General features: G+C 37.7%; 1 protein-coding gene across 1 annotated transcript; it reads left to right on the plus strand.

Moving 5' to 3' along the window:
- Positions 1–23,094: 23,094 nt before the first annotated feature.
- LOC147633260 (beta-glucosidase 13-like) lies at positions 23,095–30,959 on the plus strand. Its single transcript, XM_086806287.1, has 13 exons — positions 23,095–23,420; positions 23,655–23,721; positions 23,811–23,869; positions 24,684–24,759; positions 25,096–25,167; positions 25,438–25,525; positions 25,655–25,907; positions 26,195–26,310; positions 26,498–26,718; positions 28,353–28,384; positions 30,102–30,207; positions 30,309–30,417; positions 30,534–30,959. The coding sequence occupies exons 1-13, from the start codon at positions 23,271–23,273 to the stop codon at positions 30,706–30,708; spliced, it is 1,524 nt and encodes a 507-aa protein (XP_086662413.1). The 5' UTR covers positions 23,095–23,270; the 3' UTR covers positions 30,709–30,959.
- The last annotated feature ends 41,130 nt before the right edge of the window (positions 30,960–72,089 follow it).

Here is a 72,089-nt window from a genome sequence, read left to right on the forward strand (position 1 = left end):
AAGATATTCAAAAATCTTGTCAGACCATGCTCTTGGTGCTTGTTTTAAGCCATACAAGGCTTTTTTCAACCTGCAAACATGCTCGGGGTGACCCACATCCTCATAACCAGGTGGCTGCAAATCCCCATGCAAGAATGCATTCTTTACATCCATCTGATGTAAAGACCATTGCTTTGGTGCAGCCACTGCTATCACAACTCTCACTGTTGCCATCTTGGCAACTGGGCTAAAAGTTTCCTCATAATCAATGCCATATGTCTGCGCATATCCTTTGGCTACCAATCTAGCCTTGTACCTGTTTATGCTTCCATCACTGTTATGTTTTACTTTGTACACCCACTTGCATCCAATGGCTTTCTTGCCTTCAGGCAATTGCACTAAATCCCAAGTCTCATTTCCATATAGCGCATCCATCTCCTCATCCATAGCTTTCTCCCAACACACATTTCCAACAGCCTCATCAATGCATGTGGGCTCAACAACCTGCACAACCTTTGCCATATATGCATAGTGATGTGCCACATAACCATCATAGGTAAATCTCTGCACAGGATTTTTCACTCTCCCAGATCTTCGCAGCTTTTCATTCATGGCTTCCATAGCCTTCTTTACACCAGGTGTTCTCATAGCTAGGATCCCAAGCTCCTCATCAAGGCTCATATCTGAGCCACTAGACTCTCCATCAACATGAGAATGCCCTGCAGAAATGTCAGGCATACCAAGGGGCTCAACCACTTTCTCTTTTCCTTTACGTGATGTACTAATCACATTTGCAGGACTGGTATTATGACGCAGCCTGCCACTCCATGGTCTATCAACAGACCCACTAGATAAGAACTCTCCTGGTCCACTCAAAGACTGTGACTACTGACCTGCATTTTGTGCAACCACACTTCCACGCACATCAGCCCCAACAGCTTCTTTTTCAGCAGCATACCAGCTGCTCATCTCATCAAAGACAACATCCCTGTTTACCCTCATCAAAGACAACATCCCTGTTTACCCTCAACTCACGTGTAGCAGGGTTATAACACCTGTTTCCCTTTTGCTCAAGGGAATATCCAATAAACACACATTTTTCAGCTTTCGGATCCAGCTTAGTTCTCAGCTCATCTGGCACATGCACATATGCAATGCATCCAAAGACTTTCAGAGATAAGACACATCTGGTTTTCTGCCAGTAATCCTCTCCTTTGGAGTTACATCATGTATGGCTGTAGTTGGAGTCTTGTTCATGATGTATACTGCTATAGAAACAGCCTCAGCCCAATAGCTATGCGGCATATTCTTCTCTTCCATCAATGCTCGCGTAATCTCAAAGAGAGCTTGAGCTGTTGCAAGCACACACACACTCACAAAACCCTAATAGAGAACACACACAAGGTGAGAGGCTGAAAGTCTTCTTCTTCTTCACTCAACACTCAACACACCATATACAAAGATGAGAGTACACATAATATGAAAGGTACTCAACCAATACATACACGGGTTCTCTATAGTGTGAACCCAACTAAATGAGCTAGCGCTATAACTATGCCAGTCTCAAGAATGGCTGTCACACAGCCTGTCATCCCACTGGCCGCATATCACCCAAGATCTTACCAACCATGCGAGTGGTGTAAGTGTGGGGCCTATCCGCCAGGCGGGTCATCACTGTCCACTGCCTCACTAGACGAGCTCGATATCTCAACATATTTTACAGAGACTTGATATTTTCCAGTTCTAAATGTAGTCCATACGTTTATTCATTTTTTAACACACCATGACAATGTAGCACATTTTTGTTACTTTTCCCAAACTTAACTTGACTGCATACACAAACCTTTATGTTTTTTTTGTTTCTTTTTAATGACACACTTGTGTTACTTGTTGGTTTTAAAATTTATGGAGCTTCTCAGCTCCCAAGGCCTATGTTAGCAACCTGATCATGTGTGTTAACGTAGGCCAAGTCGATGTCACTTGCTAAGACTCTCTCCTTGATAAAGTGGTAATGTATCTCAATGTGTTTCATCCATGCATGGAAAACCGGGTTCCTACCCAATTATATACAGCTAAGATTGTCACAATATATATGAAAACCTTTCTCTCCACATGCAACCCCAGATCAGTACAAGTAGCTTGTGTAACCAAGCTACCTCACATGCTACCACCACAGCTCCTCGTTACTCGACAAGGCAGCTATGGGCTGCTTTTTATTGCTCTATGTCACAATAGCACTCCCCAATGAAACTCATAAATATCTTGTCTGAGATGCTACTTGCCCAATCTACATCTGTGTACCCATATAGCTCCAATGGTACACCTACTGCATAAAACAATGTATAATCAATGTCAAGATGTGGTTTGCACAGAACCTACAAGACCATATTAGGGAGTTTGGGAAAATCCCATTACTTTGGGAATTTTCTTTTCATATACTTTCTACTATATCTTTAGCATACCAATTCTAAATTTGTCGGAGAATGTGGATTTAGAATCTATGAGTCAAGAGCTTTCCAATGATATGTCACATGAGAGGGTTTTGGAAAAATCTTAAAAGGGTTTACCATAGCCCCCATTTTTTTATGTTGTAAAATGGGAATTGGGATTTTTCCAAACTCCCTAATATGGTCTTTTGCATAAATTAGCTCTCTAAGCCAACAGTGTAACTCAAATCTGGCCTACTAATCGTGACATATAGATCAAACTCCCCACAATCTTCCTGTACATATATAGTGGGATCCTCCAACACATAACCTCCATCCGCACTAAGCTTGCCATTTTGATCTAATGGCACTGAGATTGACTTACAATTAGCCATCCCATACTTGGACAACATGTCCAATACATACTATCTCTATGACAGTCAAATACCATCACATGTGCGAAAGACCTAAATTCCCAAAAAGTAGTGCGGGTCTACCAAATCCATCTGAAACTTGCTTTAAGACTTTCACATGCTTAATATCATATCCAAGTTGTCACCCCCAACAATAAGATCATCTACATATATGGGGATGATCACAATACCCTTATCACTCTTGTGCACATAATACAAAGAGTGATCTGCATCTGCCATATGAAAACCAAGAGTGACAAGATACTCAACAATCTTGTCATGCCATGCTTGTGGAGCTTGATTCAGCCCATACAAAGCCTTACGAAGCCTATATACGTAGTACTATGGGTGACGTGTATCCTCAAAACCAGGTGGCTGATCCATATACATTCTTCTTGCAAGTCACCATGCAAGAACGCATTTTTTACATCCATTTGTTTTAAAAACCAGCCTTTAGCCTACAGCCATTGTAATTGCAAATCTCACAGCTGCCATCTTTGCAACCGGGGGAAATATCTCCTCATAATCAATCCCATGTGTCTGCGCATATCCTTTGGCTACCAATCTAGCCTTGTACCTACTTATGCTACCAATCTAGCCTTGTACCTACTTATGCTACCATCACTGTTATGTTTCACCTTATACACCCACTTACAACCAACAGATTTCTTGCCTTTAGGTAATGGCACCAGATCCCAAGTCTCATTTCCATACAGTGCGTCAATCTCCTCATCCATAGCTTTCTCCCAATACACATTTCCAATAGCCTCATCAAAACATGTGGCTTCTACAACCTACATAACTTTTTCCATATAAGCATAGTGATGTGCCAAATAACCATCATAACTCAACCTCTAAAAATGGTTTTTGACTCTTCCAAATCTTTGTAACTTTGCATTCATGGCTTCCATAGCCTTCTTTACATGAGGTGTTGTCATTGCTGGAATCCTAAGATCCTCATCAAGGCTCATCTCTCAGCCACTAGACTCTCCATCTCAACAAGACCGAAATATCATGCATACCAAGAGGCTCAAGCACTTTCTCTTTGCCTTTATGTGATGTACCAACTATATTTCTAGGACTGGTATTATGATGTAGCTTGCCACTCCATGGTCTATCATCAAAACCACTGGATGAGGACTCTTCATGTCCACTCAATGATTTGTGATTGATGACTTGCATTCTGTGCAGCCACGTTTCCACTTACATAACCCCCAATAACATCTTTTTCAGTAGCATACTAGCTACTCATGTCATTAAATACACAATCAATCTTACCTTCAATTCACGTGTAGCAGGATTATAGCATCCCTTTTGCTCAAGGGAATACACAATAAATACACATTTTTTTTCCTTTGGATCTAGCTTGGTACGTAACTCATTTGGAACATGCACATATGCATACATCCAAAAACTTGCAAGTGAGACAAATCAAGTTTCTTGCCAGTAAACTTCTCCTCTGGCATTGCATCATGTATAGTTGTAGTAGGAGTCATGTTCATAATATAAACTTTTACAAACACAACCTCAGTCCAATAGCTATATGGCATATTCTTCTTTGCCATCAATGCTCTACTATCTCTATAATGTGCTTATTTTTTTGCTCAAAAACTCCATTTTGTTGCAGACTGTATCTACATGTAAATTATCTCTTAATGCCATTCTTTCGTAAGAATTCAGAGAACTCATTGGAGAAGTATTATCCCCCTCCATCTGACCTTAGACACTTTACATACTTTCCTGTCTGTTTTCAGCCATCACTCTGAAATTATGAAAATGAGTGAACACTTCACTCTTCACCTTCATATGAAATACACCCACACTTTTCTTGTGTGGTCATCAATAAATGTTATGTACTACTTGCAGCCTTCCATAGACAGTCTTCACATGACCCCAGACATCTGAATGCACATCTAGTACATTCCTGCTCACATTTGTGTCATGTGGAAATACATGCTTTGTTTGCTTTCCAAATTGACATGCTTCACATACTTTCTGCATACCTTCAACTTTAAACTTAGGCAGTCCTATTACAAGTTCTTTAGTTTGCATATACTTCATTCTTTGCACATTTACATGCCCAATTCTCTTGTGCCAAATGTCTATATCTGTAACAACTCTTGAACCATTTGCAAACATTGCAACACTCACTTTAAGCATATTTACATTCAATGTAAACATTTTGCCCACTATGTTACCTTTTACAACCAACCTGCACTTATCCTTAAAGTCTTCTACATAACAACAATGAGGGTTAAACTGGACCTGCAAATTCTACTCAATCATCTAGCCAAGAGAAATTCTGCTCAATCATCTAGCCAAGAGAAACCTGATTCTTTGTAATGTTCGAAACATGAAGTACATGTGGAAGGTACTTCACCTTACCATTCTGCATAGACAATGGCACATCTCCAACATGGGAAATCAGATGAGCAGTGTCATCCCCTGTTTCAACAAAACCTGGTCTTTCAAGACTCTTCATTTCCTTTAACCACTCACCGTGACTTGTCATGTGGTTTGAAGCACCTGAATCAACATACCATACATCATCCTTACATGCTGAACATCATTTCTAGACACAACATTAACCACATGTTGCATAACAAACAACCTCTCATTATCCTCTCTATTTCTGCTGAAGGATGCATAGTTGTTTTGCTGCACTCTTCCATTTCGCATGTTAATCTGTTTCTTATAGTAATCTTCATGCACATGTCTAGGCGGCTTACCACAGTAAAAATAGCATCGTGTATCATTATGTTGCCTTTGCCAATTACCACGCCTTCCCAACTAATCGGCTATTCTGATCTTTAAATCTACTAAAACAATTTCTATACAAGTTTGAAACTACCCCACGCATGTACTCCATTATCTCTTTCCCCCTCGCATCCATCAGTACCCCGCCCCTATCCGTCACATCATAGCACATCACTCCTTCCACCTCTCTCACCTCCTCCTCATCCTCACTGTCTCCTCTAACTCTTCTCCCTCTATCTCCTCTCTCACAACGTGCCCTACTACCTCCCCCACCAAAGCACCCGCCGCATCCTCCACTCCCACTCTTCCTACTGCAGCGTTTGCTCTCCTCTGTACTGCGGGTGGAGTCACGACTGGGGGATTGCCTATGTGACTGTGGCTGTGAGGGAGTACTTGATGGTGGCTGTGAGCCCTAACGTGACGGTGTCTTGGAGGGTGTGCGTGAGTGTGTCTGGGAGACGGGGTATGTCTCCTCGGTGGGCGTGGAAGAGGAGAAGCTGCATGCCGTCTCGTCGGACTCGCAGGCATAGACAGCAGTGGAGTGACATGGATACTCGGGGGTGGGGTATAGATACCAGGCAATCCAAGAGGGGGATGGGCATACATGTACTCTGTAAGCTCAACTGGACGAGGATGGCACCCAAAATGATTTAGCATCTCCATCATCCAAGTTCTGTATGCAAATGGATCAGAATTTATAAAAATAAAAGTATATACATGATTTTATCAAAGCACAAATGCAAGCTAGCACATATGATTTTGTGAAGGCAAGCCATATGCAGATGGGATCATCTCTCTGAAGAACCTGGATCGCAAGCATGGGTGAAACACAGTTGCATGTATACACCCGTCTAAAAATGCATGTATATGCGCGTGAACGTCTGTGCAAATAGGGTACACACAGACATACACGCGTTCCTACACGCGGCCTGCGCAAAAAAAAAATTTGAAAGCAACCGACCACCACTGACAAATCCTCCTTATAAAAAAAGCCCACTATCACAATCGTTCACAAAAGTACTACCAGAGAAAGACGGAGAAAATCACATAAAGAAAAGAGACAATCGCATAAACAAATGGAAGGAAAGAGACAGGATTTTGTGTTTGCTCTTTTGTACATAGGATGTCATCAACCTCCTCAAGCAGTTCTGGTGAGGATGAGACAATGCGTCATCGTAATCGCGATGTGTGGTTGGGACAAAGGATCAAGTGTATGTGTAATCGATGTCAAGGATGCATTGTACGAGCGCGTCGAATCACCTTGAATCACATCTCCATGTATGGAGAATGGAAAAATAGGTTTAGAGGTGAGTAGATGTAAATTGATAGTATTCAAATGACTCATGGTATCCAAATTAAATTAATGGAGTTGTAATATATATACTCTAATTGAAGCACGATGCAGTACCACACCCTAACATGGTGCCCTACGCGCGGTGAGAGCACGCAAAGCATCAACGAGATGATGCTAGAGCTTCGGGATCTATTCTCAGAGATGAGTGAGAAAGGGATGACAATAGCCTTGCACCCCACGAAGTTGTGAAAGAGGAAGTGTTTGATGATATGGTGCGGTATCTTTTTAGGGATGATCCCAAAGGTATAGACGACGATGATATGGAACAAGAGCATCTTTCCAAGGCTTCATCGACACTGGTTTTTAAAGGGTGCACATTCTCTATTTTACGTGCTTCACTTGAACTACTCAATATACAAACAGTTTATGGATGGAGCAATGCAAGTCTTGACGCATTATTGAAGTAAGCATTCTAACTTGAAAATTTGAATTAGTAGTTTAGGGTTTAGGGTTTAGGACTAATTGATGATATTGGATGCAGGTGATTATCAAACATGCTTCCACCAAAGGGGAATAGACTACCCACCTCAAGAGACATAGCGAGGTGCTATGTGACATCTCTTGGAGGATTGGATTATGATTGCATACATGCATGCGTCAATGATTGCATTCTCTTTCGTGGGACGCATAAGGAGGCTCGACATTGTCCCACTTGTGGTGAAGCAAGGTATAGAACAAATATGAAGAGTTTTGATGTACCTCGTAAAGTCTTGCGACACTTTCTTGTAATTCCTTGCATCAAACACATGTTCAAGTGCAAATCCATAGCAGAGCTCATGTCATGGCATTCCTCACATCGATCGGATGATGGCATGTGGAGAATTCCTGCAAACACTCCTGCTTGGAAGGGAAATCTTAGGTGAATTACAACCTTCCACCATCAATGGCGATCAAGAAGGGACATCTTATGTTATCCCTTCTAATTCCAGGGAAACATAAAGTCAAGCATATGGATGTTTATCTAGAACCGTTGATTGATGAGTTGGAGGAACTATGGAGAGGTGTTGTGGTGGTGGACATTAGTAGGCCTCCCTCCTCTCGACACTTCGACTTAAAAGCAGTGTTCATGTGGACAATGCATGACTTTCTAGGATACAACGATTGTTCTAGTAAGAATTCTAATTACCTCCCTACTCTAATACTATTGGCTATATTAATTATAACTATTGACTTTATTATTCTAACTTATATTTATATTTTAACAGGTTTGAAAACATCGGGTGGGTAAACATGCATGTCCTGTTTGTGGCCCTTCGTTAGTACATGAGTATGCTGACGGTTTGTGTTAGACCATATTTGATAATCATCATCGATTTCTTCCGTCAGATCATCCTAAATATGTTGCTATAGTAAGAGTAACATTCCTCCACAAACACTTCGTGTTGCAAAAGATTGGAAGCATATTTGGGAGTCTACAAACATTCTTCCTCCAGATGGCATGAACAGGTATAGTAATATTTTTCAATCTTGTTTTGTGTAGTCTCTAATTGGATTAAAGATCACATAGAGCGATCCCTTGTGTAGGTACTCCATTTTTCTCGGCTACCATATTGGACCCATCTTAAGATCAACCATCTTCTTGATCCCATGCACATCTTCAAGAATGTGGAATCTGGTATTTGGGAACATGTTATTGGTAAACGAGACAATGTTAGCATACGGGAGGACTTGCCGGTCGGCAGGACGTATGCGTCAAGCTTAGCTACCACGAGAGGAGGGTGGGCACGTTCGTCTTCCGCCTGCACCATGGATTATATCAAAGAAAGAGGAGAAGCAGGTAAAGCAGGCCATCACCACTTTGCGTACTCCCACTGGATGCATGAGATCATTGAAGGGAGCCTTTACAACCACTAAGAAAAGAGGCGTTGAGCAACTATATGGGCTGAAGTCCCACGATTGGTACAAGATGCTCCAAGTAAGTGTTTTCCAAGTCTTGTACGTTGAAATTAAATTTTGTAATGCCATAAACCATACATATATGTGCTCTTATGTGCGCAGTTCATACTACCTACTAGCATCGACCATTGTGCAAATAAGAGTTTGAAAAAATGTATTTATAAGATGGGTGAGCTTGTGAGGTATGTAAAATCCATGTCAGATCACCCTTCATTATACCTTGCTCTATTTTACATGCATGATGTATAACGTACTATTCATTTATTTTTCAGATATGTTAGTTCCAAAGTAATTGATCTAGCCACGTTGGATGATGCACGTGTTATGGCAGTGGAGGTGGTTTGTTTGGTAGAGGAGACTTTCCGCGAACCATTCTCACAAGTCAACTACATCTCATTGTGCATTTAGTGGACGAAATTGCTTTATGTGGCACTGTGCATGCACGTTGGATATTCTTCCTAGAGAGATTCATGAAGACCTTAAAAGACTTTGTGAGGCAAAGTGCAACGCCCGAAGGAAGCATGGCCGAGGGTTGGTTGATACAAGAGTCTCTTGTATATATTTCAGAATTTCTTGGGTCAGATGAACAACTCTTTGCCACGACTATGGAGCAATGAAGAGGACTTGAGAATGACCTCTATTATGCCTCAAGGAAAAGGACAGAGTAAAGTAATTGATAGAACATTGATTGATGATCTCAATTTCACTTGCATCCTTAATAGTGATGTGATGAGCACATGGGTTACAAGATATGAGGATGCAAAGACAAAAAGGCAAGCAGAAAGAGCTCTCTTTTGGAGGCAACATGGCTCTCGTAAGGCATACCCTAAGCATCTAGCAACACTTCCAAATGATATCCATGTTGATTGGTTGCATGAGGAAATGGAGAGAGCAGAGAGCGGTGAGGGGCTGCATATGACGGCGAAAGAATGGGAGTATGCATGTCAAAGGTACATAGAACTAATGTTTTGCATTAGTTGTAAGTGATTTGCTTTTAATATTTATTCACATTTCTTACACAAATATTGCTTCTATTTTGGTCCAATGCACTATGTTCAATGCTATATGATATGAAGGCAAGCATTTTCGAACACAAAGAATTGATGAAAAGAGGAATACACAAGATTGCGGTGTCATTAGTAGCTTTGAGGGAGCTAATGGAAAAATGGATGATTATTATGGCACAATCCAAGACATATTTAGGCTTGACTTTCGTCGCTTCTTTGTGTATGTTTTGGATGTCAAATGGCAAATGAACATGGTGGAAAAAGGGCCTAATGCAATGATAAAACACCATGCAAGTGGCTATGTAACTATTGACTCTACAAAGTTTTGGCAAACAAAGAAAGATAGGCTCGTATTGCCACAACAATGTAGGTATGCATTTTTTTACTAATGTGTTTCATGTACATATATATCTAAGCTCGCATACCCCTTGACTTTTGATATGCTAATTAATTACTGCAGTATGTGTATTTGAGTAGGTTATCTATCTGCCAATGGTGCATGACATTAAATGGTGGTACATTATCCCTATTGCACCACGTTCCAAAGTGATGTATAATACATTCACTGATATGGAGCATATGGAGGATGTAACAAGCCGCAATGAAGATGATGTCGAACATGCCAATGAAGATGTTGTGATTGATGATCAAGAAATAAGAGATGATCATGATAATGAGGATGAGTGTGCCATTTCTTATGATCATGAAAATGACCCTACCATTGAGGATGAGGGTGATGTTGATGAGGATGATCAGGGCATCGATACCATTATCAATGGATAGAATATCGATAGTGGAATAAATTTAACGTAGCCTTACAAATTGATCAAATGGATATTGATGTTGATCGTTTGGCAAGGATGGATCTTATTGAAGATGAGATCAAACCCTAACCAATCCATCACTGTATCGTTCTAAATTGATGACATTTCTATTGTATACGTTGTCTTTTAATTATCATCTCATGATTTATTTTTGAATATATTTCATTGTTGTAAATGCATGTAGTGGGATTGTGTAATGATATATACTGTAATGTACTATGAGATGGTTTAAAGAAAATAGTTTTTAATTTTGTAAAGGAATAGAGTTTTTCTTGATAAAGTTCTCGCGTGTAATAATGCGTGTATAATTGCGTGTATATACCCGCGCGGCACGCTGATACACGCATTTTTGAAACCAGTATACACGCGAATTTAGATGCCAATATACACGTGCTGGTAGATGCGTTTCTAAAACTTCAATACACACAAATTTACATGCCAATATACATGCACCCGATACTCCTCATATACATGCATGACCATACATGCGCCCGTAACTTATCGCATGTATTGAACACGTGTATGGCACGAGTGTCTTGTAGTGACTACTGCAACACAAAGTATGGGTCGTCTTCCTCGTTATCCCCAGAGGCAACGATGACTGCAAAGCTATCCCCCTCTTCCAGAGCAGCAGTGAGGTCATCAAAGTCCTCTCCAATCAATGGTGCATCATCGTTTGTGACTCTATCTTCATGCAAAGGAGAAACTTGAACTCGCACCCATGTCTTCATAGTTACAATGTCCTCACAATTTTTATGATCCCCTGTGATGCACGCACTACAAAAACAAGAAAGTTTTCTTATTTTGAGCAGCAGGTGGTTGTTTAAGAAGCCCTATACGCTGTGCAAACTGCCAGTTCCTTTAATGGCCTCACAATCCAGTCTATTTTTCCTTTGCACTTCATTCACTTCCACTTCATGGAAGACTCTACACACACTACACTACTTCTTTATATTTGTTTGTTATATGTTGATTGCGTCCCTGTGGAGAGGTTAAGTGCAAGCCATGTTACAGCATCATGGGCATTCTCTAGCTTTTCTTGGGGACATGCTCATTGGTGATTATACAGAGCTCTCTTAATAATAGCACCACATCCATCATGTTCCCCCTTGTTGTGGCTAGACCCAAAGAAATTCCACATCATGTTTACACCGGTCAAGGATTCAAACCTTGAAACAAGGTAGAATGCATGGGCTAATTTGAATTGAGAGGAAACCCTGTCTGACCACACCCAATGTTCTTTTATATTTTCTTGTAAATGGGGATCATCGTTTTTTAGCCATTCCCAATGTAAAAGAAACACATGCTACACAAATAAGGTGTCATGTGGAAAATTGGCAAGGCACGTCTTGAATTGCTTATCTTGCCAACTGGCCATGAAACTGTGAAGCATATATTTTGGGATGGATGCAACCACATGATCTATAAGCTCCCTTGGTTAAGTGCTCTTATACTATAGTAGCCATCTCTTCTTCTCAGATCCTTCAACATTGCCCATTTCAAATCTCCTCCATTTTAGAGCAAGGCTTTCTTGGATCCTCATTTCATTTGGATAGACACCATACTCCTTCTTCACACCACAGCGTGTGCATGTACCTCTAATGCATTTAATGGAGTTCCACTGAGAGTTTGCACGCTTTGGACAGAGCCTTGGCTCCCACATAGACCACAGGCTGCCAAACTTGCTGTCACTTACTACACATGATGAGGCTCCACGTGGCCTGCACACTGAGCATTCATTTGGGAGACATGAGTATCTATCTCCATGGAATAATTTTCCAACATGACCAGATCTCAAGTCATTCAAACCTCGCCAGGCTAGGTCAAAGTCTATGTGTGTTTTGCAACAACACACATTCATGTCTTTGAGTTTCTTCTTATACCATGGCTAACAACACTCAAAGCTCCTTTGCCCAATCAAAACATCAGGGCTCTCAGCCCATAAACTTCAGATACAACTTTGTCTATTCACCGAACCCAAAACCAGCCCCCGTTGGAAATTTAGTACTTAAACTAAACAGCTACTAGATTATTCACTACGAGAAAACAAAACAATTTCAACCACCAGGTTGGTTTAGGACACTCAAAATTTCAACTGCCTTCAATCATTATAGAAAACAAATCAATTTCACCACCCATCAATACTAAGAACAAAAAGGTACATGTGAACTATATATTGCTATTACAGCTGGAAATTCATTGATTAAACTAAACAACTACTAGAAAACAAAACCATTATTCACTACAAGAAAACTAAACAATTTTAGCCATCGGGCTGGTCTAGAACATGATCAGCTATATTGCTATTGATATTCGAGTTCCAACCACCAGGCTGGTTGGGCTGGTTTAGGATAATCACTTTAGAATTCAAAAAATTTGTACTAAAGCTTTAGAGAATCACAGACAACCACCTGGTTAGGACAACCACTGGCTTGCATTGTGTCAAGCAAGTGTATGATGTTGTGCTCCTCAAATTTCTTGCGTCCTGTTTGCTTTTTGCAAATGTCCTTCTTGTTTTTTGGAGAAACTCTCGTATTCTCATGCTAGAACGATGTCACTCTAGCAATGAGTTCCGTAGTGAAGCCCATAGACTTTTCGATTCTTGATCATCCTGCATTACTTTTACTCTCCGTCCAACCGCTGGAGCAACGTTAGACCTTCTGATTGACAACATTGACGTTGTGCGTCCAAGCTGTTTCTGCTTTGTTTCAGGGGATACTAGCATGGCTAATGTCACCCTCTTTACAGCTAGTTGATCTAAGCTCTGCATCCCTTTCACTTTCTGTAGGCCATCTCTCAGGTTAGAAAGCAGTGTCTCTCATGCGTGCATCTCCTGAGGTGGTAGCAAGGTTGTCACTCTATGAATTTTAGGGTGCAAGGTAAAGCTTCTAATGACACGAGACTTGTACTCATCTGAATGGCCTGATAGTGCTACCATGAATTCTCCCACCAATCGATTGGCCACAGCTCGTGTTCTTCGCTCCGATGGCAATGTTTGAATGCATCCATCTACAACCGCTTCCTGTTGCTTCTCTACAAGGAGTCTTATGTCTTCTCATTGTTTCTCCCTCCACATACATTGCAAAAGTGTCTTGCATTGCCGCTTTGATCTTGTTTCCTTGTCCGTGCCATTTCTTTCCTCGTTCTATAATTTCCTCCTTGTGCCTTAACCAAGCTTTTCAGCGTTCCTACCTCGTCGCCTTTGTCTGGTTCTCTTGCAAACCATAAAGAGCTGCATATTGCCATTGCCATGGAGACAATCAGATAGAGATCATCTAGCTTAAGAGGCGAACAAAGTAAAAAGATAGAGACCACCAAGCTGGTGAGGCCAACAAAGCAAAGTGATCAGATAGAGACCACTGAGCTCATCAAGTGAGCAAAGCAAAGAAGATAGAGACCACCAAGTTGGTGAGGCTAGCAAAGCAAAGCGATCAGATAGAGACCACCGAGCTGATCAGGTAAGCAAAGAAAAGAAGATAACTTACCAAGGTAAAGAAGACAATGCCACACCAAATCGTGCAACTTGTAGGGCGAGGGACGAGTTGCATCTTGCCATTTCCATGGAGACAATCAGACAAAGACCAGCTAGCTGGTGAGGTGAGTAAAGAAAAGAAGACGTCTTACAAAGCAAAGAAAAGAAGACAAAGAAAACGAACACAATACCTTGCAATGTACGAGGCAGAAGGTTTTGACACAGTGTGGTAGTGTATGTACTTTATTCAAAACATTCGCCAGAGCGGGAGACCTGAAAACTTGAAAGTCCGCGGGGTATTGAAATTTTCATGCGTCGTGGTTTCCCCCCTCCGGCAATACAAGTCAGCAAAATCTTGCCCCCAAGCAAGTGGAATGTGGCCTAAAATGCTTCAAAACACCAATAGGCCAAAGGGCATGCTGTCGGATTTGATGGTGTGCAATGTGAAATGCAGTGACCCTTGACATGCTTATTAGTCATATAGCAAGATTCTAGAGGGAAAAAGAAGCAATCAAAAATTGTAAATAGTGTTGGATTTATTAAAATATCTTTGCACATGCAAAAATTGAACATTTTCAATTTCTTCCATTCTAGGGTGAATCAAGATACCGATATCACCAACTATCAGTGTTTTAAAACCACCATGCACTAGTCCCACTAGTGTGGATTCTATTATTTCAATCCGTTTAGGCTTTCAACAAACCAAAAAAAAGTTATGGAGCATATGCAAAATTCTAGCACAACATTGGAGGTCCCTTTGGAGGTCCCTTAAACCATACCAGATGTTCTCACTCAATCGGATGTGTCCTATGGTTGAGGAGAACCTCACATAGTGTACTTTAAAATTATTTCTTGGTTGCGTGTATGTGCATTACAAATTTTTGATGTTTTTGGATAAAGTGTTATAACATATGCTATTTAGAACACATGCCTCACATGCCACATCGAAGTTGTAACAATTTATCAAATTATAAAATTTATTTCTATGTTTTTTTAGTCTCATATTTAAGATTGGAATGCGTACTACTGCTTGGATACCAAGTTTGTCAAATTCCATTGAGAAATGCATAAGTTATGGGTCCGGCAAGTTACCTATATACAAAAAATGCCCTCAACCTCAACAAAAATGGCTGCACCCAAGCATGCATTGACCCACATTCTTAAATCCTAAACCTCTTTGTTTTTGCAAAACTGATTGTCACTTGTGTTAGTTTTATTGTGTTTTAGGATCATGTAACTAGAAGCAGTGGTGCAAATGTCCTTGCCGATAGCAATGGAAATGTGAGAAGCGAACGGGTTGGAACCACAAGGAACAATGCCAATCCCGGAATATGAGATCTAGATAGCCCCTAGCTCCATAGGTTTTTATTACGCTTTATCTTGAAACATACACTTATGTAATTCCGCTAAGTATTGTAATTGAATTTTGACATTCCTAAAACCATGGTTTGCAAATGTCTTTTCTTTTTGGTATTTGTAAGTTTTACATTACACTTGTCCATGATGATGTGAAGTTATGTTAGTTTTACTATGTCTACATTAGAAAAAAAAGAGCTTCGGCAGACTGGGAGTCCTATGTAGACTCTCCAGTCTGCCCCAACTTTTTTTAACTATGCAATACATTCTCTTTCTGCTAAGCAACAAAACTAGTGAGCAGTGAACCCATGTAATGAAAATAGCAACGTGTTTAGCCGTGATATAGGCTCGATATCTCCACACCCTTATAGTTATAAAAGCGTTGCTATTTTCATTGCTAAACCCTCATTCTATTGTAGTGTAAATATAGGTAAAAGAGACACGTTTAATATAACTATTTCTCTCTACTATTTTAGTTAAATCACTTTGATTCAGAAAGTTAATCCAATCCTTACATGGCCCTTTTTTTTTCATTTTTGGCCCTTATGCATCAAAAATATACCTTATAAATATTTCAATAATTTTCATAATCCTTAACATGTCCTGGGGTTAGAAAGCAGCTGCCTTAGTTGGTCATGAAGATAGAAAGATGCCTTAACTCGTGAGTCTTCTTTCTCTACTCATGTTGTTTTGATCTAGATCCCACATAAAATCATGTTACCTCAATCGGCAAGTCTGCATATAAAGAGTGTGTTGTCTCAATCGATGAGTCTTCACACAGAAATAGGTATATGTACACTGCCTCAATCGGTGAGTTTGTGCACATAGTTGGAATCAAGGCAATTGTGAATGGTAGGAAGTAATCAGGGCACAATAGGCAGAGTGATTCTTATATTTAATCAAGTATCGATGATAAATAGTACCTGTACGAGTGGTGGTCTGGTCATGGTCAGGGATAGATTTTGGGACTAAAATTTCTAAGTCTTCTTGTAAAAGAGGTGGGTCATCCAAAAAAGGATAAAGTGAAAGCGTTCCCTTAAATGAGCAAAGCAAACTGACATGGAAGGAGTTGTGTATACGCCAATGAGGTGGGATGTCCTATCTAAAATCATTATCATTGATTTTCTTGAGAATCTCAAAAGTCCCATAAAAACATGGAATGAGTTTAAGCTTGGGGTGCTTTGCAATGCTCTTAAGTCTACGTTTTTTGAATCTTAACCAAACGATGTCATTCTCTTGAAATTGCATAGGTCTTCACTTCTTATTTACTTTTTTTATATCTTTTGTAAGCTTTTTGAATAGATTAAGTCACTCCATCCAAAATCTGGGTATAGTCAGGAAAAATGATCTGTAGGGTTGGAACTTATGTTCCAATTCTAGAAGTCAAAGTAGGTAATTTTTTAACATAGACAAGTTTAAAGGGTGCCTTTCCTATGTGGTGGAGTGGGTGGTAGTTTTATAAGAAAATTGCAAAATGTGCAAATGCTCCCGATTAGAAGGTTTATCAATGGTATAGGCCCTCACAAGGTCCATGATAGTGCTATTAGTAGCTTAGGTCTGGCCATTGCTTTCTAGGTGGAAAGAGGAACTAAAGTTTATCTTAGAGCCTAAATTTAAAAACAAAGCTATCCAAAAATGATTGCATAAGCGAGAGTCTCTATCAAATAGTCAAGGAATACCATGGTTGCACAAGCGAGAGTCTCTATATATAAAAATTAGTCTAGCTAGAAAACCATGATGAGTGAAAATAGTTTTAATAAATATCTTTGCAGCAAGTGGAGCAGTCAATGTCTTCTTGCATGCTACAAAGTATGCTTTTTGCTAAAACTATCTATTATGGTCTAAACCATGTCATTATGTGAGGAAGTAGTAGGTAATCCCGTAATGAAATCCATTGAAATTTCTTCCCATGGACCATTTGGGATTGGCAAAGGCATCAAAATAGTCCATATGATTTTCCATGATGACGCTTGACACGTTGACACAACAAACAATGCAATGAGACATATTTTACAATATCCTTTTTCATGTTAGGCCAATAAAAAAGTGTTTCACATGATGTCAAAGTAAAAAGTACACCACGATGCATAACATAAGGTGGTTCATACATTTCTTGCAAAACAATATGCCTAAATGGTGCAGTAATGCATATTCTTTTCTCAAAGAATCGGAAGCTATCACCATGTGAATAAATATTGAGAGGCAAATAGTTATAATTTATTATGAACAAGTGTATTACAATCATTTAAAAATTCAATAGCAAGGGCATAACTATCATGCAAAGTATCAAAAGATTGAATATGAATAACAAAAATGTTATTAACTGATGGTGTATGGCTCAAAGCATCTGCAATAACATTAGCATGACCTGATTGATATTGGATCATGGGGTGAAAACTTTGAATGAAGGAAGCCCATTTAATATGACGGCCGGAGATCAAGGGGCTAACTAAGTAGGCGTCTAATGCTTTGTTGGTCAGCCTTAATCAAGAATTCTGAACCCATGAGGTAGTGTATCCACATGCGAAGAGCATGTACTATGACTAAAAATTCCTTATCATAGGTGATAGTGTTGAGTTCGGAGTGTTTTAGTTTACGACTTTTAAATGCTAAGGGATGGTCATCTTGCATAAAAACTGCTCCTATACTAGATCCACTAGCATCAATGACAACTAGGAAAAATGGTCTAGTAAAGTCAGGTAATTGTAGGACTGGGGCATGAGTTAAGAGATATTTGTGGCGTTGAAGTGCTTTTGTTGACAATCACACGAACAAAAAATATTTCTCTTTTTTAATGATAATGTCAATGGTAATGCAATGAGAGAAAAGTTTCGCATAAATTTTCTATAAAAGGCTGAAAGTCCTAGAAAAGATCTCACATCATGTACAGCCTTGGGACTTGGCCAGTCTCACATCAGGCTCAAAGGCTGAAAGTCCTAGAAAAGATCTCACATCATGTACAGTCTTGGGAGTTGGCTAGTCTCTAATGATTGCTATCTTTTGGGGTCAACAATGAATGCCATTAGCGGAAACAATGTGCCCAAGATATTCAATTTCACTTGGAAAGAAATAGCTTTTGTCAAGATTTGCATACAAATGGTTCTCTCAAAAAGTTTAAAAACAATTCTCAAATGGTTTTTTGTGTTCTTTTTTGGAGCGACTAAAAATAAGAATGTCATAAAAAAAGACAATCACAAAATCTTGATAATTCAAAAAGATTCTACGCATCATGTGAACAAATGTGGCCTATGCATTTGTAAGGCCAAAGGGCATTACTAGAAATTAATTAGTGACCAAATTGAGTGTGCGAAATGCAGTTTTATAAATACTAGTGGGGTTTATAAGCACTTGATGGTGATAACCTAATTCTTTAATCTATCTCGCTAAAAACACAAGCACCTTTGAATTTGTCAAGCAAATCGTCTACTCTAGGAATAGGATAATGATTTTTGACAGTCACTTTATTTAATGCATGGTAATTGACACACATGTGATAAGTCTTATTCTTCTTTTGAACTAACAAGATTGGTGCTTCAAATGGTGAACTACTAGGTTGTATTCATCCTTTATATAGTAATTCCTTAATTTGGTGAGAATTTGGAGTTGAATTTCTTGTTGTTGTAGAGGGTTTTGTCTATTACAAGAGATCATATGTTGTTGAAATTTATTTAAATAGTACAATAATTATTTTTCTCCCTATTAGAGAAAAGACGTTAACATAGACATATCAAAAAAGCATATTGACGTACAAGAAAATAAACATTATCAATGAATGAGAAGGAAATACTCAAGGTTATGTAGATTGACTCACCATGATTCATATGAATTTAAAGTTTAAGAAGTATGCTTCTAAAAATAACTATGTGAATATGAAACTCAAGTCTTGGAAAATGTATATAATATGAATCTTATCTCATGATTATCTAGAGAGTTTTTATTACTATTTTGATTTAAAATTTATTATTGAGAGCATTTGTATCTTACATAATCTACCATTGAACATGATATAATGTAATAATTAATAGTTTTTAAAGTATTTATATTGTCATGTCCTCGATATATGATACAACAACAATACAAAGTTGTTGATGTGTACTTGTATTATGAAATAAAAAGATATAAGGAACTTAGATAGTGTTATATGTCATCAATTATTTATATATGTGACAAAATTATATTATGAAATGCTGGTTCAATAATGTGTATCCCGATGATTTGAATGAGCACAAAGCATTGTAATGTTACTTCTATATAACTTACTATAGGCTTGACTATAATGATAGAGTTGTAATAAAAACTATTATAAAATGTAAGATGAAAAATGTGGGTCATCCCATTTATTTGAATGATTGAAAAATGTTATATTGCTGCTTCTATAGATAGAACATACTATATTCTTGACTACTTTGAACAATAGGGTGATTGTGATGACAACTTATTCTGCATAAGAAAATATTATATTCTTTACTATTTTGAATAATATAATATGTTATATAGATAGAACATATTGTATTCTTGACTATTGAGCAATAGTGGAATTGTGATAAAAACTTATTCTTCATAATAACACTGAGAGAGCTTGGATTATTAAAGGACTTGAATAACGTTATACTTGAAAATCCCCCCTAAATGGTTGACATAAAAGGAGTATTGACGTTAGCAAAAATGAAGAATTAAAAAATCGCTTTTTTCTTACCTCCTGCAGTTGTCTTTTTGCCTCTTGAATGTGGTGTTTAATTACAAGCATGAGGCTAATTCATGAGTTGGATGACTTTGGGATTGGGACTCTATGAGCAATGATGACTAGTTATGAAATGTAGGATAGAAGGAGACATGTGATGAATATGATGCGTATCTACTCACATTTCTAATCAAGACCTAAACCAAAATAATAAGAACACTACCAAATCCATTAGGGGAAATTTGGAATCAAATTGGGCTCTTTAAGGATTTATACACATTCTCTCTCTACAAAAATGGGCTCATGGTGAGATTTCTGCAAATCAACTCAGAAGTGAGTGGAGTTTGGACATTTGGAATCTACTCTTCGAGACCTTTCCAATGATATATAACATGATGGACAATTTTGCATATTCAAGAAGTCTCCAACTTTGGTGAGACGACGTGGCAAGTAACATGCCACATAACAATATAAGAGTTTACAATATGATATTAGGTGTATATATTTTAATATATAAGGTGCATTTAAAAGATAAATGGGTTCATTCAAGCAATTTGGAAGAGGTTACATTATTGGGGAGAGCCAGTTGCTGACAATATTGAGGAAGAATCATGTGTTCAACATTAATTGCTACAGAAGAGACACCTAATTTCAAAGGTTAAACCCATTATGAGGGCTTGGGTTCGATGCGAGCGAGCTACTCGACGCGGATAGTTTGTGTGAGTCTGTGGAGTAATCCACCTTGCCCACAAAAAAACACTAAGGTAACCTTAGTAAGCATAAATACTTGTGCAAAACGTTCATAATGAAAAGGCCACATGCATATCCGTTTTCTTTTCAACGCGATAAGGCAAAAAAAAAGTCAATAACGTAGGGATGGCTTAGTCTTTTGCCCCATCATCCCACTTGATCTTTTATACCATAGAGATAGAGAAGGGAAGCGTATATTGTAAGATTGTGTATTTTATAAGTGCATTTTTAGAAAAAAAAATGTAGCCATGAGTCATCACTCATAGCATCAATTTCCTTTATACCCAAGAAGGAAAAAGAAAGAGAGAATTCAACCTTTACAACGTGATGCGAAAAGGGGAGGTGCATTGAGAACCCTTTATATGCCGATTCAAGGAACTTAGATAGTGTTATATGTATTACTTATATATGTGACAAAATTATATTATGAAAAATGATGGCTCAATAATGTGTATCCCATTGATTTGAATGAGCACAAAGCATTGTAATGTTACTTCTACATAACATACTATAGACTTGATTATAATGATAGAGTTGTAATAGAAACTACTATAAAATGTAAGATTAAAAATGTGGGTCCCATTTATTTGAATGATTGAAAAATGTTATATTACCACTTCTATAGATAGAACATACTATATTCTTGACTATTTTGAACAATAGTGGAGTTGTGATGACAACATATTCATTATAAGAACATACTATATTCTTGACTATTTTGAACAGTATAATATGTTCTATCGATAGAACATATTGTATTCTTGACTATTTTGAACAATAGTGGAATTGTGATCAAAACTTATTCTTCATAAGAACACTGAGAGAGCTTGGATTATTAAAGGACTTGAATGACATGATACTTGAAAATCTCCCCTAAATGGTTAACATAAAAGGAGTATTGACCTTAGCAAAAAAAACCCACTTTTTTCTTGCCTCGTGCACTTGTCTTTTTGCCTCTTGAATGTGATGCTTAATTGCAACCATGAGACTAATTCATGAGTTGGATGACTTTGGAGTTGGAATTGGGACTCTATGAGTGATGACTAGTTATGAAATGTAGGATAGAAGGAGACATGTGATGAATATGATGCATATGTACTCACATTTCTAACCAAGCCCTAAACCACAATAATAAGAACACAAACCAAATGCTTAAGATGACTTGAGATCTTATTAGTAAGAAGATGTGGCAAATTGGAAGGTAAAAGGATGGATATGCATGAGATAGGCATCTCCTACCAACAAGCAACTGTAATAAAAAGAGCTAGTGACATTGTTCATGCATTTACAAGCATGGTTCAATTAAGGTTTTGAAACTTGCCAAGATAAGAGTTCAAAATATGATATTAGGTGTACATAATTTAATACATAAGGTGCATTTAAATAATATATGGGTTCATTCAAACGATGTGGAAGAGGTTACATTGTTTGGGAGAGCGAGCTGGCAATTATCATCAAAATATTGAGGAAGAACCATGTGTTCAACATTAATTATTACGGAAGACACCTAATTTCAAAGGTTCCACCCATTATGGGGGGCCGGGTTTGATGCCAATGAGCTACGCGGCGGCGATGGGGATAATTTGTGTGAGGGGATGGAGTAATCCACCTTCTCAACACAAAAAACAGTAAGGCAACCTTAGTAAGCATAAATACTTGTGCAAAACGTTCATATTGAAAAGGCCACGTGCATGTAGGCTTTCTTTGTTTTTTTTTTTTCAACCATGAGGGAAAAAAGTCAATAACGTAGGGATGACTTAGTCTTTTGCCCCATCATCATCCGAGTTGATCTTTCATAACATAGAGAAGCGTGCACGTACTGTAAGATTGCGTATTTTACAAGTGCATTTTTAGAAGAAAAAAAAGAAAATTTAGCCATGAGTATCACTCATAGGATCAAATCCACGTCCGTTTCCTTTACACCCAAGAAGGAAAAACATAGAGAGAATTTAACCTTTACAACGACAAGAAAATGATGCGAAAAGGGAAGGTGCATTGAGAACGCCACCATGGTGAAGGCGATAGAGTTGAAATAGCCGCGTTGAAAGTTTTATATGATTAAATTATCGTGCGTGTGGTTTTTAATATTAAATCTTTTGAAAAATTAGCATGCATGTACTACTGCCTAATCCCCCTTCTGCGCTCTATTTAAATGCGTGCCCGTTGTCTTGCCTGGACAATGGCGTCCATTATTTGCTATATTATTAGTGCTCTGGTTACAAACATCGCATTTGCATCTGCTAACGATCAGCAATTGAGCAGAGCAGACTTCCCCGAAGGCTTAATCTCCCTAGTTCTACGCTCTATTTAAATGCGTGCCCCATTTGGCATATAGACGCATTCAGATCGACAATTATGGCTTCCAAGTCTTACCGCAAGCTAACGTCCATTATTTGTTATATTATTGCTCTGCGTATCGCATTTGCATCCGCTAATGACCATCAATTGAGCAGAGCAGACTTCCCCGAAGGCTTTGTTTTTGGCACTGCATCTTCTGCATATCAGGTTCGACTCTCATTTATATTCATTACTATCAATTTCTAAGCTGTAGTTAGGGTCAGAAGTGTTACACTAGCTGGTTAAGCAGATCGGGATCATTATAAAGCTTAATGAGGTATTAAATTGCTAATTAATTCAATAGCAAAAAACAATCAATTGCCGAGATTACAAACATCTCGAGGCATTCTTATTAATTATAAGCATTGATAAAGTGTCCTCTCCCTGTTTATTTTGGTGCAGTATGAGGGCGCAGCAAACGAAGGTGGACGAGGGCCTAGCATATGGGACACATTTTCACGGGTGAAAGGTTGGTCTGTGACAATTAAAGCCCTGTATATGCTTTGTCAGAGTATGACTTAGAAATCTAATCGGCATGTGTATGATGAGCGTGAGCAGGAAACGTACTCGGCAACGCCAACGGGAATGTCGCCGACGATGAATATCACCGCTACAAGGTGTCAAAAGTTTGAACCATCCTACTAAAGCCTCTGCTTTAGACCTCGTAGTACATTTGCTTAATTCTACTAACTATTTCACGTTTTTTTTTAATTCTTTTATTTAGTTCTATGCAAACCCTCCCTCTACCTGATCTCCCCGCTTCTACTTCCATTTAAGGACAACTTTATGTATAAAGACACTATTGTTGTGTGTCTATGTGTGCATGTATGCACATGCACACATACACATACACATACACATACAGAGTGTATTTATACATAAAGTTATCCTCAAACAATCGTGTATTTATTACATAAAGTTATCCTCGGCGGATGCATGCGTGTGCACATGTGTGATTAAATGCAAATGGATGCATGCATATATGCAGTATCATATTCTTCTTGGTTTATAAGGTGGAGCTTGCTCCTCCATGGTCCATGCCATATGAAAGCTAGAGAGACAGGGGCTCAAGACATGTGCCTTCATCCATTTCCCTAACTTTTGTACCCTCTATCACCTCAAATCTCCATTAACTTTAAGATGTAATCTCATTTTTGCACTGTTAAAACAACACATTTTTAAAAAAAAAAGCTTGACTTTGTAGGACTAATTACTTCTTCTCCATGGATCTAATTTGTTCATATCAATATTTTGCACTTACAAGCAACACTCTTAACTTAAACAAAAATCTTTTGCTTTTATACTCTAAGATTAATGAGATTAAAGCACTCTAAAGTACAATATGCTTTAGTTAAGCATGCTAATTTTTTTAAATTTTAATGTGTGGCCATGCCATGTCAAATCACTCCTGTCGCCATTCCATGTTCATAGGAGGATATATTACTTATGTCTACGATGGGAATGGATGCTTATCGCTTCTCTATATCATGGTCGCGTTTATATCCTGGTATTCATAATGATTTATGTTAGAATTAATGTAATTGTTATACATTTGTTCATGTACATTTTATCTTTCAAAGTTCTTTAGCTTAAAAATTACTTTGAGATTCATTACCTTTGCCTAAGGATCTCTTTAAGTATACATTTTTTCTACTTAAGAGACTTCTTTGTTTAAAATGATACCCTTTATTTTGATTATAACAAAGTGCCTCCATACAGTGCTTTGCACAATTGCTAATTGGGAGTGACACAATACCTTTCAACATAACTAGACATATAATCAAATCCAAAAATCAATGGAATTGAAATATTTTTAAATGTAAGTTTTCATGTGTGCCTACAGCGGGAAATGGTCAAGTCAATGAGGTTGGAATTGCATACTATAACAACCTTATCAATGGTCTTCTTGCAAAAGGTAGTGTATGCATTCCAAGGTTCTTAAAACTAACAAGATTTTTACTAGGTAATAGGATTTGATTATTTTTGTGTTGATAAAATTACAACCAACCAACTAAGTAATAGGATTTGATTGATTTTGTGTTGATAAAATTACAACCAACCTTCTGAAATTGATCAGGTATTCCAAAAACTAACAAACATGTTTAAGGTTATTACAATTAGGTAATATTATTTTATTTATTTTGTGTTGAGAAAAATTACCAACCAACCTTTCAACCTTGATCAGGTATTCAACCATATGTGACTTTATACCATTGGGATTTGCCACAAAAACTTGAGGATTCTTATGGAGGGTGGCTTAGTCCAAAGATTGTGTAAGATTTCTCTCATTCCAATACATGCCAAAACTTTTTCTCCTTTAACATAAAATTTCATTTTTTTAAATTTAAATAGATTAAGTTTCATATTGCTAAATGATAACCTTCATCGTATAAAACTCCCAGGGAGGATTTTGCAAACTATGCAGAGACATGCTTCCAAAACTTTGGGGATCGTGTCAAGCATTGGATAACCTTCAATGAGCCCACATCTTTTATTTTGAATGGCTATAATAGTGGAACATTTCCACCACAAAGGTGCTCAACTTGGGTTGGAAATTGTACAAAAGGGAATTCAATGATAGAGCCATATATTGTGGCTCATAATGTATTGTTATCCCATTCAACCACAGTTGATATATATCGAGAAAAATTCCAAGTTAGTATCCTCTAACCTTGCATATTTTGTCTTTGATTTCGTAAAGCAAGACTTTGAAAATCGTGAATAAAGATTTCCCTTATATTTATTTAATTGGGTGGCAAGCATCCATGCACACACACGTGTGCATGCGCGCCCGCACACACAATGTTTGTGTGTGTGTGTGTGCATGTAAAGAGATAATTTGTTCAAAAAATAGTGAGACATAGTTTTTGCATAATAATTGTATGTGGTCCTCATGTTTTACAAATATAGAATAACTATTTTTGTCAAAATTATTGTGGCAGAGACAACAAAATGGAAAAATTGGTCTAACAACAGTTGCCAATTGGTACATCCCCTATAGTAACTCTAGTGAAGATGTAAAAGCTGTCAGTAGATTACTCGATTTTACATTTGGATGGTATGTGTTACTTTTTTGTTTTGTATTGTTTTTTTTACCCTATGTTATCTTTAATGGATGGTATGTGTTACTCTTGTTATTGGAAATGATTTCAATGTATCATTTGCAATTCAATGGTATATACTACTCTCTTTTTTATTTTAGGAATTCGCAACTATGAGTGTAACTTGTTATGTTTCATTTCCAGGTATATAAGTCCATTATTATATGGATATTATCCCACTATTATGCATGAGCTTGTGGGTGATCGCCTACCAATTTTCACAACACAACAAAAGAAAAAGCTTCGTAACTCATTGGATTTTCTTGGTCTTAACTATTACACCACAAACTATGTCAGTAGTGTTCATTCTTACCCCAATACTAATGAAACTAGTTTTTTTCAAGACAGTATGACAAATACAACAGGTGATGAGTACTCCAAGACCCTTTTTTTAAAAATACTCATTAAATCTATTTAAAATATTTTAGTTCTTAAAGTTGTTAAGTTAATTGGTTTCCAAAGTGGTTGTGTGTTTTTATAGTCCTCCATTTATACATATATAACTTCTAAATATATAACTTTAGTTCTTAAAGCTGTTTTGTATTAATCAAGTTACTTAGTTTCCAGAGTGGTTGTGTGTTTTACGTTTTCTCCATTCATACACATGTAGCTTCTAAGTTTATAACTTAATTTATAACCTCATGCTACAATTCCAGTGATATCATCCGATCAATGGGACAATATTAGACTATAACAAGGTCTCGCAAAGGGACTTAGCAGTAGGACATGAAACTTGAGAAAAGTTTGTCCTTGGTTTTTTATGTCTTGTGCTCATAAATGCAGTACTAGTCATGTAGCCTGCCCACCAATCATGCATCCTCCTTGCCAGAGTGCAAAGACAACATAAGCCATCTCCTAACTAGCTGGCCACATTTAGCCACCAACGAGATTTAGCCACCAACGAGTGTCCAACCTAGGAACTATCGGGTGGTGCCCAGGTGCTCACCACAATAGCTACTCCTCATATAGAGGGTGTCACAAATTAGAACACATCCATTGCCCATAGCGAAAATATGAGGGTGGAAAATAGAGAAAAAAAGTTCTTTAACATTTTCCAATCACACCTTACCTTATTATTTTTGGTTTTACTCAAACCTTACAAAGTTTCACATTTTATTGGGGACATAGACAAAAAAATGTTTCTTCTTTTCTAGAAGGGTCATTATTGTGGAATATAGGTGAGTATTGCAAAGACATGATATAACTTTACCTTAGAGTTGAAAAGGTGAGGTCATCATGCAATATTGTGGGGAACAAATACTCTAATATTAACATAAGGCACAAGGATCCGGTCTTAGTGCATATGGAACCTATTAATCAACAAGCAACACATGAGGTTGAAAAATACTACATTTACGGATGAATATGGAATATTCATCCGTAAATTTTTTAAGGTGTCTTAGGTTGAGAAAATATCTTTGAAATAATTTATGATTGAGATTAAGATCTTTCATGATGTTTTAAAAGGTTTCTTATGTTGAGAGAATATATTTAAAATAACTTTATAATGAAGGTTAATATCTTTATCACGTGACTTTGGATTGTCTTTATGTAAATATCTTAAACACTATAATAATATTTCTTAACCTTTAGGCTAAATAGCAAAACTCCAAGGGTATCATTTATAAATAATTATGCTTACTTTACGATGTAGCATGAAAAAAGGAGAGAGAACCATGTGATACCACTTTACTTCTTCCCCGCGTCAATATAAGGAGTTTCTCACATGCTCCTAAAATTGTAGAGTAAAGAGCATAAGAAAAGGAGATAGAGCCAAGTATTCCACTTGATTTCTTCCTTATAAGAGGTTTTCTTGGTTACTCTTAAAATTATAGAGTCAAGAAACTACAAAAGTTTCATGTTAAGTTTGCATTATCTTCTTTCTCGTAAGGGATTTCTTAGTTACTCCTAAAATTATAGAGTAAGCAGACTATCAAAGTTTCATGTTTGAGTTGGCATTCTCATTTTTTCTTATAAGTGTCTTTTAAACATTGAATAGGTGAACGCAATGGAGTTTTGATTGGGCAACAGGTATTTATTTTTTAATTTATTTAGAAGGATTTTTAAAACAAAATATTTGGTCCATGAATTTAAAAAATGTTAGCTTGTAAGAGAATTCTGAAATGCTAGCTCTTCAAATTCAACAATCCTCGTAAGAATTATTTCAAATGGTTAGCTTGTAAGAACTATTTAACAATAGTTTGGTAGCTTAGCAAGCAGGACATAAATATGTCATTTTAGGGGTTTGGTAAAAAAATCATATCTTGTGAATGGGAGTGATATTTTAGCATTTCTTTTCTAGGGCATGTGTGCATGAATGTGGCAACCTTAAAATTTTATTAAAATGCTAAAAATAATCTTAAATATAATTGATAAATCACCACAAAAGAAAATATATCTATAATTATAATCCAAACAGGTTAGGAATTTATAAAGTAGGTTCCTACATGCAAGAAACAAATGATCTCAAAACTCATTATAAATTTCTCCTAAAACTTAAATAGTATTTAAGGGATGAGATATAGATTTTTTATGACAAAAACGTTATTGCATTAATATTAATTCAATTAAGTTTCCTTCTTAGAATGTCTTTTCCATTATTGAGTCTTTGACACCCAAAATATGATAATAGTGTGAGCATATATGGTGTTTTACTTTAGTTATACTAATAAATCAATGTGCTCACTAAAGTAATCCGTCAAGAATTCATATCTAAACATTTCAATTTAGTTAGATAACATGGTGATGGTCTCAAGTTTCAAAATTGCATTGATAACAAAACAACGTAGATGAACCCTTACTTATATTTGGACCATCTAGTGATGATAAACTTATGATTCAAATAGTGTTTATTATTATATAAGATGACTACATATTCCACTTAAAGCTTTATGAGATGTTTAAAAATGCATGAAGGGGTCTCTTATTCTATACTTAATGAATATGGTTCAAAATTTTTAAACTTTCATCTAAATCAAAGTGCCTAAAAGGATAGGTGTATATATGATTGGCTCTCACAAAATGCACCATAAATGCGTGAAGGAGTCTTTTATTCTATACTTAATGAACATGGTTCAAAATTTGTAAACTTTCATCTAAATCAAAGTGCCTAAAAGGATATGTGTATATATGATTGGCTCTCACAAAATGCACCATCAAAGCATAACATTGTATAGAACATGTGTAGAAGGTTTGGTTCTATAATATGATTGTTTGATTAGGTTAAAAATCCTCAAAGTTAATATTTAATTTTAAAATACCTTGAAATTTTGATTAAGATCTAAAATTTGGAAATTTACTTATTTTTAAAGTCTAAGATGGATTGTAATACACCATAGAGATGTTTGTGAATCAATGCACATCCAAAAAGTTTGGAAATCAATGAGAAATTTTCTAATTAAAGACTTTGATCCAAATATAGCCCAAATATCTCTACATTACGACTGTAATTGAGCCTATGAATTCTTACAAAATTGAAAAGCCTAGAAGTAACCAACGTGATCCCAAAAAATCCCAATTTCCCTTCACCATGTACTTAATGATATGAAAAAAGGGGCCATTTGATTTTCACAATCCATGTGCTCCAAATAATTCCATAAAGTTTATCATTAATGAGGTCCACGAAAACTTTTATGTCCTATTACCAAACTAGTGTTAAAAATGTTAGGTTGTTAGAAATATTTAAAAAGGTTATCTTACGATTCAATCATGTTTTGTAAAATTTATAAGATTTTCCCTTGTTTTGTAGGCTGCATCAGAGTGGCTCTATATTTATCCAAGAGGGATTCGTGAGCTTTTAAAGTACATTAAGAAAACCTACAACACGATTCCTCCAATATTTATAACAGAAAATGGTATGTTGTTGATTTGGTCTTGGTCTATTTGAGATCTTTCATTCTTCTTATATTTTGTAACCTTTTCGTTGTGTGTGTGTGGGGGGGGGAGGGGATCATAGGTGTGGATGAAAAGAGTAATGCATCTCTACCTCTAAATGAAGCATTAAAAGACCCTACAAGAATAAACTTCTACCGTGACCATCTCACATATCTAGCATTGGCTATAAAGTAAGTTATACATAATTTAAAAAAATATGCTATAGTTTTAAAATAAATTATCAAGGTTTATGCTTATAGTTTTTTTTAAATCAAAGTTTATCAAGATTTTCTATTTATTGCCTTAGGGAAGGAGTTGATGTCAGAGGCTTCTTTGCATGGTCTCTTCTCGATAATTTTGAATGGACATCTGGGTATGATGTTCGGTTTGGTCTACATTTTGTAGATTACACCACCCTTCAGAGGTACCCAAAAGAATCAGTTGGGTGGTTCAAAAAGCTATTAAAAAACAAAAATGTATGATGGTTGTGTATCTTATTAAAAGTACTTGAGACTCTATAGGGTATTTAAAGTTAGACTTAGTCACATTAAGATGAGATAATGATCTCCATGGTGATTGTATAATTCATATAGTAGTCATGTGTGTAAATACTCTAGAAAGCTTGTGGTGATTGTATAAGTCATATAATAGTATAGGGAAGGAGTTTATGTGAGATGCTTCTTTGCATGGTCTCTTTTTGATAATTTTGAATGGACATCTGGGTATGATGTTTGATTTGGTCTACATTTTGTAGATTACACCACCCTTCAGAGGTTCCCAAAAGAATCAACTAGGTTGTTCAAAAAGCTATTAAAGAACAAAAATGTATGATGGTGGTATATCTTATTAACTACTTGATATTTTAAATGGTGAATTAGTCATTAAGATGAGAGAATGATCTCCATGGTGATTGTATGTCATATAATAGTATAAATATTATGTTTGTTGTTCTATTACACCTCCCCACACCATGTTTTCATAGATGAAAATGGATACACATACAATAGATATGTTTAATAGAAATAATGTGTACACTTAAAACAAATAGGTTTCATGCAAACACACCAATAGACAAAAGCACTAGCACATTAGAAATATTGCATGTATCGCCAAAATCAAAGCAAACCATTAGAATAAAGAAGGACTCAATATACCTTTAGATAGCTCAAAAAAACATGCATATATGTTAATGAAAAACAATGTTAAAAAATAATATGTAGAAAGTAGATACATAAAAAATACTTTTTTTGAAGAGGAGATTAACCAATAGTCTAACAAAAACATTATAAAGAAACAACTATGCATCATCTAGGCAAAGAATTATACATACATCAATACTTACTTGAAGAAAATATTAACCAATTGTAACATAAAAGAATAGCATATCAAGGCAAGGGATTCTCCCTCAATTATTCATACATCAATATAAAAACAAATTGCTACATCTAGTCAAAGGAACCATATAACTACTTCTATATTGAGGCCCAAAGCAGCGCGTATTAGTTGCTATGCCCGTTTTATTTCAAGCCCACTTTATTTCACTAAGCTACTATAAGAGCTCTAATATATGTTGATCTCAAATTCTAGATGCCATCCTATAGAGACATAGATCCCCTCATCTTAAAAATTAGATACCCTTGTCGAATTCTAGGCTCTCTCTTATGGAGATAGATCCCCTCCTCTTAAAAGTTAGGCACCCCTTAGATACCTTATCAAGCCCCAACTTCCCTCTTGATTGTATTAAACTTTGATGGCTCAATCCAAACCACAATATTGTACACTATAGAATATTGACAAAAAATGTTTGTCTATCCTGAACAATGAATGCTCATTTGCCACATGCACACCAAAAATTGAAACCACCATATTACAGAAGAATACGCCTTGAACTTAAAGCTTGTTAAGAGTTGCATTCTATGTAGTGATATGTAACTTCTCAACCCACCTTAACAAGTCAACAAAGTTTGGTGTTCCAAAATAGTGACTTGCAATGCATTGAACTACATAGGGCCCTATTGTGTGCAAGAAAAACAATACAAAGATGATCAAGAAGAGTGATCAAAGTTCTATAAATCTAGGGAAGTCTCCATGTTTCAATGTGACTAGCATAGTATTCCAAGTGATACTAAATGATTATATCTCTTCCTTAATCAAATTTTTCTAGTAAAGCCTCTTCATGCAATGACATAGGACTAGTCATCTACATTTGGAGATTATTCCTTTTAGCAACTCCCCCACCCCTTTTTAATATGGAACTCTTTCTTTAAGCTCTAAGAAGATATGACATTCAATGAAGGGAAACCCTCCACAAGATCATGTTCAATACACTATAGTGCTTCCTAAGAAAATATGCATACTAGATAGCATAGATTGTATCTCTTTCTTAATAAATGTTTGCTAAAGTCTGTGCATGCAACGACATAGGCCTAATCATTTTCCTACAAGAATTCTACATTTGAAGATTATTCTTTTCAACAACCCCCTCCCTCCCATTTTTAGTATGGAACTTTTCTTTAAGTTGTAAGAAGATATGACATTCCATGAAGGGACACCTGCACAAGATCATGTTCAATACACTGAATTCTTCCAAAGGAAATATGCATAGAATACTATCTAGTCAACTACATTTCTTAAGAGAAGCTTTCCAAAATACTTCATGTGATTTTAAAATTTGTAGGCAAGCCACATTTAGCATATTCATTTCTTGGCCCTAAACCATGGTTCTTTCTATCACAATTTTTTAAGATGTAAAATTTATGATGTTTTTGGGTCAGTAGCTATTCTAATATCGTTGCCGCATAATCAAAAAATTTCTTTTTTTAAAAAAAATTTTCACATAAACCACAACTTTCATATATACTAACTAGGTTGTTGTTGGAAAATAATTACTCAATGCTCCACCCTCATGTTGTTTACTGTGAGTGATGAATGTGCTCTATTTTGTAAGGCCCTCCATAATGAGGAGTAAAATTTATCAGTTTAGGTGTTGGATGGTGGTGGCCACCAATAAGTGTGGCCAAATGGTTAGGAGATGATGTATGTGGACTTGGCACTCTAAGTAAGGTGCACACTTGTGCGAGCTATGTGAGCGTAGTGGTAGATATAGTAAGTCCTAATAACGAGACTTTGTTGTAGTCTAATGTCATGGTCACTTAGTCTTTTTGGACCAAGTTGTGGGTTGACCAACATGGTCAATATATACCCATGCCAACCTTGGGCACTATATATAGACTAGTTTGGAAGGCTTTATTTATCATTGAGCTCATTATCTATAAAAAATCTTGTAACACCTCCATATAGAGTCTATTTAGATTCTCATCAAATCTCCTTACCCAAAGCACACGCGTCGATGGATATCCACCATTAGTTTATAATTAAATTTTGCAATCATTAATATTGTTTACTCTCCACTTAGATGTTGAATTTAGTGCCTTAAATTGTGAAGATTCGTCTTCCACTATTGTGTTTTCTTACTTGGTATCAGAGCCTAGGCTCTCGCTACCCTCCACCATAGTCTAATTATGGAAAGTTTGATGTGAAGATTTATATTCTAGGAGTTCAAGGTAAGGTCAATTTTTTATTTCATATGAGTTGTGCAAAATAGCAACATGGCTCGAATCAAAGCCATGTCCTACTCCACAACAATGTATACCATGGCATAAGAAATTTGTAAGACCAAACGACCATAGTGGGGATCATGATCACTAAGACCATTGAAGAATTGGCACGTAGGTGCATCAAAGTTTTACCCTTGAAGTATGATATTTTGGTGACATCACTAAACAGAGAAGTATGGAACCTGCTAATGACATTTGAAGAGTTGAGTGCAATGTTGGTGGAGGAAAAGATGCATTTTACAGCCACAAATGGTGGTGAGGTGATGCTACATTCTGCACAAATGCAAACAAAATCAAGGAGAAGCACCTTGGTAATCTCACTGATTTCTAAGAAGAAAATTAAATCAAAGATAAAGTGTTTCTACTGTGACAAGATTGGCCAAGGATTTACTCATCTGAATGTATCACCATTGGGAGCACCTCTTCTCTTTTAGAAAAAGAAAGATGGAACACTCAAACTATGTATTCACTATAGAAGTCTTAACTAACTAACAATCAAGAACAAGTACCGCATGATGAACTCTTAGAAAGGCTTTATTATGGTGTCTAGATGTTCAAAAAGATTGACGTAAAGTCTAGATACTACCAAATCAGGATCAAGAAGTAGGAAATCATGGCAATGCCATTTGGGTGATGAATGCCCCTACCACTCAAAGGGTGCACTACTAAGAAATCCTATGTATCACGTGTTCAATGGGTATATTAAAAACCCCTTGTAAATTTTTCATGAATAAAATGACCCATTTTTCTTTATGGATTTACGGGTTTTTTTTCAAAATCAAATTAAAAAACCCCTTCTGTAAATGTATTTCTATAAATTTACCTTAAAATTTTGAATAAAAAAACCCCTTCATTTGAACTCACATGGTATACTTACATATTTTTAAGTGAACTCTCCGAGCCCTAGCACTTCCAACCGTCCCATGCAAGAAGTGTTCAGACTCGGAACAACTGGATAACTATGTATTAGTTTTATTTGATGACATCCTAGTATACTCAAAGAATGCATGTGATTATAAGATGTATATACTGAAAGTTTTGAAAACCTACAAAAATATAAGCTTTTTGCCCTAAAAGAAGCAAGTGCACCTTTTTAACATATAGAGTGGAGTACTTGGATTTGTTGTCTCAAAAGAAGGGATCTATGATAACCCTATAAAAATGTGTAAAGTGATCCATAACCCAAACCTCTAAAGGAACAAAGGATTTTTGGGGCTGATAAGATGGTATAAAATCTTCATACCTTGTTATGAAGATGGTATAAAATCTTCATACCTTGTTATGCCCAGATAACTTCTCCTTTAACTGCCATATTAAGGAAGAATTCTCCTTTTCAATGGATCCCCAAATGTCAAAGTGCTTTTCAAAAATTAAAAATCCATTTTCTTCAGTTGCTAGAGTTCATCATTTAACCTTTTAATGTAGTCACTGATGTAAGTGGCTTTTCCATAGGGGGATTTCTTATGCTAGAAGGTCATGGTGTGGCTTATGAATCCAAAAAACTCGGACCTCATGAAAAGAATTATGCAGTCCATGACTTGGAGTTACTTTCTATGTTTATGCACTAAAGTTGTGGAGAGACTTTCTTCTAGGGCAAAGCTTCACCCTAACAACTGATCATTAGAGTGTAAAATAGATCTTTACTCATGATAGTCTCAATCATCATCATAGGAGATGAATGCAAACTTTCAAGAGTTTTTTTTGAGATAATATATAGACGAGGGAAAGGAAAATGTGGTGGCGGACACCCTCAGCAGAAAGGTCACCTTGCTTAAAATCTCTATAATCACCAATCCTTCGATTGAAGAAATTAGAGAAAGGCTTAGTAAGGATAACTTCTTTGTACCAATAGTAATCTTAGTCAATTAGTAAAGTATGGCTCCTCAATAATTAAAGAACGTCCAAGGGTACAACTTAGATGTGGGATATATGTACTTCAATAATTCCCTATGTGTTTCTAATATACCTGAGATAAAAATGATAACTAAGGCTCATGACAGTCCACCGCCAGACACCTTGGCTACATAAAAACATTCATGTTAGTAAAAAAGAGCTTCTTTTTGCCTAGACTTAAGAAGGATGTGCTACATCACTTGTGAGAATGCATACTATGCCAAAAGGTCAAGGTAGAGAGAGTCAAGGTGACCGAAATGTTGCACCCCTTAGTACTCCCCAAATGAAATGGAAATGTATAAGTATAGAATTCATTACTGGTTTACCACCAGCATGCTTTGGATATCACACCATATTTCTAATAGTTAATCAACTAACCCTTGGGGGGTTCACGTATAAATATGTAAGTGTAGCACGTGAGTTCATCAGCAGTAGGAAAGGGGTATATTAATTCAAAAAATTTACAGAATTACATTTATAGGAGGCATTTTTCAAACAAATTTTCAAAACAACAACCGTATGTTTACGAAGAAAAAGGGGTCATTTTATTCATAAAAATATGTAAGTGTAAGGGGTTTTTTAGTGATACGTAAAATTTCTTAGACGTGAATCCCTCGAGAATTAACCAAGGTTGGCCACTTGATTTCCTCAAAGAAGACATACACTGTACTAGATGTTGCTAGAGTCTTCTAAAAATAAATATTCAAGTTACATGGGCTTCCTAGGAGAATTGTTAGAGTGATAAGGATTCCAAGTTCACGTCTGAGTTTTGGATCACCTTCTTTGAAGCAGTAGGGACTTCTCTAAATTTGAGTACTACCTATCATCCTAAATTTGAGCAAATGGAGAGGGTAAACAAAGTGATACACTTCAATTCTATTGTGGGAAATAACCCAAGAAGTGGATGAGTTACCTACACTTCAATGCTTTGTAGATCGAAAAAGTTATAACCAAGAATTTATTGAAAGAGGATAGGATCTTCCTCCATGTACGACCTAAGAGGAGTTCCATTTCCTTAGGAAAGTATAAGAAGATATTGAAAGAGGATAGGATCTTCCTTCATGTATGACCTAAGAGGAGTTCCATTTCCTTATGAAAGTACAAGAAGATGTCTCCCAAATATTGTGGACCCTATATCATCACTATAAAATTAGGGGACCAAGCATATGAGTTGTTGCTTTTCCCCCCATTTGAAGGTCCATAATGTATTCCATGTCAACTTACTAAATTGCTATGTCCCCAATCTTAATCACTTTTTAAAACATGACCAACTTATCTCTCCAATTGAAGGATAGTTGAAATTGCAACCCAAAATAGTTCTTGGTGTTTGCAAAAAGACTCTTAGGAACAAAATCCTAAGAGAATACCTTTTAAAGTGAAGATTTTCCCCCAGTAGAGGATGCCACCTAGGAAAAAGAAGAAGAAATACTAAGGGATTATCCTCTATTTGTGAAATGAGAATGGGGGAGGAAGTAAGATCCTTCTGTGACCCCTCAACTGGTTTGGATAAATTCTTCTAATATAATTCAATTTTGTAGAGAGAGTAATAACTTAGAGAGAGAAAAATGATTTTTTAACTGTATGAATAGAAAGTCTTCCTTTGATCCCAGGAAATCAAAAGGCAAGCAGATTACATAACTAAAGCCTTAGACAAAGGTGCTATTAAGATCTCATGTCCTTATGGGATTTCAAACACATTCCAGAAATTGGCCAAGCAAAGAAGTCAGCTTTAAAGTGGATTTATTGTGCGAGAAGCGTACATCACGACTTGTTGGCCCCTTAAGGTGTGTGGTGGGTAAATCGTAAACTGGGGTCCACTAGCCCAAGAAGTGACTGTAGGGGCGTAAAGATCGGAGTATGTGTAGTGCCAGTAAGAACATGAGTTAATGAGTCCCAATATAGGGTTCACTATAGGGCTCGTTTTGTTCACAAGGCATGTCGAAATGAATAAAGGCATTGTGGCATCTTTAATGAAGGTAAAGGAAGGAAAATTCTAGTCCTCTACCTTTCCTCCAGAATATAAAACTATGCTGTGTAACTACACGTAGGGTGAAGAGTCTGGGGAGAGAAATAGCTAGACCATGGAAAACAACGATCCCAGTAATGGGGAGAGAAATAGCTAGACCATGGAAAACAACGATCCCAGTAAGAGCCATACGTGACTACTACAGTGACGCCCAGGCTCTGGGATTATGTGCATCAATTAAGTAAAACTTCTGTGCAAAACTCGGCTTACTAGTGGCCCCACGGCTCTCGGATCTCCCGTAATTATGCGCATCAATTACGTAAAAAATTTGTGCAGAACTCAGCTTAGAACAAATACTAGGTGCAGCACAGAATAAGTATTACATGTAGTAATCACCAACCTTTCCCTCAACGGAAAACAAATACCCCAATCCATACAATTGAAATGGATTTTCCCATGCGTCTTATTGAACAGTTGCGGCACGTTAGAAATCCTTATATGGTAATTATTTGAACAGTTAGTTGGCAAAGGACAAATATTAAGCGATAATACAGATAAGTCTCCCTTACAGGACAAAAATTATACCTGATTTGCCTTCTAAGAAAAAAGATGACTAATAGGTAGTCAAAGAACAATTGACAACAGAAGCATACGTTTTATCAAAGCATCCTACATCCTATTTGAATAAAAAGCATCAAAATCCACATTTGGACTGAATTAATAAAATCTTGAAGAGTGTGTTCTGTAGTACCGCCTATAAGGAGTGGGGTTTTTTTAGTAGACTACTTTGAAATCCCTTTTAAAGTTTTCTAAGTTATTACACTCTTTACCAATGTAATTAAGAAATGTTTGAAGCCTTCTCGCCAGCAAATATTGTATTACCTTATAAAAAATCTAGAGAGAGAAAAATATTCTAGGGAGAGAATTTTAGTTTTCACATACGCCTAAGAAAGATTCCGTTCTTGATATTAAGAACTTAAGTGTCCCGTCAGAATTCAAATGAAAAATCCATCGGGCAAGAAAAGCTCGAGAGGTGCTACCCCTATGCAAAGACCATCCATTTCAAGGCTCCCAATGGATAATTCAACCCCTGTGAATATAAATAAGTTTTGGTACAAAATACACCAATAAATTAATTAAAAATGGCTCTTATGACACCTGATTTGACATAAGGGTTGACCAAGGGGATTAAATAATAGTAAAAAAATAGGAGGGGGAGAGCCCAAAAGAGAGCATCTAAAAGAAGGAGTATTTTATAACTTTTTTGCATTTAAAAAATAAGAAGTGGCTTAAATTATGGGATATTTGTGAAGTCCTAAGCATGTGAGCCAATTGGACCACAAACTTGCCATTTTGGTTCCCTTTTCTTGTCAAATTTTTACCAAAGTAAAAGTCTTATCTAGTTCCTCCACCAAAGGGGGATCCCTCCTGATCTATAAAATAAAGGGAGCGGTAGAGCAAAATATATCATTTACCGAAGGAGACCGTTACTCTTCCAAAAACTCTCATTATCTTCTTCCTCACTCTAGGGAGGTAACTATGATTCTAGTTCTTAAGCATGTCATGGTAGTTAATGAGTTATTTGATTAATTCTTTAAACAAGATAGGTAGCTGTTTAATCTTACTTTTTCTATCAAGGGATTCCTATCCCTTCTTTTTATAGTTTAAGTAATGAAAGTTCACTCTTTTCTAAAAGATAATATGGCATAGTATAACTAAGTTATGGTAAAAAAATTTCAAAATAAGAAAGGTTGCCAAAGAGGGGAGCCTACCTTTTCTCTTTTCCATGACACTAGGGTAAAGCTAACCTAGGCCTCCCTTGTTTGAGAGTTTTCATAAACCATTAAACTCAGAAAGCTTAGTGATATCGTTTTCAAATAAGAAAGGATGCCAAATAGTGGAGCCTACCTTGCAGGGATTTAATATTCACGTGATCAAAAGATTTTTTGTGATAATAATACATGTGAACAAGTTATTCACATGTTCTCATGTTACCGTTCACAAAATAACAGGTCACTTGCCATTTGGGAACCCCTTAAAAGCTTGGCTACACATGGGAATAAGCTATTCACATGTTCTCATGTTACCATCTTCACATAATAGCAGGTCAGTGGCCACCTAAGAAGATTTTTTATGCTTGACAAAGATAATTTTTTTAGGCCCTTGTGAAAGCTTTGTGAATATAACATGTGATCACAAGATTTTTTGTGTTATTAACATATGTTATTAACATGTTCACATGTTCTCGTTTATGTCAGTGAAATCCCTACTACCTTGTAACTAGACTAGGGTAAAGCTCACCTAGGCCTCCTTGTTTAAAAGTTTTCATAAACCATTAAACTTAAGAAGCTTAGTCATAATTATTTTCAAATAAGTATTGGATCTTGAGTCCCTCCTTTGAAGGAGAGAGAATTAGTTGATGGGAGCTTACCCTATCTCTTTCCCACATGAGATTGGGGTAATGATAGCCTAAGAATTACTTTTATAGTATGCTTTAGTCCTTAAGTTTAAGGAGGTTAATGTCTCTTTTTTAAAAAATAGGTTGAGTCAATTAAGTAGAACTATAGATTGTATATTGAAGAGTAAGCTTAAAGAGATTAATCTCTCCATTAGGAATTTTTTGGACCCAAAGAGGGCCTCTTGGATTAACTTTTGATTAGGAATGGACCAATAGGAAGAGCGCTCGGTGCACATTTTTGACTTCTTTGACCCTAGTTAGGGGGCCTAGGCTTTGGTTTGCTAATGGGACCTAATTACTACTCTTGTCCCCCTAGCTCTTGGGCCCAAACTTAGAGGTCCCCCCACCTAGAATCGCACAGATTAAAAACCCTAAAAGTTGAAAACTTTTAATTTTTTCCCAAAAGTGTGTTTTCTCTCTCAAACTTCTCCCCAACATACTCTAGGTTTGGAAAGCTCATTTTGAACCTCTTTCTTCCTCTTCTAAGCTCTCCATTGCTGCAGAAACTCCATCCCTCTCAAGCTCTCCCTCCTTCTCAAGCTCCCTCCCTCTCAATCTCCCTCTCTCTCTCTCTCTCAAGCTCCCTCTCTCTCCATTGTTGCAGAAACTCTATCCCTCTTTAGTCTACTCTAGGTTCAGGAAGCCTATTCTCAAACTCTAACCCTCTTTTAAGCTTTCCATTGCTACACCGAAAACCCTGAACTTTCTCTCCTCTCCACTCTTTTGTTGTAAAACAAGCTTTTCTTTTCCCTTCTTCTCTTTTCTTACAACCATGGCCTCTTCCAGTAATGTGAGAAGACCTAGGGAGAAGGTGGAAGAGCTTGTGCTGTGCATAACACAAGAGATGAGAATGGAGTTTGGGCTCCAACAAGATTCGGGGTTGGGACTTGGGTCTACATGCAGCCAAGCTCTAAGCGCCACATCGAGTGTGTCAATTGGGGAATATGCTACATCATTGGAAGGGGTGGCTATACAAGGCTTCAAGCATACTAAGAAGAAAGGACTGGTTGCCATAGTGCAACATGTGTATACCCTTGGAGACTTGTACATTCAAGGCTAACGACCAAGGTTTCCTTCAAATTATCACCCTCTTAACAATCCTAAATGGCCAAAACCTGATGCTTGGACCATCTTATGCTTAAAGTTTAAGATGATAAGTGATATCAAGACATCACTCAAGTTTTCAAAGGCATCTAGGTCAATGCACCAAACAAAAACAATGTATATTTGTAAGGAGGTACGGTCTTACCTCATTTAAGGATTATTAGGAGAGGGTTGGGAGGTTAATGAGAGGGGTTGGGAGGTTAATGAGAGGGGTCACATCAAGGTGTGTACAAGTGCAATGTATTAGATTCTACAGTGTCTTTCAGGTAAAAGCATGCTCTATTTTGTACATGCGTCTACAATACCAAAGATGGATGCAAAAGCATGGGACATGGATCCCACTTCAAGCCTCAGAAGAAAAATTTTTGCCTATTGAGGTAGCTGTGATGATGCAAATGGATGGATTGAGCAAGTGGCAGCAAGAACGCATTGGAGCCTAGCAGACCTGCGTGAACACTTTAGTATCATGGGCTTTGACAATGTGGAAGAGTCAAGTTTCAAGTTGATGAGAAGAAAGGTATATCTAATTCCACTACATGTCTAGAGTTAACCCTTACACTTTCTAGTTATTGTGCCACTTTCTATATTTTTATAGATTGGGAAGCATAAGGAGGGGACAACCATGGTCTCACAATCATGGCAAATGGGGGACCTTGAATTTTCAGCAAGCAAGGTGCATAGCCCTACCAACACATAGTAGGCATGTGGAAGAGCTTGAACATGAACTGAGTATATGGGACAATAGCCTCTATTTTGATGCACGTGAGGGGCAAGAGTTTCAGGATCGAGATGAAGGTAATGACAAGCTTTCAAGTCAACAAGGATATGGAGATCAACATGAAGCAAATGTTACAAGAGGGGCAAAAAATGAAGACATTATAACAATTTTAGATTAGATGACATGCTTGTAATTTTGTAGCAGGCTCTTTTTTAACCAATCTTTATTTAATTGAAATCTTAATATTTTTACAAACTGTAATTTTTTTGTCTAGCGGTCTCGTGTGAAAAGGCCAAACTTTAAATTTTAACTATAAATAGCCAAAGATGCCTTCTTTCTCATTTTCACGTGATAGAAACCAAGCACAAGCTCACACTATCTATTTGCATTCACATGGCTACCCACTTTGACAACTTTGATAAGTTCCTCTCCACCCCATGGGCGGGCAAGAGCGAGCTCTTTGTCATGTTCTCTTGTAAAGTCGACTTTGAAAAGTCGCTCACCCTTGCGTCCCAACATTATGAGATGCAAATTGCATACATGGAATAATACTTGGCTTCCCACTCCATCCCCTTTCCCCATTGCCCCAATGATCGATGGGTGCTTGTTGAGCTCCTTAAGTACAGTCAACAATATGCCCGCCCCTACATCGAGCACCTTGAATGCTTCATCGACATCTACATCCCCGTAGGAGCATACTGTACCTTCAAAAAGCAGGAGGTGAAGAGGTTGGGGAAGGGCAATTTAGGAACTAGGTTCCTCTCGTGGCTCGCCACTATTAAGTATTTTCATTTCTTTTTTGGGTGATTTTATCTAGAGTTATAAGTTTCAACCTACTAAGGGAAAATATTTGTATTCATGAATAACTCTTGACAAACCAAGTGCATGCCAATAAGACACAAAATCAATTCAAGAATGGGTGGGAGGTCTACCTTAGTTATTGATATGCGTTATAATGTAGAGAGTGAATAGGTCAAAATTTTTCAATATTGTAATATTATTGGGAGGTGCATGCATGTCATTCCTACAAGGGAGTTCTGACATACTCTTACAAGTAGGGATTACAATTGTGGGGTGCATGCATGTCTTGCTTAAAGATGGATACAAGGGAGTTCTGACATACTCTTACAATTGTGGGGTGCATGCATGTCTTGCTTAAAGATGGATACAAGGGAGTGCTGACATACTCTTACAAGTGGGGATTACAATTGTGGGGTGCATGCATGTCTTGCTTAAAGATGGATACAAGGGAGTGCTGACATACTCTTGAATGACTAAGGAAGTGTCTTCCAAATAAAGAATGCAAGAATGAAGGGGCCCTCTTGGAAGACTTTTTGTTTTGGGGGGGGTGGGCAAATTTGATTCAAATTTTTGAGAATCTTCCTCTCAAAATTCGGCAATCAAAGTTTACGAACTACTTTGTAGATCGTGAAAATTGTTTTTATACAACGGGTTGCAAACTTCAACTATGCTTTTTGAAGCTTCTCAATCCGAGCTACACACAAAAAATTACAACCAAAACACTCACTTACATAAATTATGGACAGCTTTCTCAATTCTCTTCCTCACTTCTTCTCTTACCCACAATCAAACTCCCCACTTTGTAATGTTTTCACCCCACCCCTATTAATAGGACCTTCGAAAATCTTGGCTCAAATGGAAAATTGTAATATCTTCCTCCATCACCTTGGACCTAGCAACAACAAAGACTTGGTCCAATTACAACCACTTCATCAAACTACTTTCACACCGATTGTATCTTTGCTAAGGCATTACCCCCTCTACCTATAAAAAGGGGCCATCTATCACCATCAATGGACATCTTTTTTCTTTCCTAATTAGCCCTCAAGATTATGTTAACCACCTTCTTCCCAAAACCCATGATGTCATAAAGTCCTTAGCCTTCTCCCCATGCTCACTCCCTCACCCTAGCCCTCTACAAATCTCTACTTATCAACCCATGTGCTATGGTACTTACCAATTCCATTATAGGTGCGTGTAACTCATCCATGTGTGATTACTGTATAGCCCACAAATTGCCCTCTCCATGTACTTTTCTCCAACCACTTATAAGCAAGCTTGGGTCTATCCACTTGGTATTGAGCATTACTGTAACTCATCCATGTGTGATTACTGTATAGCCCACAAATTGCCCTCTCCATGTACTTTTCTCCAACCACTTATAAGCAAGCTTGGGTCTATCCACTTGGTATTGAGCATTAGTATCCATTGGTGAGTTGATTTTGGTATGTGTTTATGAAGTGGATGCCTTTGTTTTGTTCTTCCATTGTGCTTCTTTTATAAAGAATTCTCTAGTGTTTGTCTTTGTGACTGTGGTTCTCTTGGGAGGTGATAGAGGCCACCTTTCAAGAAAATCCCCCTCTCATAAATTGGTGCCCATACTGAGGATCAAACTTTGGACCTTCAATTTATAATTTCTTTATCAATTAGGCCCGTCTTAGCAAGATGAACCACCCTAATTTGCTAATTAGGCCAAATCATCCTTATCAACCTACTCCAACCTTTTCAATTCATGGGGTTTTAAGAAACAAAACCAATTTCCAACAATGCCTTGCATTTCTCTTTGGAGCAGAGCAATTGGCAAAAATCAATGCATCACCTACACCTTATCAATTATGAGCTCACATTTGATGTGTTTCCATTGATGTCCTGAAATTTGTTTTCCACATCTTGTTTCTTATCCTTATTCATGTTTCCAAAACCTTTATCAATGGCTGCCCCCTTCCCAACTTTCCATGGAAAACCCAATCAAGATGCACTAGAATTCCTGGATGATTTGGAGATGGCCCATCTCATTTCTAGGAGAGACACTAAGGACATTAAGGTTAGGGATTTCCCCTTGTTCTAAAAGAGGAAGCTAGAACTTGGTGTGGACCCTTCGCCCGCAGGCTACCAAGGATGGATGGGACATCCTTCGCCGCCGCTGAGTATTCTCATGAAAATATGGAAAAGGAGATACTCCATAAGGATTATGGCAGCACTTTCTCCCTACATCAACAAGAGTCTCTCCAAGATTTTCAAAGGTATGAAACTAAATTTCAGCATTTGTGGACTAGATGGAGGTGGAAGAGAGGGACATGTTTGTTATTGGTTTATTTCCTCCTTCTTAAAGTGGTAAGGTAGAATCTAGGTTTCCTACTAAATTTGAAGAGTCACTTAGGGTGGCTAGGGAAAAAGATAAAAATTTGAGATATCAAGCACATAGACCTAGATTGGACTTGGACATGGAAAGGAGAGAGGAAGACACTTCTTAGGATCCAACACTTAACTTGGCACAAAGAGCATCAGTGGCCTTAGGAGCACCACTACCACCACTTGCTGAAACCTCACAACACGAGCTTATCCATAAATTAACCCAACACTTGGAAAGCTTGAACCTCAACTTGATGCAAAACACTAGACGACAAGGCCCATAAGAGGTTGGAAGAGGACCACGAGGGTAAGCATATGAGATAATTTCCTATAATTCCAATGAACTAGGGCATGGAATGTATAACTACCCATATCCAAGAAGACCTCAAGGAGGTATATACCCAGTGTGTCGACCCCCTTAACTGCTTCTGAGATGTGCCTCTACCACAATAGGCAGTTGCAATTCCACTAGTACCGTTGGCACCACAACAACCATTGATAACAAAAAATTGAGTGGTCAATGTGTTAGCCCTCGTGACACACTTGAAAAAGAACCCATAGAAAATTTGGAGGCCATGCTAGTAGTCAGGAGGACAAGATCTCAACATATGTAAGATAAAGTAGAAGATTCGGAGGTGACCATGAGAGAGAAAAAAAGCCAAGCCAAAGAGGAAGGCGAGAGTAGCAAGAGAATCAAGAAAACCAAGAAGACTAAGCAAAAGATTACTATGGAAGAATTTACTTTAGGTAAGGGTATCAAATCTCATAATATTTCCTTTGATTTAAGTTCACAAAAACCCAATATTACTTATCCACCACAACTCTTAGAGTTATCACCCCTTTTGAGGAAGCAATGGCAAAAATTGTCTAGTAATAGGATCCCTAGGAAAAAGCATGTTAGGCCTGTCAATTTTCTAGGGGGCATAGATATAGAAGTTGGTAGAGATGCCTCCCTTCCTATCTCATATCATCCTTGGACTTCAGGGATACTTGTGTACACCTTTTGTACCCATCCTTTCTAGATATTGTGCATGTGGGAGTCTTTCTTAGGAGTACACCTAACCACCTGATGGTAGTTGGCAATCAAGGATTAAAGGTGGTGATAAAGGATTTTCATATGCAATGGATTGGACTATCAAGCTCTTGGAAAGGTGTGGTAACATTGAGGCAAGAACTTGTTGATTAGTAGTCCTCTACTTGGGTGGTGGGCTTTAGAGGTATTTGTGTAGATGGGGCTTGGCTTGATGTTGAGGCACTTGTAGATGTTTTGTTGGAGATGAAGATTTGGTTTGGCACACCCCTTCCTAAGGTGCATTCCATCCTCCTAACAGTCTTAGGAATCCAAATCTTTTGAAAGAATATTTAGGAAGGTTTGATTTTGATTTGGTTCTTCCCTTTGTTGATTTTGTCACTCTGAGTGGAAAAGATTGAGGGTCAGCCCATAGATGTTGCTTTCGGTGTGATGAGTTTATGGTGTTTGCTTCTTTTTGACACCTAAATCCATGTTTCCCTCATAGTAGCCTTCATCTTGAAGAATAGAAGTTGGAATCCATGGAGAGGATACCAATGCCATTCATTACCTATGTCCTTATGGGAACCCATTAACCCTCCACATGGCTTCTTTGGGTAATTCTCACTAAATTATTGATGAATAAATAGCTTCAAGTGCTTCAACATGATTGTATATATTATTATACTACTCCTATGAAAATAGACGTAGTGTATAGCTTCAAGTGATTCAACATGATTGTATATAGTAGTATACTACTCCTATGAATTTAGCATAGTAAGAAAGTGATGACAAAATCAATGTTTTTTTAGCATTGATATCCGCTAGTTATATCCTAGTTGTCTGAAAATTTTCAGTAAGAAAGTGATAAGAAAGTCAATGCCCTTAGCAAACAATTAAACTTTGTGTAGATTTTCATTAAATATTGAACACTTATCCCTTACACGAGGAAATGTGAAGGGAAATGTAAGGTTCATGCCAAGGGCTTTGTGATGGTGGTTGCCAACAAGAAAGTGTCTGTACCTCATCGATGTAAGGAAGCTACATGCTTCAACCTCACCACTAATGATACTTTGGAAGGGTGAGGAGAAAAGTGGAAAATAGCTATAGAAAGCTTAACCTCCACCTCAATGCAAGCTCAATGCCTATGTGCATGCAAAGAGAGGGAAAAAGATGAAGATGGAGAGGGAGATAAGCAAGAAAGCATACAACTCCATGCACGTACTAGAATACACAAACATGTAATCAGCAAAGAGAGAGAAATATAAGAGGGAATCATGCAAGAAATTACCTCAAGAGATCAAAAACTCCATCTCAAATTATGATAATGGGATTGTGTCCTTTCCTTTTATTTACAAGTTCCTCCTTTTATTTACAAGTTCCCAGTCATTCAGGGTATGTCCAGGGGCCCAAGAGCTAGGTAGGTTAATGTCTAAGCTATGTATATACAAGCTCCATCATAGCCAGCACAATACCCATATTGTAGGCTCTATTAGATCCCATAATCAATAAGATTTAAGAGTCTAGCTTAGAATCTATGATATCAGAGCCTAGCTTAGAATCTATCAAATTTATGAGCCCATTATCTTGTTAATCATCTAGTTAATTAGGATTAGGGAAAAAATAAAAAATTTTACTCTTTTTCAATTAACCTCTGTACCCCCAGCTGGTGGAGGGCTCTCTCTCCCTTCACACATAACATTGGCCCAAAACCTCTTATCCACATGTAGCCATACTCTCTGTGCTTCAGCCTGTCAAAACAAAATGCCAAACCACCATCGCATGCTGCCGATTTTTGCTAAAAAGCCAACGTCGTTTTTCTGAAGGAAAATGGAGATCTTGTCTTCCGTAGATACAATGGGTCTAATTCCTCTTGGCCCTAGAGGTTTTCAAGGGTGCTCTACAAGCTGGTGAAGATAGTTTTTGATTTCATCAAGTCTACAGTTAGATCCAAGCTGTGCATCAAATCTGCAGGTGATTTTGGTAAAACAGGGATTAAGCATTCAATGTTTTGTCAAATCTTGTGTTTCTTGGCTTAATCCTCTACTAGACTAATTACTATTGATGTCTTTTAAAGGAGCTGAGCTCATTTGAACTCTAAGGCCCCAAATCTGGACTCCCTACATACTCTATTTTTTGCACACAAAATAGAGGATTATTTTGCTAATCAATGATTAATCAGTACTAATCACTATATTTTGGTGCAATTGATTAACCATTGGGTATCTGATATACAGATCCCTATAGCTTCAGATTACAATTCGGAGATGGTTTGATACTCCAACCATTCAGTACAGATTTGTTACCCTTGGTTTTATGTAATTTCTGGTGTAATCATCACCTAAACACCAGATTGAGTTGTAAAAGGGTAGACACTACATCTAACCACTATATAGCCCTCCTTTATACTTAGCATAGCCAAATTGGGGGATTTTGAAGTGTTGAGATAAATAATTTCAACTCCTGGGTTTCTAAAGGGTTGTGTAAGCCTATATCAACCTTAGAAATCTCTCTACTGCAAGTACATGAAGCACTTATCAAGGTATTTGATATCCTTTTTACTCCATTTTGCCAATTTCTCTCTATTTTGAGTGGATTTGTCTTGTTACCTATTGGTATAAAATTGGTACTTTTTTATTAATCAAGATTTCAATTAAGACTTTATAGACCTTAAGAATTAGATTAATGCTACAGGAACCCATTTAGCTTAAGTTGTGCATATAAAAATCATAGTTTTGGTAAAATGTTTTTTTCTCAATCTATTGGGGGAATAGAATTATTCAAATTGAATTAAGTTTGGAAAAGAATTTAAATATAAGATTGTATCCTAAACCCCTAAACTTGTGGCCATATTAGTTCTAGACTTGAACCTTAATATACAAAAATTAATATATTTAGCCTAAATAGAAAAGGATCATTGTTGTGAGTAGAAATAAATTGTGAGTCTATGCCTAAAATATTGAGAAATTTAATTAGGAGTGGAAATCCAAATTTTTAGTGAGATGATCAATAACTAAAATCATAGGGAGATGTACAAACCTTAGCTTAATTTATTAGTCTGGACCATAGGTTACATGGTCCATTGAATAAAGTATTTTCATAAGGGTAAAAATACCCCTCTTTTGCATGCTTAAAATGATATGTTTAAGAGGTAAAAATTAAGGTAATGTTTTTGCAAATTGTAGCTATAGAAAGGATATAAATTCTTACTACACCTAGTTGTGCATACGAAGCGTAAATTTTCATAAAAGCACACACATTATGTGCTCTCACTAAATTCCAATCCTATGAGGCAGTTACTCCAATGGTGGTATAGGGGAACAGAGATAAGGTATGAGGAAAAATTATTAAAGTCCAAATCCAATGATACAAAAGATGTTCAAAGGGTGATATATGAAGTTAGGAAAGCAAGATATGAAAATAACATGGCTAGAGAACATTGTACAAAATGGTTGACAACCCAAAAGAGAGTCGGTAGCAAATGGAAACATTGAAAACAAAGTGGTGATATAGGTGATTTAAAATTGTAATTAAGAAATAACATTTTATGTTTATGAGAGTATTGGAGCAATCCAATGTTTTAATGAAATAGGTGTTTTATGTTTATGAGACTACTAAAGCAATCCAATGTTTTAAAGAAATAGGTGTTTTCTAAAGTCAACATGGATAACTTTTTCGAAATAAGTGTTTGCTAAAGTCAACATGGATAACTTTTTTCAAAGTGTTGATATTTTTTAAAAGTAAGTGTCAATACATTATAGTAAGTTACATTTATAAATGAAGGCACTTCTTTCATTTCTCTCCATTCCTCCATTCCTTCTAGCTTGTGAGTATGGCGCGTACTAAACAAAGAGCAAACAAGATGCCTACTGACACTAGTTCATTCATCCGAATATAATGAACGTACTAACACCAACAATGATGAAGGTTGAATTGCTCCCACTGCTCCAGCTAGTAATGTTCATCCACCAATGCATAAGAAGAGAAGATGGATACTCGGCACCGCTGCTCTTCATAAAACTAGGAGGTTCCAGAAGAGTCTTGAGTTGATTATGCCCAAGGTTCCTTTCTCGAGGTTGGTGCGAGAAACATTGCAAGATCTACAAAGGGGAAATCAATACAGGTACTTTTCAAGAGATCAAGCACGTAATGTGGAGAGATGGTCAACTCAAGTGTTGCTTGCTCTTCAAGAGGCAGCTAGAAGTTACTTGGTGGACCTCATGCATAATGGTACGCTTTTAGCCATCCATGCCTGACGCATCACACTTAAACCCTCGGATCTCTACCTTATTCGTAGGATTCGTAACAATAACCTTAACCATGACATGGTTTGAAGAGTTGTGCAAATGCTCGTGTATCATTTTGTCTTTTCATGTTTTTATTCAGTTCTACTCAAGTAGTTGTACTTGATGCAATGTACCGAGTTTGGATATTTTAAGTTTTCTTTATTTCCAATGTTGTGTCCTTGATGTGATGTATCGGATATACCCATTGATTTGGATATATTTAGTTTTATTCATTTTTAATGTTAGTTTATATTCTTGTATTTTCATGGAAAAAAAATTGCATGTGCATTGTTGGATATATCACCCAAATCCATTCAAAGGTTGAAAGGGGCTATATAACCTTGATTACATTACTCAAGACACATCCTCAAATGGGCGCCTACTTCAAATATAGCCTAGAGGGCATCTTGCTCATTTATGGCATACCCGCATGGGGGAGATGGCATACCCACATGGGGGAGATGGCATCTTATGCTTGTAAGACATCATAGGTGATGTCATGAGGTCATGTACTACTTGCCTATATAAGAGGCTCTTGCTAATGAAGATAACAACTCGTGTGTTTCCATGTTTATGCCTAAGCCATGTCTCATTAGTATCTCCTAATCCACTCATAATCTTGTTTCTAATCATGACCTAACCATGACCATAACCATGTTTGATCCTCCTTAGATTTGCTAATCCACTCTCAACACCAAGAATTGGTATCAGAGCAGGTTTTACATCATCCAAATCTCACTTATTAGGGATTAATTAGCACTTCATTAACTTAATCATATCTTATCCTCTCCTATTATCTAGGCTGAAAGATAGGCAGTCCATGGAGCATCAAGATCTCATTGCCCACTTCAAGATTCACCACAAGCTCTCAGCCAGGCATTCTCAACTCAAACACGAAGCTACTGACGGGCGGAATTAGCCAGAAAGCGCCTGGAGCCAACGGCATTGCAGCAAAAACCGGCGCCTTTTTATTTGGGGGAAAACGCTGCCCCATCGCCATCGCTTCATCAATCTCTAATTCCTCAGAGCCTCAAGGGTTTTCATAGGCTGCGAACACGCTGACCTGGTCAGAATTGCAAATGGCTGCGTAGTTTGGTGGCTGTAGGACTGACAGAGCTTCTGGAGCTTCAGTTCTTAACAGTAAATGAATCATGGGTGATTATTCCACTTAATCACCAATGTTTTGTGCTTAAAATAGTCTCAAATCACTGATATTTAAAGTACTTAAAGCATTAGATGCTTGGACCTAGGCCTCTACTTCCTTTAAGTACTCCAAGTGACCCAATTTTTGGAAGTTGTTTTTGAGAGCATTTATCACATTGGTCACCATATACTTGATGATATTACTATATTGTGATGATGATATTGTTTACATCATTTTTTGAATCACAATGGCTGAACCATCTGATGCTGAATCATCGAACATTCAACATTTGAGGCCTAAGAAGAAAAGCAGAAAGCCGAGGAGACGGGTAAGAAACAATGTCTACAAGAGCAAACAATGTTTTAGGAGGGCATGACTGGTCTGAATTTTTCATAAATAACCTTCATCTATTTGGTGAAGGTATCTAATCTTGTAAAAGCATTAGACACTGCCCTTGAGTGATACTCAAGTGGTAAGACCTTGCTTTATCATCATGTCTACATCCTCATTTCATGTTGATAAGTTTAATGGGGTAGGCTTTCATACCTGGCAAGTTAGAGTAAGGTTTATTCTCATGAAGAAAGGTCTGTGGGGAGTTGCTAGTGGAAAGGAGAAAAAACCTACCACTAGAGATGGTGAGCAAGGATGGTTACCTAGGGATGAGAAAGCTTTTGCCATAATTGCATTAGGTCTAAGTGACAACTACATACATCATATCTCTAATGCAAACAACTCCGCTGAACCATGGGAAATCCTAGATAAATTATTTGGGGCAAAAGGGAAGCATTCCAAGATAGGGCTGAAAATCCAATTCTTTAAACTTGAAAAGAAAGCTTCTGAGTCTTTACCTTCTCATCTTAATTATATGAAAAGCCTAATGTCACAACTTGCAACAATAGGAGCACCAATAGATGAGGAAGATGCTATTGCAGTTTTATTGAAAAGCATGCCTTATGATGAATATGGACATTTAGTGTCAACTCTCATGAATCTTCCGGATCCTACTTTAGAAGCCATTGAAGCTGCACTCCTTGAGGAGTACAAGAAGAAGCAAGAGAATATAGGGATAATGGAAGGGGCATACTTCTCCAACAACAAGTCACACTTCAAGAAGAAGAACTTCATCGACACAAAAGGAAAGAAGAAGACTTGTGGATTCTGCGGCAAGGACAATCATATTGAAGAAAATTGTTTCTTCAAACAAAAGGCATTTCTCGCAAGTCAAGACAAAGAAGAGCTTCAAGAAGAGGCCTCCGAAGAGGCCAACTTTATCGAAGAAGAATGGGCCTTTTGAGTAAAATCAAGGGATAGCCCATACCATGTTTAAACCTCTCCATCCTAAACATAACTATCTCATTGTAAGCTTTACTATGGTATTCTAGCATCATCCATCATTGCTAGCATTGTAAACCTAACTGGAATAAGACCTACGGGCACCAGCATGGTCATCATAACTAGTTTTTGTATGTTGTAACTAGAGCCTAGAATTGCCATCATAAAGGTAGCATTGTCATGGATTTGGTTGAAGGAGGGTTTGTTGGATATATCACCCAAATCCATTCAAAGGTTGAAAGGGGCTATATAACCTTGATTACATTACTCAAGACACATCCTCAAATGGGCGCCTACTTCAAATATAGCCTAGAGGGCATCTTGCTCATTTATGGCATACTCACATGGGGGAGATGGCATACCCACATGGGGGAGATGGCATCTTATGCTTGTAAGACATCATAGGTGATGTCATGAGGTCATGTACTACTTGCCTATATAAGAGGCTCTTGCTAATGAAGATAACAACTCAAGTGTTTCCATGTTTATGCCTAAGCCATGTCTCATTAGTATCTCCTAATCCACTCATAATCTTGTTTCTAATCATGACCTAACCATGACCATAACCATGTTTGATCCTCCTTAGATTTGCTAATCCACTCTCAACACCAAGATGCATGTGCATGTGTAGGTTGTTTTTTATTTGCATGTGTAGGTGTATATTCATAATTTTTTCGAGATAAAATCGATGCATGGTGTGCAGTGATCATAATGGGTTGAAATTTGTTCTATAGATAGACCATGTAGCTTACATCATGAGTACATGTGCATGTGCATGTGCATGTGTGCAAGTGATATTTTATATTTTTAAAAAAATCTGTTATGCATAAAAATCAATATTGATGAAAGTAACACTTTTATAATAAAAAAAATTCTTTTATGCATCATTTCATGCATAAAAATCAATATTGATGAAAGTAACACTTTTATGATAAAAATTTCTTTTATGCACCATTTTATGCATAAAAATCAATATTGATGAAAGTAACACTTTTACGATAAAAAAAATTTCTTTTATGCATCATTTTATGCATAAGAATCAATATTGATGAAAGTAACACTTTTATAATAAAAAATTCTTTTATGCATCATTTTATGTATAAAAATCAATATTGATGGAAGTAACACTTTTATAATAAAAAAATGATGCATCATTTTATGCATAAAAATCAATATTGGTGAAAGTAACTTTTTTATAATAAAGAAAATTCTTTTATGCATCATTTATTGCATAAAAATCAATATTGATGAAAGTAACACCTCTATAATAAAAATTTATTTCCAATATACATCTTTCTATGTATAGAATTTAAATCTAATGAAAATTACTCTTTTATAATAAAAAGAAATTATCCAATATGAATCTTTCTATGCATAGAATTTAATTTTAATGGAAATAACACTAAAAATATTTCTACTATGCATTTTTCTATGCCTAGAATGAAAAAAACACTTTTACAATGCACAAACGGTGGGGATTACTCTTTTTGAATAATAAAAGATAAAACTTATTTCATAAAATTTAAGAAAATTTTACCATAACCTCCTTTGTATAGCTGACCATCAATTACATCATTTTTTTTCATTTTAAAGAAAATAAAAATTAGCAAACCATTAAAAGGAATTAAAAAAAAGTAGGATTTCTAGCTTACATGAATTTCTGTGAGCTTTTCTTTGGCTTGTCCGAAAACTGAAACCGAGAAAATTTCCCATGCCCAAAAAACGGGGACGATTCCACCATTTTTATTTTCTTAATGAATTTTTCTAACGAGGTCAAGATACTAAACTAACCTTCTATCTGATTAAATCAGATAGAAGGGAAACTATTATAGACTTAACTTGAAGGAATCAACGCTTTTTTCCTAATTGAATCAGGCACAGCCATTGATCTATTCATTAGAGAAGTCTTCAGGCTTTTATTTAACTACTCGAGTTCTAAACGTATTCCTATTAATCAATTTTATTATTAAAACTCTACTGATTCCAGCCTAATCCCATCCGGTCCATGGATTACTAGCCACCGCCCAACCACTGGAATTGGTAGAACCAGACAAGTACTCACCCACCCATAATTGAATGCCTTTCTTAACTTTTGCTTTATAATACAAATACGCACACACTCCTCTTTAAACTTTAACTTTTAAAATAATCCATTGACAAACAATTATTGGTTACAGATATCATAACTCAAAATTTCAATTCAATCTTTCTTTTTATGAAAGAGAACTGGCACACCCCAAGGTGAAACACTGGGTCTTACAAACCCTTGCTCTAACAGCTGTCTAAGATAGCTGTCTAAGCTGTTCCTTGAGTTTGATGGCTTCAGGAACTAGCATTTTGTACATGTGCAAGAGGGCTACTGGTTGAGCTCCGAGGATCGAGAGAAGAATATGCCGCATAGCTATTGGGCTGAGGCTGTTTCTACACTAGTTTACATCATGAATAGGACTCCAACTGCAGCCATACATGATGTAACTCCAAAGGAAAGTTTTACTCACAGAAAACTTGATTTGTCTCATCTTAAAGTCTTTGGATGCAGTGCATATGTGCATGTGCCAGATGAGCTGAGAACTAAGCTGGATCCAAAAGCTGAAAAATGTGTGTTTATTACGTATTCCCTTGAGCAAAAGGGATACAGGTGTTATAACCCTGCTACACGTGAGTTGAGGGTAAGCAGGGATGTTGTTTTTGATGAGATGAGCACCTGGTATGTTGCTTAAAAAGAAGCTGTTGGGGTTGATGTGAGTGGAAATGTGGTTGCAGAGAATGCAAGTGAGCAATCACAGTCTTTGAGCGGAGCAAGAGAGTCCTCATCTAGTGGTTCAGTTTTGATAGACCATTCTATCACATGATCTACTTCGTGAATTGGAGGCATCTCTGATAATTTTGCTAGGAATAAATCATCATATTCATTTAACCATTCAGGTTCTTTAGCTTTTAACTTTCTGTCTACTAGATTCATTTTGGCAACATAAGTGAGCTGCTTCTTTCTAAGTCCTTTTAGTAACTTAGAAGCCTTTACTAATTGCAAACTTTGGGATCTTGAAATTTTGGTTCCTTGAACTTTATTTTCGTGAAGGTTACGGAAGGAAATGGTTCCATTATGACAATGAATGTCAGCTTGATTCTTGTAGAGCTAATCCATTCCAAGGATCCCGTCGAAAACTTCCAAAAGATATAACTCTGAACTGACAATCAATTAAATTCCCATCTAGATTGAACTGAATACAATCTGTCTCAAGGTGAGTGAAAAGAATCTTCCCAATGGCCAATTCAACTTGCATAGGTTTTCCTGATTTCTGTTCTAAGACTAGCTTACTTACGCATCTTGGGGAAATGAAAGAATGAGTACTGCTACTACCTGAATCAATCAAAAGCTTAAAAGGCTTACCCTGATACTCAACTGGAGTATGGATGATGGAGAATTGGTGATTTGGCCCTTGATTTTCAACTGCTGCATAAATCTGTCCTCTTTCCTCTTCCACTACTTCTGCTATTGTGACTGCTTTGGCTGCTGTAGTTTGAGAGGCAGAACTCTTTCTCTTTGGTTGCCCCAATTCAGGGAAGGAGTTCTGAGGCTACTCTGGATAGAGGCAGATGGCTGAGCTAGAGTTCTCCTGGGATTGCCCTGATTTTGACGAGATGGACCCTGATTTGATTGATAGGAAGGAGCTGGTCTCTGCACTCTCGATCCTTGACTTCTGTGTCCCCTTGACATGGCAGGAGTCAGGCAGTCTTTCAGCTGGTGACCAAAACCCTGACATCCAAAACACCGGTTCTCACTTCTGAGCTCATCCCTCTGAATCCTTGAAAGAGGTGGGACTCCAGTGTTCTGTGGGAAGGGTCTTCCTTCACTTCTGAATCTCCCAGTATCCGGATTCTGATTTGGGCCTTGCTGTCTCTTTGGGGGAGGAAAGTTTGAAGTACTTCCTGGGGTTTGGAATCTTTTAAAGTTAGAGGGTGCAGGATTTTTTAGAACCTTAACAACAAAGGCTTTGGCAAAGTCCTTTGCCATTCTTACAATTTTGGCCATTGAGAGAGGTTTGGCAGGCTCGTTCATTCCTCGACGAATGAATCTGTCCTCTAGTCTTCATCCAATTGCAGGGAATATTTGAGGAGAAGGGCAAAAGCTTGATGGTACTCTTCAATTGTCCGGCTATCCTGCTTTAGTTCCAAGAACTCATTCATTTTAGTTTCAAGGAAGCCCGGAGAACAAAACCTCTTTCTGAGGTAAGATTTAAGATTAGTGCAGGTCTAGGTATTCCGGTCGAGATAGTTAGTCTCGTAGTGATTCCTCCAAGCGACCCTGGTTGTTTCCACAATCTTTAACCTGGCGAGAGCCATCTTGCTTCTCTCATTGTAGCTAGTTACATCAAAGTATTCCTCCATTGCCTCAATCCACTTTTTCCACTACTTCACCTAACTGCTCTCCTTCACCCTTGAAGGGACCAGGTTGGGATTTGTGCAGGGCTTTTCAAACATGTGGATCTAACTCTTCGTCGGTTAGAGGATCCGGTTGCCTTGCACGGGCCGTGCGCCTCATAACTTTGACAAAACGAGATTTTCGTCAACTTAACTTTAACAACAGATTTATGATTATTTAATTTTTATAATTTATTCTTTAAACAGATAATTATTTCATCATACTTCATGAAACAAGACTTACTCTAATAATTTTATTAACCATTTACAGCCATGAAAACAATTTGGAATTTTTTCGAAACATCATTTATTATCAAACGTTTTTGATATATACATAAAGCATCACGGCTCCCAAAATCACTGCCTCAATCGTATACGCATAAAGAGGCGATACTGCGAAGGAGACATGCCATGGTACACACGATTCATTATTACAGAAAGAGGTGCAATAATTCTACTTCTAGGGATAAAGCGGCTAAGAAGCCTAAAAATTTGGCATGAAATTTTGAAGTTCCTTGGTGAATGATCAAAGAGTTGAACATGCTGAACAAGCCCTAGCCTTATCAGAATCATGGCTAAGGAAATATTTTGCCTGAGCCTCTAACGCTCACTAGTACTGACATTAATACATCCGTCCTCCAAAGAACCACATATACCGACGTCGCTCAATAGGATTAGGAAAGTAAAGACTCTCAAAATGACGTGCGAGTCTCACTCTACTTACTCACGTTGTAGCAGAGTTGATGAGGTGCTCGAATGCAAAGGCTTTCATATCCTTACTCTGGGAGAGTTTAGGAATGCCAAATAGATTCGAGGTATCCATCTATAAAATTTCAATTCAATTTATGAATTTTTAATTTTTGAAGTTCATTCAACATAATATTAACAAGCAAAAACATTATTTCCTAGATTTACTTTAAAATTTTAAGCAATTTCTGTTGCTGTTACGTAAATTTACAATAGCACTCTTATACCAACTATAGGATCCCACTACCCCCTTTGCGCATCGGATTTCCGGATGGTAGCGGAAGTAGCTTCCTCTTGCACGGGGCAGTGTCTCTCACTCGGGGCCTCACCCTCGAATGTCTGGGCACGAGACTAAGCTAGTGGTCATTCCGAAAACCGAAACCGGGAAAATTTCCCCTACCCGAAAAAGGGGGACGAATTTCTCTAACGAGGTCAAGATACTGAACTAACCTTCATCTGATTAAATCAGATAGAAGGGAACTATAAAAGACTTAACTTGAAGGAATCAACGCTTTTTTCCTAATTCAATCAAGCACATTCCTCGATATATTCATCAGAGAAGTCTTCAGGCTTTTAATTAGCTACTCGAGTTCTAAGCGTATTCCTATTGATCAATTTTATTATTAAAACTCTACTAATTCCAGCCTATCCGGCCCATGGGTTAGCCACTGCCCAACCACTAGAATTGGTAGAACCAGACAAGTACTCACCCACCTATAATTGAATGCCTTTCTTAACTTTTGCTTTAGAATATAGATACACACACACTCCTCTTTAAACTTTAACTTTTAAAACAATCAATTGACAAACAATTATTGGTTACAGATGTCATAACTCAAAATTTCCATCAATCCTTGTTTCTAACAGAACCGTATCACTCTGGACTTTCTGTTGAGACCAGCAGGTCAACAACGAGATCCAGTAATAGATTACAATAATTTTCTCGTCAAATCATACATATATATATCTTTCATGACATACGCATGGGTGTCTTGAGTACCATGAGCCCGTGCATTGCCTGGTCAGAACCCTCCAGGATCCTCCTTAGGTGTCCTGGCACTTCACTCCGGGACCGCTTTGTCGGCCCTTTTCCATCGTACCGGACTGGTCAAGACCTTTTTGCCGCATGAGCCGTCCTTTGAACACTCCCTGCCAGCTCTGCAACCGAACTTCCCTTAGAAAAACAAATATACCAAATGCTCCCTCTAGCATTCTGGCGTATGACAGTCCTTTAAGAAAATAGGGTTTCTATGCAAGTTTTCAGTTTTGATTTTCTTTTGAATACAATGAGTATATCTTAATTCCGTATCCCAAGACTTCTAGATCACTAGTCTGGATTCCCAAGCAGAATTCCACAAATTCTGTAATCTTGATTCTCAGATCAAAATCAAAGGTCTCAATTTAATTTCAGATTCGGTGGGTGATTTGATTGAATTTTCGTGAACTGGTCATATCGTCTTTTCTTGAAACTGACGAAGGAGATTAAGTCGTGGGGTCATAATCTGATTCAAGGTTCGAGTTTGAAAAGGTTCTCCCTAAACTATCTTTCTCGAAGGGTAATATTTCAATTACTACCTTACTAAATTTCATTCATTGAGTATTTTGCTTAACTGAATTCAAAACTAAACACGAATTCCTATTGAGGAATAAATTAATCATTTATCTAAAATTTTGACTTCAATGGTTTTTCTGAATTTTCTCATTACCATCCTAGAGAATATGAAACGATAAAATTTTCTCTCACAGAGTATTTACTTATTCATTTACCAATATTCATGGGATTTAAAGATAGGATTAAAGAGAACTCTTATTTTGATATAAAAATTATGTATGCATCCATTTATGCATAAAATCCAACTTCTACGGAAATAACACTTTTATATAAAAGAAAATCCTTTTATGCATCTATTTAAGTAAAAAATTTAATTTTGATAAAAGTAACACTTTTGTAATAAAAAAATTCTCTTATGCATCATTTTATGCAAAAAAATCAATATTGGTGAAAGTAACACTTTTATAATAAAAAATTTATTTTATGCATCATTTTATGCATAAAAATCAATATTGGTGAAAGTAACACTTTCATAATAAAAAAATTCTTTTATGCATCATTTTATGCATAAAAATCAATATTGGTGAAAGTAACACTTTTATAATAAAAAAATTCTTTTATGCATCATTTTATGCATAAAAATCAATATTGATGAAAGTAACACTTTTATAATTAAAAAAAATATTTCCAATATGCATCTTTCTATGCACAAAATCTAAATATAATGAGATCACTCTTTTATAATAAAAAAATTAACCAATATGCATCTTTCTATGCATAGAATTTAAATTTTAATGAAAATCACTCTTTTATAATAAAAAAATAACCACTTTGCATCTTTCTTTGCATAGAACTTAAATCTAATGAAAATCACTCTTTTATAATAAAAAAAATAACCAATATGCATCTTTCTATGCATAGAATTTAAATCTAATGAAAATCACTCTTTTATAATAAAGAAAATAACCAATATGCATCTTTCTATGCATAGAATTTAAATCTATTGAAAATCACTCTTTTATAATAAAAAATAACCAATATGCATCTTTTTATGGATAGAATTTAAATCTAATGAAAATCACTCTTTTATAATAAAAAAATAACCAATATTATGCATCTTTCTATGCATAGAATTTAAATTTTAATGAAAATAACACTTTTATAATAAAAATATTTCTACAATGCATTTTGCTATGCCTAGAATGAAAATAACACTTTTAGAATACACAAATGGTGGGGATTACTCTTTTTGAATAATAAAAGATAAAAATTATTTCATAAAACTTAAGAAAATTTTGCCATAACCTCCTTTGTATGGTTGACCATTTGTCAATTTTTTCTATCCTCAAGTTACTTAAAAATTATCCCAAATGGTTTAAAGCATTCTAAACTAATCAAATTCTACTTTTAAAAGAGAAACAATATGAAAAGTTTAATTCTAACAATTTGATTACTTATCTAGGATAAAGAAAGGCTGAATTTAAGAATGAAGAGAGGGGAAAAGCCTTTCCAACAAGGCATAACATCATTTTTTGTTTTAAAGAAAATAAAAATTAGAAAACCATTAAAAGGAATAAAGAAAAAGTAGGATTTCTAGCTTACTTGAATTTTTGTGAACTTTCCTTTGGCTTGATGGTTTGAGGGATCTACTCTTGTTTGCAACAAGTGTGGCCACCAATTCTTTAGAAGAGGGAATGGTAAAAAACTAATGAATTATTAAGTAATTCACAGTTTTTGGCTCTTGGGGGAGAAGTAGAGTAACAGTGCATAAAACACTACTAAGTTTCTACAGAGGGGGAGGCTTCTATTTACAGGAAAAAGTGAGATTCTAGCCAAGCAAACTCATTCTAGAATTTTCCAGATGAGTTTGGTCAATTTTTGACCATTTTTGGGTCAATTTAGCTTACTTTTTGGAACTAGACTTGAATTAAGAGAGAGGAGAGATGAAATATCTCAATATTTGAGAATTTAAAACTCCACCACATATGTGAAACAGGCGCCTCCTTCATGAGGGAGAATCTCCACTCCGAGGTGTCAAAATTTTATTTTTTTAGTATTTCCTTTGGTCCTTAGTCCATTCTTCATCTTATGTGAGTATTTACTCATTTTTGGGGGGATTTTCTTTATTTCTTAAATTTATCTCCTCCATACAATTGGATGAATCTGGGTGACCCCTCACAACCTTAATTTAAAATTTTCAGAAAATCTGAACCCTTAGGATAAGGCCTTTTGAACAGATTATAATTTATTTCTAATGCACCTTCCTAAAATCTTTTTGAACTTCTGATTTGGGAGAATTTATTTTAATAAGAAGAGATATTTTTCCATCCAAAAATATCTAAAATCTGAATAACCTCTCTCTAGAATATTTTCTCTCTCTAAGCTAAAATAGGTAGAAACAAGATCTTTTATTATTCTAAAGAGGGAATTAATTACAAGGGAAGATACTGGACATCTTGAGGGGCTGGGGAGGAATCTTACAAAGTCGGACTTGCAAATCCTACTCAATCATCTGGCCAACAAAAACTAGATTCTTTGTAATGTTTGGAACGTGAAGTACATCTACAAGGTACTGCCATCCTGCATAGACAATGGCACATCTCCAACATGGGCAATCAGATAAGCGATGTCATCCCCTATTTTAACAAAACCTAGTCATTGAAGTCATTTCCTTGAACCACTCACCCATGACTTGTCATGTGGTTCAAAGCACGTGAATCAACATACCATACATCATCCTTACATGTTGCTACATCATTTTCGAACACATCATTAACCACATAGTGCATAACAAACAACCTCTCATTATTCTCATTATTTGTGCTACTAGAGCATGCATGGTTGTTTTGATGCACTTTTCCATTTTGCATGTCACTCTGCTTCTTATAGCAATATGCCTGCACATGTGTAGGCTTACCACAATAAAAACAACCTCGTGTATCATTATGCTACCTTTGCCAATTACCACGACCTTGTTGACTCCCCCTATAAACTGCCCTCTTCCACCTTTGTGTTGTTGTTGCAAATCTTGGAACTGTTGCTATTGTGTTGACCATAATTTTGATTACTTGTTTGGCCACCACTTTGGCCACGTCCATGACCTCTACCTCGTCTTCTACCTAAACTTGTGTAGAAGGCCTGCTATTTTGAAATATTTTTGTTTTGTGAAGACTGTTGATCTTCAAACAAACTCTTCTCTTCAATAATCAGCATTGAAAGCAAATCTATGAAGTTGAGAATGCTCTCTTGAGTCTCAATAGACATCTTCAATGCTCTCTTGAGAATGCTCTCTTGAGTCTGAATAGACATCTTGAATACGTTGTATTGTGGCGTGAGACAACGTAGACACACTTCCACCTTATCTCATCATCATCAACAACAGAAACACCAATTGATGCAAGGGATTCCACAATTCCCTTGATCTTCAAGGCATAATCATTCACAAACATATTGTTCTTCTCCACGGTATGAAGCTCATTCTTCAATTGAATCTTCTGTGCCTTAGGGTTGGTTTCATACAGCTTCACCAAGGTGTCCCATGCCTCCTTAGGTGACTTGGCATCCTATATATACCCAATCATAGTGTCCTATGTATATTGATAGAAACCCAATACATGAATTTCCTTGCTCCTTGATTCCAATACTTAAATTCGTTTACATCTATAGTAGTTGGATTAATCTCCGGTATCTCTGGTGCCTCCTCATGTTCACCTTCAATGTAGTCCGAGTAACCTTTTCCCATCAAGAAATTTATCAATCTAAACCTCCAAGAATGAAAGTTGTTCTTGTCAAGCTTCTGTGCACAACAATCTTGTTTATTCCATCATTCGACATCTTGTCTACAACACAAATTTACCAAAAACAACACTCTTGTTTGACCTGTACAAACTATTGTATTCTCTGTGCGCTACTATACCACACCTAAATTGTTACAACTAGTGACCTCAATTTGCATACATAGACCTAATGGGAACTTTGAGACCTCTTTGCAGTACACACAATATCTCCACAACCAATCGTCCTTCCTGCAGTTCCAAAAACAAAGTTCTGTAGAGAATCGAAACTTACCCAAGTGCCCGTGAATGCCTGCGAGCTAAAAAACGAAGGTCCAGATGTGCCCAAAACACTTTTTTGACCCAAAAAACTTCGTCCAATGGACAATATATTTTTCTTGTAGCTCTACTCTTGCAAAGAAATCTCCTCAATCGGAGTTCATTTGCCAGTGCCTCCGACAAGGGGTGTAGTAGCCAACACAAAGGGGAGGAGTAGATGAAGCTCTTACCCTTGTACCGCTTCCTGTGCTTCTCATGCTGCCGCTCAGTCCTTATCATGAACCAAGCTCTGATACCATGAAAATATGCAGAGGAGAAGAGAGCTTGAGCTCTTGCAAGCACACACACACTCACACAAACCCTAGAAGAGAACACACAAGGTGAGAGGCTGAAAAATCTTCTTCTTCACACAACGAAAGAGGTCTACCATGAAGATAAATTGACTAACACACATAATAGAGTATATACAAGCAAACCATAATGTGAACACACTAGAGGAGGGGTAAGTGTGGACTAGTCGATGTAGTCCAGATATAGAATCTCTGGCAAAGATATGTCGATGCCAACTACCAAACCCGCTAGTGATGTAAATGTCGAATGGTCATACAAGCACCTCATGAGTGTCAGCTCATGTTGAGGTTGACATCTCAACATCCATGAGCACGGCTCCGTTGTGCACATGATACACTTTCTCTATGGATTCCATGCGAGGAGCATAAGGACTCCTAGGTGTGCTTGTTGTACTAGCTGAGGAGATGGGTGAACACTTATGTGTAGGAGATACCGCATCTATGCCACCACTCCTAGAACAACCACCACAACCACACCCACCACTACTACGTCTATGTGTAGTCAAGCAACAAAAACTAGGTTGTGTGGTCCTAGTGTAAGCGAGGGAGTGGGGATCGTTGTGGTTGCATTGCTATGGATAGATTAGAGGGCCCAACCCCCCACCCAAAGAACTGTTGTGCCATGGCTCTCTGCTCAGGGGTAGCCTATGAGATAAACTCAAAGAATTGATCTGGGCTACGAGCCTATGGTGTAGGTATAACACAGGTGTGGTGCATCATGTCCAAGGGGTTGTAACCTCCTAGAGTATTGGCTATGATCCTAAACACATACATAAAGTTAGTGTTTATCAGAAGCATGCATAAAGCTTAATCCAAAGTTAGTGTTTGTCAGAAGCATAAAGCTTAATCCAAAGAAGCTTAATGCTTGCATAGAGCTAGATGCATTGAGCATGTCTGCCAAGAAGCATGCATAAATCTTTATGCAAGAAGCTTAATGCATCTAGCTATTTCATCTATGCATATAGACATTAGGAGAAATATGGACTCTCCATTTTCCCCCTTAAGGGCTTTCTCTCTCTTCCATGAATCAAGGAAAAGTGGTGAAAAAATGTTATAATATTGCCATTCTCTCTCCTCTTTTAGAATCGAGATCTATATTGTTTTTATAACAGAATCACATATTATTTTATTGTATTATTATCCCATTTCCAAAGCTAGGACCACCTATCCTCAAAATTCTCAAATATGATATAATAATATTGTATTTGATTTAAAAATGTAAAGCATCTAAGATTTGACACTCTTAAATACCCACATGACTTTTTAACTTCTGAATCCTTCAAAATAGATTGCATTTATGTTTTTCAAAATGGAAAAATTTTAAAAATGGAATAACTTGACGTAGATATCACATTTTCAATTATTATTTTTACTCATGTCTACCTCTATGCTCTAACAGTGTGGCTCTTAAGTTTCATCATTTTTCATTACGTATACAGGGGTTTATGAAAATTATCTTCATTTAGAGGCTTCTCTAGATTTTTAGTATATGTTTTTTAGTGTAGGGTGATTTTAGTATGCTTTGATGAGATATGGCTTTAGGTTTTTCACTTTCCCTCCTTTATACAAAGAAAATTCAAATCTGTGTTTGTTTTCTTTAGTAGCTATGCTCAAAAGCTTTCTTTCTCTCCTAAACCACATCAATGACTTTAGATCTTCTCAATCATGGGATTTCTTCTCTTCTATGATAAAGAAATTGAAGGGTATGTTGATTATTTGGTGCCATTTAGTTGGAACCACATATTCATCTTCCCCTGCAATTATATTTATGTTCATTAATCTTTGCAAAAGAATCAAAGAACAAGAGAGCAATGGAGGTATGTCCATCTTGTTATTTGTTATGTTGTTTTGTTATGGTTTGATTTTTTTTGAGTTATTATGTTTTCTTTTCTATTTTGACCATCTTATTATTCTTAATGTGATTTAGTCGTCTGTGAAATTGAAGATATATGTTGAGTTTAATGATGTTATTTCTATGTTATTTGGATTGTTCATTAGTGAGTTTCTGAGTGTGTTATTTCTCATTTAAGCTGTATTATTTGTTATATTTTTGAGTTATAAAAATGTATAAAAGCTAAACTGTGGTTGATGGTTGTGCTTAATGATGTTTGCTTTCCTATTCTGACCATCTTGTCATTCTAAATGTCATTTAGTCATGTGTGAAATTGAAGTCAATAGTTGAGTTTTATGATCTTATTTCTATGTTATTTGGTTGAAACAAGCGTTATTTTGATTAAAAGTTACGATTTAGCTCTATGTTATATTGAAGTTAAGGTTGTGTTCAATAATGTTTTTTTTTGTTAAAGTTGTGTTATTTGTTAAATTTTTTAGTTATACAAATGTATAAAAACTATTTTTTTGTTAACAGGTGTTTTGTCCAAAGTTAATTTTTAGTTAATAATTGTGTTTTGTCCAAATGCTAATTTTAGGAAGAGAGACATTCACTTCCAATCGGGGCCGAGTATGCACCACTATACAAGAGAACAAGTGAAAAGAAACCAGAGATAATGCAACAAGAGAGATGCATGGAAAAAACATGTCGATCTTTGGATTGAGGGGTGTATTTATCCACTGGATCCAATTACCCAAAGTCTTCCACAATTTAGTGGGCTTACATATTTCATTAAGTATGTGTGGAAGGCAATGTAGGGTTATTGGGATACACTAGCAATGCAAGCTCATAGTGTTTACACATCTCTTCAATGCACTATGATGGTCATGGATGCAAGGATCAAGGAACTCACAAAATCACTAAGTGAAAAAGAGAGAGATAATCAAAGTCTACAAGATGCAATGCATGTTATGGAAAATGTGGTGCATGTTGTCGAGGTAGACAATAAAGAACTGCATTGCAAAATGCAGGGTTTGGAGAAAGATAACAAAAAGATGGCAGTAATGCTTTGTAAAGATTGTTGTTGCTGGACCCTCAATGAAAACCAAAGAAGCACATGAGCATGTGAGGTTGCTCAAACAACTTCATCAGTTGACCAAAGGGAGTGGGCAATATAATTAGTGGGTCTATGCACAATGTGCAAACATGAAGAATATGTTTTCCAACCCAAGTGTGAAGAGGTTGATGAAATTCCAAAGGTCCTAAGTAAAGGTATGGTTAAGTCTACATTTGAAAACCCCAAATTCAAAACCACTGGTGATGATGCTACAAGAGTACACTGAAAGGAAGTAAGCAATACCTTCACAGCTACAGATGCTCAAGGCATATGTGACAAGGTAGGGATTAGCTTTGAATCCTATGCTCTAATTTATTAGCAATTTGATGTAGGGTTTAAGGATGTTCTTAACAAGAGATGGGTGGTTCCCATGCCTAAATCGTTCCATGTGAAGCAAGCATGAAAATATCTCAATGCAAAAGTCTTAGACACAATTAGGGAGCCAATACATTTGGAACAGACACAGAAGCTTAAGTCTAGATCAAAGGAATATCCTTTAAAAATGCATGTAGATAATAACTTCATATTGGATGTATGTAAGCTACAAGAAGCAATGGTGAAGTTCTACATGTCTATCAAAGAGTGCAGAGGTAAGTGTGAGGTGAAAAAAAGAAAGAGAACCTGCCTCTATAGCCCTTCACCTCCCAAACTTGGAAAATACAAATATAACGGGGGCACCACTAGCCACCGGCTGGAACACTTCTCACACTTCACCACACCACCCATGCCAGAAAGACAGCACAAAACAGGGGCACCATAGACCAAGAAAACACCCAACAATATATTCCCAGTCACAACACTTCATTACAAGCTTCTCCCGACATAGAAGCCTTACTCACACAACCATAAACAAAACACTCAGACCTGTTACTGCCGAGGATACACCACATCCCCAATCACCGCGAACCTCTCGCCTGCCTGCTGTGTCAATCACACCAGAAAGAACCCGGCCACTCACTCTTCAGAGGGCACCAGCTAACCCTCAACTCTCTGCAGCCCATCACTTTTGCATGTATCGCCAGCAGCAGCTACCCAAACACCTCTCTCTCTCTCCCCCTGTGTATCTGTGTTGATCCTCTGCCACCAGCCACTTCCTCATGTCCTCTTGCAGCTTATCTGCAGTGCTTCCGGCCCCACCAGCCTCTGCACATCCCTTGTCCCATGCTCACCAGCAGCCCATCGGCTTCCACCTTGTGCTGTCACTCCTTTACTTCCATCCAGCTGCACCTGCAACTGCACATCCAGCTCTTCATCATCACCTCCAAGGCCTCCCAGTAGCTCCTAGGCGGCTCCCACACATGCCAGCCCACACGACCACACTCTTCTCTTCTTACGCGTCTGTGGCTGCTCACCAGCGAGCCATTCCAAAACCAGGTGGCAACCACCCTTCACGTTTGCTCTCCACGATCACCAGAGCCACTCTTTCACAACGAGGCGGCCTCCGCACAGAAGGCATCGGCTCTGTCTGCTCCAGGCTCTGCTGCTCTTCACAAGGGAGGCTACCGTCAACACCATTTCGCTATCGTTTGCCCCTCCATGCCAACCTAGCACCTTGACGCACGACGCCTTTTTGCTACTGCTCTCCACGCCTGCAGAGCATCTACACCTACCTCACACGAACCCACGCACACGTGGTTGCCACACAGGGGGCTCCAACCACCGCCAACACCACCTCACCAGGGACGTTCTCGTCCACGCCGCCAGCCTGTCCCACTGCTACAGCTTCTCTCCTGGGCGACCTCCCCTTCTCTGTGTATCCGCGGCTACACCCGAGAGCCCCAACCTTCTACAAGACGGCCTTCCTTCTCTTCCTCTCCTCGCCAGCTTCTAGATTACGCATGTTGGCAGCTGCGCTGGCTGCAAGACAAACAGCCATGTGGCCTTTCACATTGGCGGCCACGTCAATATTATTATATTTTTTTCTATTGTTTAAAGCCCAATGTGATGGCCACCCTCAATGCTTTCACACCAATGTCCAAGGCAATACTGTCCCTTCAACCTTAAATGCCCATGCTTCATGGCTCTAATACAACCCACGAAACCAACACCAATACTTGGGGACGTGTACACACATTCAGACGACCGAGGAGCTGAAACCATCCCCAGCAAACCTCGTTTCGGACAGGCCTGTAACAAGCCCAAAACAAATCCATCAACCCTGTACACCTGTCAATGCCCTTCATAACCAAACTCTCCACACACGCCATGCATCCATATATACACAAGCCTAAAACACCTCTCAGAAAAATGCCTGACATACTTTACCAACCCCCCCATCTGCTAGAGCATTCATGCTGAGTAGCAAAAGATAAAGTCCAATAGCTATCCACTAGGATCAAAAGGAAACATCTGTAACTCACCATCCCATTCCCCAGCATCTGTTAAAACCAATGGCTGCATCACTGCACACCAAACATCAACCATATGCACCATAAAATCATCCACGTCCACTTCACCCACAACAAACCTCCTCGTCTTCGAAACCTGTGTCATTGTAGCATTTAGCATCCCATTCATCAACACCAGTGAAGGCCAAGTTCCAGCATCTTGACCTTTATCCACACAAAAATCCAGATCCTTTCCAGCAGTAGTGTCTACAAGTACTTCCAGTTCTTGTAATTCAGGCATCTCTTCACAACCATACAACTCAACTGGCTCAGAACCCTTGTCATCCTTGGACTTTGCTTTTAGCATCTCAGCAACATGCATAGAAGCCTTAGCTACACTCTCGACCATATCAGCATCCATGTCCATTTCTGGATCCTGTTCATCAAGGCTAGCAACTTCCCATATATCATCCTCAGGCACAATACTCACATCACAACGCTCTTCATCAGCCAAGTCTACATGCATACCTTCTTGAGTGTTGCCCACCCCCCTGGTATCATCATCCAAAGACTCCCCAGCACATAATGCATCAAATGGAAAATCATTCATACCATTCATTGCAGGTACCATATCACCATCAAGCTGTGCAAGGAAATCCATAATAATAGGATCTTCCTCCACACTCTCCACATCCGCATCACAAACCGTCTTCACTTCATCACAAGTCTCTACCCCATCCTCCTCCCTTGTAGAATCTGGCAAAGAATCATCCTCAAAGCATCCTGTATCCAGCTCCTCTTCCTTCTTATCATTAGTCAATCCCAAGACATAATCCTCTTTGCTTCTACGTGCATGCATATCATCTAGATCACTGTCATGTACAGCTACGACCTCCAAATCCAAAGAAGAATCCACTGGCAACTCCTCACCTGCAATAATCTCGAACCTTGATCCAGATTCCTCATCCTGCTTTTCATCCACCTTCACTTGCTTTAAAGACTTTGGAAAGAAATCAAAAGGCACATACAACATTCCCCTTTGCACCTGTATAGGCCTTTTATCTACCTCAACCAAATTTACCTGCATATCCCTTGCAAACACAACACCTTCATACGGATAAATACCCATCTCCATCTACTTCAAAACCTTGCCTCTTCCTTCTTTAATGTCATACACCACTTACCCCACAAACATGTAAATACCTACACAAAATCATCCAGTGATTGCCCATGTACCTACTTCAAGATGCTCAACTTCTGCCAAAGCACACTAGAATCCTCCACTTGCTGCTGAAAACGCTCCAAAAGGCCTTCTTTCAACCTGTCTAAGGTAAAAACACCAGCATCCTGTACTTCGAAATCCTTAAGCCAGCTTCGGGCATCTCCCTTCAAGAAAATCTTTATCAGCTTCAAAACATGCTCTTCATCTGTGACATGGTTACTAATGCATGCCAACTCCATTTGCTCCAAAAAGTCACACACATCCTCACCCTTCCTGCCATGAAATTCTGGATATAAGACCACATCATGAAACCTGTAACAATCCCTGAGCTCTCCTCAGTGGAACATACGCCCTTCTAGGCAAAGGACAACACCAGAGCTATCCTCAGTGGGGGCACCAGAAGAATGTGAGGTGAAAAAAAGAAAGAAGAACCTGCCTCTATAGCCCTTCACCTCCCAAACTTGGAAAATACAAACACAACAGGGGCACCACCAGCCACCGGCTGGAACACTTCTCACACTTCACCAAACCACCCACGCCAGAAAGACAGCACAAAATAGGGCACCATAGACCAAGCAAACACCCAACAATATATTCCCAGTCACAACAGTTCATTACAAGCTTCTCCCGACACAGAAGCCTTACTCACACAACTCACAAATGCTCAAGCCTAGATTTACTGCCAAGGGAATTCCACCACGGCCACACCACCTCTGGGATTCAACCTTGCGTCTGATGACCAAGCCATCCAGCCACGAATACACGAACCATTAACACTCTGACCCTGTCACTGCCGAGGATACACCACATCCTCAATCACCACGAACCTCTCGCCTGCCTGCTGTGCCAATCACACCAGAAAGAACCCGACCACTCACTCTTCAGAGGGCGCCCCACCAGCTAACCCTCAACTCTCTACAGCCCATCACTTCTGCATGTGTCGCCAGCAAGCAGCTACCCAAACACCTCTCTCTCTCTCTCTCTCTCTCTGTATCTATGCTGATCCTCTGCCAGCCACTTCCTCACTTCCTCTTGCAGCTTATCTGCAGTGCTTCCGGCCCCACCAGCCTCTGCACATCCCTTGTCCCCTACTCACCAGTAGCCCATCGGCTTCCACCTTGCGCTGTCACTCCTTTACTTCCATCCATCTGCACCTGCAACTGCACATCCAGCTCTTCATCATCACCTCCAAGGCCTCCCAGTAGCTCCAAGGCGGCTCCCACATGCCAGCCCACATGCCACCCCACATGACCACACTCCTCTTCTTACGCGTCTGTGGCTGCTCACCAGAGAGCCATTCCAAAACCAGGTGGCAACCACACTTCGCATTTGCTCTCCACCATCACCAGAGCCACTCTTTCACAACGAGGCGGCCTCCTCACAGAAGGCATCGGCTTTGTCCAAGGCGGCTCCCACATGCCAGCCCACATGACCACACTCCTCTTCTTACGCGTCTGTGGCTGCTCACCAGAGAGCCATTCCAAAACCAGGTGGCAACCACCCTTCACATTTGCTCTCCACGATCACCAGAGCCACTCTTTCACAACGAGGCGGCCTCCTCAC

The sequence above is a fragment of the Cibotium barometz genome, chromosome 12 (genome assembly GCF_041138505.1).
Source record: "Cibotium barometz isolate CiBa-2024 chromosome 12, ASM4113850v1, whole genome shotgun sequence".
In the NCBI taxonomy this organism is placed as follows: domain Eukaryota; kingdom Viridiplantae; phylum Streptophyta; class Polypodiopsida; order Cyatheales; family Cibotiaceae; genus Cibotium; species Cibotium barometz.

What these genes read in the sequence shown, in the direction of transcription:
- LOC147633260 (XM_086806287.1), top strand. Translation starts at nt 23,271, where the DNA reads ATGGCTTCCAAGTCTTACCGCAAGCTAACGTCCATTATTTGTTATATT. An exon ending in CTGCATCTTCTGCATATCAG is followed by an intron (nt 23,421 to 23,654) that starts GTTCGACTCTCA and finishes ATTTTGGTGCAG; the next exon opens with TATGAGGGCGCAGCAAACGA. An exon ending in AATATTTATAACAGAAAATG is followed by an intron (nt 30,208 to 30,308) that starts GTATGTTGTTGA and finishes AGGGGATCATAG; the next exon opens with GTGTGGATGAAAAGAGTAAT.